At 37.9% G+C, this 72089-nt stretch overlaps 5 long non-coding RNA genes across 6 annotated transcripts; 3 read left to right on the top strand and 2 right to left on the bottom strand.

Moving 5' to 3' along the window:
- The first annotated feature begins 6951 nt into the window (after positions 1-6951).
- LOC135290682 (uncharacterized) lies at positions 6952-11849 on the top strand. 2 transcript variants are annotated; one of them, XR_010353453.1, is made up of 6 exons: positions 6952-7227; positions 7943-8024; positions 8169-8242; positions 8552-8657; positions 10688-10747; positions 11430-11849. It is a non-coding gene; the product is annotated as an uncharacterized LOC135290682 (long non-coding RNA). The 2 variants fall into 2 exon arrangements; XR_010353452.1 differs by lacking the exon at positions 8552-8657 and having other exon boundaries at positions 7032-7227.
- On the bottom strand, positions 11294-16322 carry LOC135290681 (uncharacterized). The gene is made up of 2 exons (XR_010353451.1): positions 15682-16322; positions 11294-11705 (listed from the first exon to the last, which is right to left on the bottom strand). It is a non-coding gene; the product is annotated as an uncharacterized LOC135290681 (long non-coding RNA).
- Positions 15729-20325, top strand: LOC135290683 (uncharacterized). Its single transcript, XR_010353454.1, has 3 exons — positions 15729-16017; positions 16625-16699; positions 19607-20325. It is a non-coding gene; the product is annotated as an uncharacterized LOC135290683 (long non-coding RNA).
- A 17829-nt stretch (positions 20326-38154) lies between these two features.
- Positions 38155-38701, top strand: LOC135289287 (uncharacterized). Its single transcript, XR_010352068.1, has 3 exons — positions 38155-38225; positions 38419-38479; positions 38662-38701. It is a non-coding gene; the product is annotated as an uncharacterized LOC135289287 (long non-coding RNA).
- Positions 38702-66226: 27525 nt separating this feature from the next.
- Positions 66227-69030, bottom strand: LOC135291126 (uncharacterized). The gene is made up of 3 exons (XR_010353992.1): positions 68894-69030; positions 68682-68726; positions 66227-66594 (listed from the first exon to the last, which is right to left on the bottom strand). It is a non-coding gene; the product is annotated as an uncharacterized LOC135291126 (long non-coding RNA).
- Between the last annotated feature and the right edge of the window lie 3059 nt (positions 69031-72089).

The following is a 72089-nucleotide window of genomic DNA, read 5'->3' on the forward strand; positions in this document are numbered from 1 at the left end:
AAACAAATGACTGAACAAATTTCAATATTGAAAACAATTTTTTTTCTAGAAGTTACAAAATAATTGGTGGAAAATTGATTTGTGGTATAAAATGGAAATGTTACATCTCTAATTTTCATTTGTCTGCACTATTTAATTTATCATCTTCTGATACTTTATAGGTACGCATAAATATCTGCATCTCACAAGCCTTTTTGAATACCTATTTGTGTTTTCTTTTCATTTTGGCTGAAGATTTGTACTCTGTTGTCATAAGCCATATAATGTCACCTACAGCTGAAGTATTAAAAAATTAGTTAAAGAGCAGGAGCCTAATATTTGAGTTTGATTTTTTGTTTCTAACCACAGGGCAGTCATTAGGGAAAACTACAAAGAAATGAAAAAATAAAGACAGATAGGACAGTAAGCGAAAGAGAAAATTTTTTGATTAAGAAAAATGCTGAATTCATGCCTGGTCTTTTTTATTCAATTAGAAGTCTTCCCATACGCAGTGTAGGTGGTAAAATGATCCTAACTTTCCCATTGTTTCTCTGTACAGTATTAACAGTCGTTTGTTGACTGGAGGTCACATGAAGGCATTCATTAGTTGAACTAAGTAATCACTTTTTTTTTTAGACTCCAAAAAGCCTAGAACAATTAATTTCTATTTAATGGTCATGCATAGTTCTTTTAGAGTTTGCTAATAACAAATACTTTTTCTCACTGAAGTGGCATTGATCACAAAGTTGCACTGTCGCTTAACTGATTCAACATGACAAATGTCACAGACCAGACTTTCAGAGCTGTTGCTTTTGCATACGTATAGCAAAATCAATTTAAAAGGCAATCCATACTACAAGTGTAGAGAAGTAGTTATTAACACAGTATTATAAAGAAGTCAATCCCTCCAAGAAGATTTACTTCTGTTGAGTAGAGGTATGCAATTTATTTCATTAACTTAAAAGAGGTGCACTGACTTCCTTCCCTTTTTACTCTCATATTACATCTTTCCTAATCCCGGTTCACAACCATTGCAGTGAATGCCACAAAAGCTAATCGATCCATTTCAGTTTAGGAAAAAATGCCCCCAATTGATGTTTCAGCTGTCTTTTTAACAATGTTAAATGGTTGGAAACTGTTGAGTGAAAGATTTTTACTGCTTGCTGCAAGTGAATAGTGTAAACAGTATTGATCTGCTATGAGGGCTTCACAGTAGAGAAACATTCAGTACATTATTTAAAGGATAAATATCTATTTGATTTATTCCTAGATTTTATCTGAACATTTATAAGGTAGCTTTTCATTCCTTTGCAAAGTTTTCTTTAAAAATAAAAATGACATTCAGGCCTCTGTTTCAGATGGACTTGCTCCTGTTATCACCGGTAAAAGCTGAAATCCTCTCAGGAAGAAAAGGAAATAAAGCAGTAGTGGGAGATTTGATGTTCCTGTAAGTGATGAAAGTGAGAACTGAGCATCAAGAAGAGGGAGTGAGAAATTATTCAGATCTTCCAAGCTGGAGCCAGATGCCAGAAGGCAAAGCTAGAGATACTAGAAGGCACAACCTGGAATCTTCAAATCTGCTACAGCTTTGGTTTTGATAATATTAATCAAAAATCTCTGAAAGTGACAGAGATCACAAGTGTGAAACAATGAGAGCTAAAGGAACCCCAGAGGCTGCAACTGTGACTTGGGAAAAAAAACCCAACATGCCTGATTTTGCACATGTGATATAAAGGACATTTTTTCATTACTTGTTCAATGCTTTCCAGAGAAAGAACGGGGTTTGTTGCTTTCAACACACTGCATTTAATTCCTTTGCTAAAAAATCTATACAAACAAAAAGGCAGAAAGTGCTGTTAGTGACTGTATGATTAGTTTATAGTATTTTATGCTTGCATTTGGGTTGCATGGCTACGTACTTTTTGACTGCCCTCATTCAAAGAAGTCAGTTCATCAGATACCCTTTTCTTAGTAGTTTGCATTTGTGGACTGCAGAGCAAAGTGCTTTGAACTCCTTTACGGAGATACACAGTGATCAGATCTAACCTTAGCTGGTGTGGCAGAAAAAAAGACAAAGGCTTTATTCCCTCTCAGAACAAGCCAAAGTGCGTCTTAACTCACCTACTGCAGAAGACCAGATCTGAACAAGATTTCAGTGTGAACTGACTGTAGAAGAGATAAATTAGCATAACTGACTGTTTCACTTGCAGAGATTAAATAGCCTTTTACTGCAGATGTTTACCAAGGAAAATGCTCCCTAGTGGAAGACTATAAACAGTTAAGATGGATTTGATGAGAATTTTAATTGCTGTTATGCAATTGGTTATGGAAAGGTTTTATTAAATGCCATGTGAAAACCAATCGAGGTTTTTGAGAAGAAAAGGTCTTGGTAACTCAGTGTTTTGACATATTAGTATTTCAGACAGGAAGGAGGTACCTTAATTTTTGTTCCCATTTCTTCTATCTGACTTTTAAGAGCAATATCCTTAAGATGGCTAAGTCATATTTCAACAAGATAAGAGAAACTGCCTTAAGGCAAAAACACCTGACACCCATCATCTTTTTTTTTCCTGAAAAACTGCTGTGTGGACCCTTGGCTTTCTCCCTCTTCAGAAGCAACTAAGTAGTTTGAGTACTCCTTTCAGGAAGAATTCAAACAGATTAATTTTTTTCATATGATTTGCTTTGCACAGGACCTAAGAGCAATACTGTAGGATGTTATAGAGTTTTGGGTTTTTTTTTTCAAATCTTGTGCTAGAAACTGTTCCATTTTGCATGAAACTATTAAATATTCACCACCTCTCTCAGCAGAATGATAGGGGGAGAGGACATAGCTGTATAACATAATGGTTAGCTCTCAGACCTGGCTTTCTTGCTTCAATGGATACTTCAATTCCCTGCTCCAGTTGGTTCATGAGCTGGGACCCATGTCTTCTTCTTCCCAAGTGAATGCAGTAACACGCTATCGCGTCATGCCTAGCTTCTCTTCTAGAATAATTATTTACTGGGCTTTGCAAGGTGCAATAATGTTTGTTCGTAGAGCACTCACAGCAGAAACTTATATTCAGCCCTTCATTCTTGCTTGCTTGTCTCTCTGAAGCCAGAAGAATCCTGCTGTCATACTTGCCCAAAGAGAAAAGCGCAGTGCCCCCTTCACTGCATCTCGAATGTCTTTGTCTGGACGCAGTGATGTATGCGCCACATATTTGTGTTAAGTAACATGTGTGAGGACATGGGTGTAATTTCTGTGTAAAACAGGACTGTAAATGCTCAGCACTGCCATTAGCTAATGTCCCACATTCACTGGGGAACCTACGGGGTGTAAAATTTATTGGGGAGCAGCTACATCTGGGCAGGGGTTTTAGCTGGAAGAAAAGAAGAAGAAATAGCACACATTAGATAAACTTCTTCAAGAAATTATGAGATAGACACTATGTTGAGATTACATCATGATTCCTTTTTCGAGGGAGAAAAAAAATCACAATTTTAGATATGAAAACATATTGAAACCAAATAATTCGGTGATGCTTCTAAGGTGGACACTTTCTTGGTAGGCAGCACTAATTGCTGCAATAGCTTTTAGGTGTTCTAATGCACTCAAGTGAATTATGCACCACACTGCTTCTGAATGACACAGCCATTTCTGACTCCATTAATATGGAAGATTTCAGCCAAATGCTTTTAAACGATAGCTTCTCTTTATTTGTAATTTCAGACTCTATTGATTTCCTTCTGTTCCCTTCATTATGATTTCAATTGATTACCTTGGCAACTGCAATAACAATGATTGCACTTGACACTGTCTGAGACTCTCGAGATGGTATTTGAATAGGAATGGTATAATTTGGGGGAAAATGGCTACAAGAACCTGCCATTAATGTTACACTTACACTTTACTTTTATTGACTTCACTCTCTTTCTAACAGGCCCTTGTCAGGGACTCTCTTGCAAATATTGGTTAGGATTTCAGTGACTCCTTGAAGTAAAAAATTCTTATTAACAAAGAGAACACTTTTTGTGTTAGGTGTTTTTTTCCAGCACTGTGACACTTCAGGGAAATGTCCCACCTTACATGAGCTTTTCGTTCCCTTGCCAGAAAAGCTACCAGTTTTTATAAAAAAATGTTCCTGGCCAAGGGCTTTCTTTTACTAACTGTATTATGTCCCTGCACACAGAAGAATTTCAAGTACAAAGGCATTACTTCAGATTAAAAGTTAATATGGATTTATTCAGTTTAATTGCATCTTATGCCATATAGATGAGAAATTCCACATACCTTTCTCAGGGGAAAATTGTCTGTTTATATTATGTAGCATTTCAGTTCTTCAGTTTGCACTTTAGCTTTATTCAAGAACTGTCTATAATGTAGTACCGGTATCCTACCTTTGGAAATAGTGCTATACTGGAGGTCTCTTTGTTTGTTCAAGATATGTCAGAATGTATTTATGTCAGTGGAAATATTACAGATGAGAGATTAAAGCAAAAGAGGCACATCTTTCTATGAATGTTACAAAAGGTAATTCACATTTATGAATACAATTTTAGAAAGAAACTACTTCAGTTTCCTGTTTGTCACTCTGTCCATGACCTTTCATTTTGATTTTATGCCACATAACCAGCAACATCTTCTGATTAAAGCTACCTTCTAAAAATGTCAGAAATTTGGTACTTTATATAATAATAATACTTCTGCTTCTAAACCTACCATTTTGATTTCAAAAAGAAAGAAAGGACATACCAAAAAAATGGATCTTTTTCCTTAAAACCTAGGGAATTGGAAGCGATATATAGCAATGGAGTAATTTTAGCAATCTCCCTTTCTTTTATCAGTTGTTCAGTTGCAATGAATGGCAGTGCTCTTCCTCCTCAGCCACTCCATTATAGGGAAGCTAAATAATTACAATTAGTGACTATTGATATTTGAAGTCATAGGTTAGGAAGGGAGCACTGAAAGTCAGGCATGATAATTTTCTTCAACATGATAGCACCCTTCTGCAATCTGACCAACAGACTCAAGTAGTATCAGTGTCAAGAAAAGGTAATTGTAGAGTAATGAATATTGCATGCTGTCACCATACCTTCTACTGAGAATATTTATCTGCAATTATCCATATCAAAAATGGAAGGGAACTTTTCCTTTTATCCCTTGCCCTGATATGCTTGGTGAGGTAAGAAAACTCTTGGGTAGCCCAATTCAGTCTTTGATCAGACTTTATAGACATGAAATTTAACTATGCAGAAATTTTTAAAAGTGATTCAGCCTGTTCCTTTGTCTCTGGTGTCATTCAGGGCAATGTAAATTTTACCCTAACTCACATGGAAAGAGCTTTAGGAAATATGCTTAAGGAGTTCCTGAAAAATTCTGATTCAATCTCAGGACAGTTTCAAGTAGAAAATGAGCAGTGTTCTTGTATTGGTTTATATAGTTGATTCACATGAATCATGAAGAAATATGAGAAGTTTAACTTCATAAAATGCCATCTTGTCTTCCAACTAACAGGTAGATGTTACCACCAAATCAGGAAAACCTGGTGACATCAGTAACTGGAAAGGCAAACTTCAAAATAAGGGCTTTTTTTTGAGGAAAATAAGAAAGTATAGTTCAATAGAATACTGTACAAAGTGATATGGTCACCCAATAGGGAAAACTAAATCATTGGAGAAATGGATACATTACCCAGAAGTCCTATTTCTGTAATTCATTCACTTAGGAATCCTGGAGAAATTCTCAGCCACACAGCCTGAGATTTGGTATAGGGTTGATCAGAAATTATTTTCTAAATAAAAGAGGGGGATATCTGTCTGTAAACCTGTAAGGTCCTTGGGAAGAGAAAGAGACATAGATTAAGAAGGAGAGAGAGTAAGAGAGAATTTTACGGTAACTCCTTGCATGTGTTGACATGTGTTGACATGTTATCTCATTGTTGTTGTCAAGTAAACAATGGAAAGGAATTCACTAAATTGAGGTGCTATAATGAAATGGTGTTAGTGTAGGACAAAAGTAATTAAACTGTAGTAATGACTACTGGGAGTAATTCAAGCTTAAATGATACAAAAATATTGAATATTAATTATTTGGCTGTATTCAAGTTTCTTTAGGTTCACCTAGTCATACTTGTTTTGAATGGTTCTCAGTCAGCTACCAGAGAGAAACCCTTAATTTTCACTTCATCATTGACCAAGAAGCACTGAAATAGCTGAACTTGAACCACCTCGTCAAATGTAGGCAATGCTGACTTAACAGTTTATCAGCAGCCATTGCAGCAATTTGTTTATGTTACATATTTTAGATATTGTTGTGATACAGGAGACTGTCTGCTCCTTTAAGGGCATCTGGTCAAGGGCCCTTTTCTATGGAAAAAGTGAATAATAAGGAGAGGGGAAAACTTTAAACAAAAAACTTCAGAGACACAAACCAGTTTAACATGGGAAACAGTGAGACACACAAAGTCTGCCCATTCACAGTTACTGCTGAGGACATGTAAGAGTACAAGAGTGTTTATTCCAGCACATAGGTGTAGTTTATTCTGATCATAGGTGTAGTTAGTTGGGAAATAGAGAAAGAAAAAGGGAGTCAGAAACAAAATATACAGGCCCTCATGTCTAACCAGAAATGGAGACAATAACAAGAGTCAGCGTCACCAATCACATCAGTTGATGGGCTAGCAGAAAACTGCAAATGTCCTTTGCAGGAACATCAAACTGCACCTGATATTATTATAAACCAGAGGAGATCCTGGAGCTTGGGCCAGGAGTAGTATACAAACCCGTGAAGGGATTTGCAAAGGAAGGAGAACCTCAAGAAGAAACAGTAGGAGACAGGCAGAAAATAATTATAAAAGAGGCTGGTCACTCTTTTAAAACAGGATAAGTCTGTACTAATTTCTGGCTGAGCCCTGTGCCTGATCACCACAGTCTGTTCTATCTTGTGTTTTTTGCACACGTGTGCTGCAAGGACTAGGTGCTAGCTAAAGGCAAGACCTCTGTGTGAGTAAAATTTAGAACCAACCACAGGAGTCAGGCTGAACTTGTAGGAACTCTGACCTGTGGAGCCAGCTACTGGAGTGGTGTCATAATACCAGGAACTAGAGTGAGTTGGAGCCTTTAACCTCCATTCACTGGAGCAGGAATGGTATGCACCCTAAAAACCACCTGTGGAGAAATCAACATGACAAGAGTTGACTGAGATGCTCAGTGCTGGCAGCTGAAGCAGACTGATAGTGACAGCTCAGGGGTCTTGTGCCAGCTGTGAGTGTCAAGTGGCAGTACCTTCCCTAAACCCAGTAAACACATGGGAGGGAGGGGTTCGTGCATGTATTCACTAGCAAACATCAGACTGCACTAGCTAGCCAGGGGGATTTGTGTGTGTGTGGGTGTCTGTGGAACAAAGATGTGAATGCCATGTATTCCCTACAGAGCACTGAGCTGAACCAGCCAGAGGGAAAGGGGCTTATAAAGTGAGTCCAGGATACAGGCAGAGTCAATGGAGAACAGAGGGAATGTGATGACACTTGAAGGACTTGGAAATGTGTATGTGGTTGTAAACTTGGAGAGTATCTTGTGTGCACTGCACTAGTAACATCTGTCTCTTCCAGTCCATAAAAAAGAGGGGACTCACCTTTGTGTTCTATGTGATTCCTTTCTTTGGGTGATGTTGAATGCATCGTCTTGGCTGTGGCAGCCTGCGTAACCTGCCATTTCAGTATTCTGTGTGTGCCTTCTCTGTGCATGTCCATGCTCACATCTGTGTGTGTCCCTGGGATATGTGCTCAGCTTCACCTCTGTCTGAACCAGTAAATGGGACAGCAGCAGATGAGTCCCTTGGGCTGGACAGAGGCCCCGTGCTCCTGGGCACACCTGTATGGGCTTCATCAGCCCAGCAGGAGGAAGCCCTTGGCAAGAGCAGTGGGATGAACCCTTAAAAGCTAGTACAAGACTTACAGACTCTTTTGAAATTCTCCAGATCTGTTCACTAGCCCACAAGAATCTTGGTGCCTGTCCAAGCATGCTGGGTTTGCCACGTGATTGCTAAACACTTTCAAAAGGTCTGTATAATTTTTCAAATGCTGTAACAGTTGCCTTTTTCAACTCTCCAAATGTTGTATGGGTCATAATTATGTCAATATTTGGCAGTGATCAATTTCCATTTTTGGCCAGCCAAGCAAGAACTAATTAATCTGTCTTCCCAGGTAGCATCTATACAATTTCCCAATATATCCATGGACAGAAGAAACCCAGAAACAGTGGAATCGCAGAGCACAGGGTAGGATTACAGAAGGCAGTGTAGTCCTATGGCTTCATAACAGTATCATGACTGACAGTAACAAACCACCAGATTTGTATGGAGTTTGCAATGGCTGAGTTTGCAGAGACTTGCTGTGCCCAAGCTTTTTCAACTGTCTGATGACAGGCTGGTGTAACTGAAAGCAGTATTTTCCAATGAGTTTTATACAGTTAATTCTAATGAGTAGTTGTTTAGTGTAAAATGAAAAGTAGAACTATAACACAATGATATAGAGCAGAGAAGCACTGGCATAAGTGGTCAATGTGCATGTCATATTCCTTTTGGCAGAGAACTCCAGATCCTGGTGACGCACCATAACACCTGCTCTGTCACCAGGCACGGGCTTTGGAAAAGGTGATCATAGCACCAAGAGAGCAGGAGCAAACTAAGAAGTGTGTGTAACAACTTTAACTGTTTTATTATTTCTTGTTCTCTTACAGTTAGATGTGTAATGATAAGGTTTTGATTTTCAGTTCTACTAATACTACTAGTTTCTTTGCTTGATTTATATGCAAGGTGATTGTCCTTTATACTGGTAAGCACAACATCAAGAAACTAAAGAGCTTTATTAAAGGAATTAAGTACATTTGGGACCTATTTACAGACAGCTGTGGGCTGAAGGTTTGTGCCATCAAAAGCTTCCATTTTCTTCCCTTCTGCCAAGTTATTTATTTCTCCAGTTGTCTCCACTCCTTTTCTCTTTCTTATCTCTGTTCTCCCATTTTTTCCTTCTCCTTTCCTCTTTTCCAGCTTCTTACTCTTGTGTCACTCTGCTTTTTGTAAAGTCCTCTCTCTTCTTCATTTCGGTCCCCTTAAGTGTTTGCCAGTGCTGCTGCATGACAACTCAGGGTAGAAGGAAGACAATGCCCTTTACAAGACTGCAGGACAATTGAGTCTGAGGTCTCTAATAAATGACTAGGAAGTAATTCCCTTCTTTGAGACTACAGCAACAGGACAGTGGAATTGCCTGCTTGGAAAAATCCTCCAGTCCTCAATGTTCCTTTTCTTGCTTTGGAAACTTTTGCTGCCTCTGCTGTTCATTTTCTGGGCTGGCCCTTAGTTCCCTTTTTCCAGAATTTTAGGGGGATTTCTGTGTTCATTGACTACCACTTAACATTGAAAAAGCCCCAGATTACCTCAAAAGCCTTGAGAAAGAACTGTGAAGGACTGTTTTAAAGGCTAAAATATTATTGTTTCAACTTCTAAGTTGTACACCTTTTTGGTACATCTAAGCAGAAAGCAACGTGAAATTCAGAATGAGAAATGTGCTTGCTGCAATAAAGTTTTGCCACAGTTGTTGACAACATCACTTTCCAGCCCACATTTCATCAAACTGTTCTTCTGTAATGATTCTCTTGTTTAAGGATCAAATTCCCTTGTCACTGTCTTGTGTGTTCATACCCCTTTAAAAATGTTAGTGCTTGTCTATACAGCCCTGCATAGACATGTGACATAGCACTGACATCATGATGAAAAAGTTTATCCACCACACACACACACACACACACACACACAGAGTTTTATCACAAATGGAAGCCCCTCTCCACTTCCTTTCTTCTAAGTTCTAGCCTGCATTGCATCACTGAAGAAGCAACATTCTGGCTTATATTTTGAGTGGTGCAAATATGAGATTTAAATCTGTATGTAAGTATATGCAATGCCTATAAAGGTCATGTAGAAACAGATGTAATTCTATGTAGCAATGCACCTTTTAACAAGTATTGACTTTTATGGGAATATTTGAAGGAAACATACCTTTCAATAATAGCGTACTGTATTGAATTAATGTATTGCCTCTTGAGATATTACATCAGAGCAGTAACCATTACTTTCCTAAATGCAATTTTTACCTGACAGTCTAGCCATAATGTATAATTTTTACACACACCTGTATGATCAAAAAGATACATAGAATACTATAGGTAATATAGGTTTGAGGATTTTTTTAGTAGAAAAGTTTCCAAACTCCAATAAGAAAATGAGCTAACTGAGATAAAATTTTTTTGATTCAGCCTCATTTCTACTTTATGGTTCCTATTTCTTATTCTCTTTCCAAAAAAGGAAAAATTATTGAATTTCATTCTGATTTGCCTAGTTGCTGACTATAGTGGAGAATATCACTTCTCTGAATAGTAGTCTATCATTTAAAAACAGCCTACAGGTGCACTTTGTCTACCATTTGGTGTGATCGATCAAGCACAATATCTTACTATGTCGACTTCTGTACCTTACCGAAAATTGAATAGCAAGTTATTTCTTTCCTTTTCTCCTAAGTTTTTTCACTTTTTTTTTTTTTTTCTGATGGCAGATTGCAAATATTGTTAAGTAAAAAAAAAGTGCTATTTGGTTTTGGTGTAAAATATTCCAATAACAGAAAAAACCTCCATGATGGCAAAAAATAATGAATAATTCTTTTCTTCATAGAATGAAAATGTTCTGCTGAAAGTGGCAACGCCATTAAAGGGCAATTCTTGCTCTTAGCTTGTAAGTACTGTAGCTTAAAATGTATTAAAGAAGCTAATGAAATTAGCTGACTATAATTAGGGCTGATAGAAATGGTAGATTGAAGTTGGCACAGTAAAGTATCTCAGTTGGACAGTTTTTTAATACCTCTTTCTGTGGTCAGAAGTTGTCTAATCAGGTATCTTCATGGGCTATGCTTCATATAATGGATGTCATGAACTTTCTTGTAGTGGTTCCCTTTATAAAATATTCAATTATGTGAAAAGCCAGGAATCAAAGAAATTAATCCTAAAATATCAATTTAAGGAGCTTTAAGTGCTGAAGAATTATACTTCCTTTTTGTTGCTTGGTTTGGAAAAGTGAAAGTGCTGAAAATCTGTAACTGTCACCAACTCCTCAGTTTCATCTTTTCAAAGACAACCTCAGCACTTCATAGCAATTATTCCTCAGATCCATCAGTTATTTCTTCCCCTTTCAATTCCTCATCCCCTGCAGGTAAAAAAGTGCAAAAATACCCTGCCCCCCAATACTTCCTTACCCCTAATGCAAACACAAGAATGGCAAATATGTTTATCATTCTGCTTTTCTTTAGTTTTGCTTTGACTTATATTGCATCATCTCTAATTCTAAGTTGAACCTTTTGGTACGCCTCATTCAGCCACTCTTGCCACTTTGGTTCCTCTTGTTTCCACTTCCCCTGCAGGAGTTTTGCTAGAGCTTCTGAACTGGTACAACATCCTGCCTTATCACATACTCTGAAGGAAATTAGTTGGAGAAGACCTCTATTTCCAGTTTTTCTGCAACTGGCCTCAATCCTGTGGCTGAAGCTGTTAGAGTGAAGATACCTGGCTTGCTACTTGTCCTTGATCACCAGCCACAGTTGCATTCCAGGAGAGGATACCACTGAGTAAAGCTTTTACTTCCATGTCTACTGTACTGCCTGAAGCAAGCCATTATATTCAATGTTCTGGGCTGCCAGCTGCAAGTCAGAAAGGAGATGCAGAGTATGTGAACGGACAAAATATGAGATAATGTACCAAAATTCATTTCAGAATCATGAGGGTATGATAATTTTTCCCACTCTCATTACAGGAATACAGGAATATTGGTTAAGGAGCAGAGTTGATACATACATATATATATATATATATAAAAAAATCATTTATGTAATAAGGGTACAATTGCATAAATATAAAATAGAATATAATCTATTTATAAGATATAATTGACTAATTGACTTTCTCTAAAGGAAATGGCAACCTAGACTTTTTAATTTATGTCAAGACAAGGTAGAAGCATATGAGACATCTTATGATACAGTCCCAGAATAATTATTAATAAATATGAAAATAGTTAGCAAATCCTACAAGAGCTCTTAGACAACTATATACACTAAGAACTATTAACAAGTAAAAAAAATCCCTTGCATTTCCTTCCCTTAGGACCACCTTCTTCCCATAGTGCCAAAAGTTCAGAACAGTTCCTGACATGCCAGGACATTTCTGGATATAAAAAAATTTAAAGCAGAATTAAGCCTTGACATTTGTATAAGTGTTTTTAGGAAAAAAAAATCTCTCTACAATATTGACTTCAGTAGACAGATCGAGACTATTTAAAGTTTTCTATTTGCAAGCTGAATTATTCAGTGTGAATAAAACTGCCTCAAATTTCTCTGCTTAAGCTCTTAGCAGAAGCACAGATTCATATAGAGAAAATAATCTGAAAATTCATTTCAGCTTTGCCAAATCTTCCTGAAAGTCCAAAATATCCAATTAAAACACAATCTCCTTAAAATATATTTTCTGCTCATCTTTCTGGTTACTGGATTCACTTTTATGAGCACTAACTGAATTGAAAAATGAACAAAAGAACCCTAGTAAATACTGTACAACTAACTAATTACAGCACAGCATAGTTTCTCAGTCTATACTCACGTGGATCTGTTCTTAGGTATGATCTGAAACAATATGTGTCTTAAAGGTTTTGTTTTCACAATCGAGAGCAGCTAAACAGTCTAAAAAAACTATTGGCACTGTTACAGGTCTTGACTTGGAGACTTAAAATACTCCTGTATAGGAACCTCTTTCTCACCAATCGCTTAACACACATACGAAAGTGCTCCATCAATGACTTTCACAGAAAAAGAACTTATTTATTATTAACCCAGTCTGGAACCATATCAGCAGTGAGCTCTGAGTTCTGAGGAGGCCACTTGATCCAGATGAGGAACTGGTCATCTGCACATCATTAAGGATAAACTGTTGCAAGGCCAAAAGCCAGGATACTCAAAAGGCAAATGTTTTCTGCTATCTGATTGGCATCTAGACACATTGAGTAAGAATTGAAATATTTTATGCAATGGAAAGAAACAACTTTTTGTATTAAAAAGCATTCTTTAACGTTTTCCTTGCAAGCCAAGTATATTTGGTATTTTCCATCTGCTTAAAGTGAGTCACTTAAGCCAAAAGTTGTCAAAGTAGGTTGTGAGTGAGGAAAAACAGATGCTAAATTCTTTTCAGAGTAATAAATGCATGTTTTCCTGGTAAGCTCCTATAAACTGTTAAAAAAAATAATTGTAAGTAATAAGACCTCTGGATTACTAAAAGCTTCTCCCACAAAAAACTGAGGTGTCTTCTAGCCACTGCTCTATCTGTCTGCTCCTCATTGAAGAGAGAGTTTGCAAGCCTTTACTGGGACAGCAGCAGCTGTTAGCAGGACTCAGGCATATGCCTGTCCTTCCCATCCTTGATAAACCTAAGAAAATTGGGGTTTAGGCAATTGTTAAGATTCAGACAAGAAATTGGCATGATCCTTTAACAAGGTCCCCAAGCTGAGAATGTCTTCCATGTCATGAGGTAAATCAAGGACATGGTGCAGGCCTTGAGAATCCTGATTGCGTCTATTGTGGAAGGGGGAGACATCTGACTAAATGTTCTCTGCTAAGTTACTGCTGTCATCAGTAACATGGTAGTCCAGGTGTCACACACCATGGTGTAAGCAAGTGGCATGAACATGCTTGAGAGCACAAAGCATCATCCAAAACCTCCTTCTGAGCATGCAGAGATATTGAAGAAAGATCAGAAAGTCAGCCCTGCACTTTCTAACACGGCAGGTATGGGAGGGTCTGTTGCCTTAGTCTGTTCTGCATCATTCTCATTACTCAAATCCGTTTAAAATCGCATATGGAATTCTTCCAGCTAAAATATTTTGAATGGACACTAAACGAAGTGGTTTTTCATCTTAGTTTCCAGGGTTGCTTAATATAGTTTTTCTTCAATGTACTTTAAAATTTAAATGTATAAAATTTTTATTCTTTCCTTCCCTTTTGCTCTTTCTCTTCCACTTCTTCTTTTCTTCATTATGTTACCTCCATTATTATTACCAGAAAGATAATGATTATAATAATAATTATCTTTCTGGCTATTATTGCATCATTTTCTGAGAAGTTAGTTAAATCTACAGTGAGCTGAAGTCCTTCTGATTGAATTCATGAACATTATGTTCGACAGGAAAACTGCCTGTCAAAACCCTGTATTTTTATTGTCACTGTAGTGCAGACCACATTGATGACATGTTTCAATCATATTCCCTATTAGCTATACACACACATTTCCTCCTGCTTCAGCTGTCAACAGGATTTTCAAGTGGAACACACTGCATACTTCGAATACTTACACCAGCTCTACACTTACAATTTTTCTGCAAGAGATTTGGAAAAAGGACTTGTTTGGGAAACCAAATCAATGATGCTTAGGAACAGTTGTACAAAATGTGTGTTACAAAATTTTGAGGCTTACTTTTCTGAGCTTAGACATAATTCCCATTGAATAAACTATAGTTCCATTGTTTAACTATAAGCTTACTTTTCTTTTCTTCTTTTTTTTTTTTTTTTTTTTGGTAAGGATTTATGCACTCTTTGGCAGAAGCAGCAAACAGTTTCGAGGTATTAGCCTGCCAAGGCAAATCATAAATTATGCTTAAAGGAAAACCCATTACTGAGCTTCAATCATTATTGCATAATGAATGTATATTTCAGATACAGTGAAACATTTATAAGGTTACTGAGAGTATAGCAATTAATAAAACATAGGTGAAGGCAAACAGCAGTGCATTTGGTATTTATGAATTTACTGGTGATATATTGTATAGGCTATTAAATATAGTTAAATATACTATCTTGTCCCACCCTCTCCCCACTCAAAACCCCAGACTCTTATTACATCATTACTGGAAGTAACTAAATACATTTATGATAAATAATTCACTAACAAAACACTTAATTTACTATTAAAAAAAAGAAAGCTTTTTTCTGATTAAGATAATAGCAAAAATTAATCTGGCACATCATAAAGGTCAGATTATACATCTCAAGTGGTCTTTTTTGGTTGCAGTTATGATCACATTCTTCCTTCAAGCTGAGAAATGTCTGTTCATATTTCATACACATTCACTGAATGGAAGTAGCCAAATCTGCCCTGTTATAATTTTCAAATTCTGAAATCAGGTAAGACTGGAAATGCTCCCATCCTCCATTTCTTTTTTTAGTAATTCACATGTTTTGGGCTCATGAATGTGGCTGGTGATTCTGTATGAGAATATTGGCATAAACAATAATCAAATTAATCAAAATAATTATTGTACTAAGTAAGAGCATACAAATCTGGTTTTGTCTGTATGGAAAAAAAGTATGCAATGAATCAAATACTTTTAATACAGATGATATATGAAACAGATTGAATATCCATGTATCTACTGAGAGTTTCTGCACATTTAAGAAATGATGATGATAGAAATTGAATGCAAGGATCATTTTATTTAAAATGCACAAATAAAATTTGACATCCAATTACAAAAGCAGAGTGCAATGATTGACAACTTGTCACCAAGAAAGTTAAGTTCAGAACAAGCTTTTACACAACATAAGAAAACATTGCAGCTGCTGGGGCAAAGCCTACCTGGAGGCTCATGCAGAGGAGACATTGACAAAATTTGCCCGTTTATAACTGATTAGATCATTGAAATATGAGCTGAAAAACAAAGAAGCAACAGAAAAAAGGTTGTCACATAACCAATGCAAGCTTCACAGTTGTGTAAGACATCTGGAACAGCGGAACAGCAGATGACAAAAACCCTGGTGACAGTTGCCAACTGGCCTCAGATGAGGAGTCATAGAGACTGACCCTGAGCCATGTCCTCAGTGCATGCTGGATACCTGACATGCAACAAAACAGCAAAACCAGCAGTTCCCCAGTCAGGGACCCATGCCAACAGGTGGCCAACACTGTGCTAAGGCAAAGTCTGCATTTTACCTGTAGTGTATGGAGGTCACTTGTCCAGTTGTTGGCTTGAGTGTCCTGTGCCTGTCATGCTGGACTGGGCTGTGCTGGTCTGTGGGGTAGTGGTGGGTTCATGTGAGTGTGAAGTGTGTGAGTGTGTCTTACAACAAAAATCTTAAGAGAGGAATTGCAATCCACTCACTGTACCCATTATGCTTAGGAAATTCATGTCTGATTGTTGCTTTTGTGCATAAGCAAAACAACTAAGCAATATTGTTTGCTTATGCATTATACCACGAACATGCTCTGTGACAGATTTAATAAAAGCATTATATGCATGTTCCAGAAGAAAATATGTGATGTTATTTCTCCATGTGGTAGAAGAAAATCTGTGTTTAAAAAGAAGCAGTTTTTTTTTAAGGAGCATTTTTCATTGATTGGAAGCAGATTTATTGCGGTACATAGGAAAAATGTCTGAGAGTACTATAGATAAAAAGCATGTGGTGGTTTCTCCTTTTTTACATAAAAGAAAATAAATATAGTACAATTACAGCTGCATATGAAGCCACCTGAAAGTATCTTCTAAGTTTAACTGTGATGTGAATCATTCTGTTGTGTGCAGGTCTTTAGGATAACCATTGCAAGACAAGTCATTGTGGTCAAACATTCCCTAAGTACAAGGAGAGAGCAGTAACCTGTAAGAAATTATTATTTTTATAAGAAGAAATTATGTGTAGAAGAAGAAGAAGTGTTACATGTTCTGTTACATATCAGAAGAAATGTTGCCTGTTCTGTAACATATGGGGAAAATCATGACAATCTTGTTTGTATACCTACCCTATGAAAAACAAGGACCACCTTCAGGCTTGCTGTAATGGCTAACTTTTAGTGCTCAAAGTAGTGCTTTACACTACTGCCCACCAAATGGTACGAGAGAGAAAAGATGATGAAGTCCAATTATGACTAAGAGCAGGAAGTTATACATAAAAGTTCACTAGAATTGCACAACTGACACATGAGACAGTATAGCAGATGGTGAACAAAAACCCTCTTCACACAGTATTTTGGGTTTGAACGTAATTGCTCGAAATCTAGCCAATACAACTGTTTATCAAAAATGTGCAGTGACTGTAAGAGAAGATAAGTGTGATAATTATGAATGTGCTTGTCTGTGATACTTCAAAGGAGGACCAGATCATTGAGACTTTGCCAAGAATCACTGCTGCACAACCCTACTCAGCATCAGGTCTCCTTCATATAAGGAAAGGCAAGCATCTGGGAAATTTAACTTGAACTGTACTTTCTATATGGAGAGAACAGAAGCAAACACTTATTTCACACTGTGGTGTTTGGCTTATAAGCAATTCTTGGTGTGCCAGTAGTAACAAGCATAAATGTAGAGTCAATATTGTAAAGCAGGAAGAAGTGAATGCTGACATGTTTACAGCATACCAGACTGTATTTGAAGGGTTTGGGTATGTTCCAGGAAAACAAACCATAAAAATGAACTCAAATGTTACACTAGTAGGAAAGAACTGGAGAAAGTAATGGTGACATTACAAAGAAAACTAGAAACACAGCTAAGCTCTGCTGGAGAGCTGCAAGTTAGAGAGTTGCAGAGACTGAAAGGCAATTCCTCATACATCTGAAAGGAAAATGTTTAGGTAGTTGTAAATCTAACTGTGCCTACAAGATAATAACAGTCTTTGCATATTACTGGAGACAAAAAATAGCAGTAGAGAATAGAAAATTATTTACACATTTATGCAGTTGTAATGGTTTAAATAATTCTATTGGCCAAAAAATCACAAGCAGAAGGGAATCTGCAACTGTACACTTTTGACATTTTTTTAAGGAAAATGTTGATCTTCTAATCAACAATTAGTGATTAGTGACATCATTCCAGTCTTTTACAGAGATGAATACAGAGACAAAAACAACCATTCATCAAAATGTCAATACATGAGAAAGTACAGGAGGTGCTAATACTTGCTTTTAAATAAATGAACACAAAGGGGATTTTGGCTTGTTTTCTCTAAGCGTGGATTCAAATTTCATATTGAACCAAACTTTCTAATAGCATAAACCATGTCTTCACTAGTATTTTACAAGTAGGCTGCTTATTTCTCAGTACTTGCAATACATATTGAACACAGGTAGCCCAAAACCACAGCCCTGTAAAAGAAAGGAAAATATAGGGTTGTGTCTGGCTCTGGTCAACTTCATCAGTATATCCATAAGAAAGAGATGAATGAACATGTGAATTAGATGTCAGTTGGAGTCACTTTTAGAAACACTTCGATAAGCAATGCTTTACCACCAATAGAGAGAAAGCAAGTTACCACTAAAGAAATGCCAAATGAAAGCTGGATACAAGCCATGAAACTGTTCAAAGACAGCAGATGTCTTTTTCAGAGCATATTTGGATTATGGAAAAGACTTGAGCATGGAAGTCAAATCATAGAGAATTTTGGCATGAACAGTTGGGACACATTGTGCTATATTTTGTGTCACCTTGACTGATCAGTGATCTTTGTTTCCCCTTGATGTGTACCACTATGACAGAGAGCAAATATTGACCAAGCGACTCTTCAACCACAACAAATATTAAAACACTACAGAGACACATCGCAATTTAAAATTAATATTGTCCCTTAACAATATTAAAAACCAGTTTTTTTTGTAGAGCTCTGTACAAGAAAGATGGAGCCACCTCAGTGGGTTATCTTCCAGTATACTTTCATAGAGACTGTCCAGTGAGGATATTCCTGTATTTTTCAAACGTGGCTTTTTACAGCGAATGAAAAGCATAGAGGCAGCAGGTCAGGAGCTGCTCAACAGAGAAATGAGTGTGCAGATGCACAACAATACTCTATTCACTGTTTTGTCCCCATGCTTCTTTCTCTATAACACTTAGAATGTCCTAGGCTACACGTTGAAGCTCTGTCATAACATCTTCCCTGTATTCTGTCATCGTGTCTGGCCCACATCAAACAATACTCATGGTTGGCCCATATTTAAGTTTGTAGCGTAAGTAGCCACTCTAGTTGCTTCATTCATTTGCTTAATAAGTCGATCAATAGTTTGCCATGTGATATTAAACAAAGCCATCACCAAACATCTACTCTCCATTTCAGAGGTGACCTCAGATGATGAGTTTGTCCCAGTGTACACAGAATTTTCAATAAGTCTTCATTACTTTCCTTTGCTGTCAACTTCACTCTACTGTCATGTCATGAAAATAATGTCTGCCTATCAGGTTCATGATATCACCTTCCAAGATTGTTCAGCTTTAGAACATCATTTCACACAGTGTCTCTCTGAGTTTAAATTACTATAAGGTAACAGTTTGGAAACATCTTTATGGACCTAATATGCAAGAATGCAGAAGTTCCAGCAAGGATGAAGGGTTGAAGTCCTACAACAATGGTTTTGATGATCTCACTAATGTATTTCTTAGCAAGTGTGTACAGCAAAAATTAAATTTTATTTACTTATCATTATAATTTCCTCCATCAGTGTGGTTCTATTGCAAAGAAAATGTCTGAATTCCTAAAGAAAGCTAGTTTTGTTCTTTCTCACTTTCTAATATATTGAATTCCAGATCAGGATTGTACTCGACAAGTACTTGACAATCCCAGGAGGAAAACTGCAGGATAGCGAGGGTAAAGTTTCAAAATTGTGTGTATGACATAGGAAGCTAATGTCCTCCTAAATAATACAGGTGCAATTAAAAAGCTTCACTGTATCCTATTATTTTTGTATGCCAAAGTAGCCAGTATTGCTTTATGCAAATTTGTTCTTGACCTCTTTTACTTTACTGTACATGGGAGTCAAATGCATTCACCAAAGTTTCTGGATGTATATGCATAACACTCTTTATCTGATTTCCGGTGTTTTTCCTCTGATTTTCATATGATAAATTAATTAAATTGCTGCTTACATTCTCTTACTAGAAATAAATCTAGTAAGAAATAAAACAGACTGTAAGAATTTATTCAAAAGTAGTTAAAAATGCCTGTTGTCTTTTTAAAAATATTTATTCATTTCAGAGGGTTAATGGTGTCATACTGAACAGAGACATAGAGTAATTGTGTCAATATTATCAAGGTCAAATGAAGTGCCACTGACTCCAACATGGTTTTGACACAATGCAACCTGACTATATAAAACAAAAAGCTAATTTTAAAAATCATTTACCTCCTGTAGACCTTAAAATGGATTTTACTAATGAAAACTAGAATGTATTTTTTTTCCTGATAGGTGAAGCAAATGAGACTGTGGAAGCAAGTATATGTTGACAAGGGCAAACTAAATGTCCAATGAGATGGTCTATCCAATTAGAAGTAATTTTGAACATTGACCCTCAGTGTTTAAACACAAGGGGTTTAGAATGCAGCCCAAACAAATAAACCCATGAATTGTTTGTTTAGCAAGATGTTAATTTACAAGTCTACTCACTAGAACTGTTCTCTAATGATCAAAAATGTTGCTTAACTCATGAGAGAAAAGTATTCTATATTATTTTCAACTGATTGTTAAGACAGACTAAGAATTCAGTGAACTCTGTAGAAGCATCCAGCACAGTTCCTCAACCTGACTCTGGCTGCACAGAAAAGTTAACAAGCCACAGGCAGAAACATCCACCTGCAGAGCCATGTTTTTACAATCACAGATTCATTTTTTTTTAATTCGTATTTTAGCTAGGTTTTATTTTACAAAAGGAATTTCAGGGAAGTGAACCAGAAAGTCTATCAGAAATCCTTCAGACGTCAAAAGGGCAAGATCTACAGACTCCTAAGTATTAGCAGCTTACAGAGGTGACATCTGCATAAGAAGGAAACAAAGCTGACACACATAAGAAAAAATACATGCTATATGCCATATATGACATATGCCCACAAGAGTATTTTGGTTTAAATAAAACTAAGTGGTATAAAAGTCCAAGTAGGAACCAAAATGTTGGGGTTTGATTCTTTGAATAGCCTTCATACCTGACAACAAACATTTAAATCCCCATTAAAAGATTAGTGTCAAAATAGTTTCCACTGAGGAGGGCAAAGATGTTTTGTAAGATGATTTTCACACTTGAGAATAAAGTAAAAGGAATCTTCCAGAGATTTAAAGTCCAATCTGTTAGTGTACAGACTGGATGGGAATCTGAAAAATGGGTAGGAAACTGCTAACAGGTTGCACTCAGTGGGTGGTGATCAGTGTTTTTTACTCAGGCTGGCAGTCTGTAACAACTGGCCAGAGATGGCCCCCATGCCACTCAGCTTTTGGCCTGGATTGGACTGGAAACACCCTTACCAGACTGTGTGGTGAAGGGGACACATCACTTGGGAGAGCCAATCCTGCAGAGAAAGCCGGACAGGATAGAAGAGTGAGCTATCAAGAACAGTCTGAAGTTTAACACAGACAAGTAAACAGCCTGTACCTGGGATGACATAACCAAAGAGCTCAGTATAAGCTAGGACTGTGAGTCTGGGGAACAGCCTTGCTGGGAAATCCTGGTAGACAATGTAAATAAACATAGATCAGCCACGTCCTACTGCACCAGCAAAACCAGAAATATTCCTGATCTGCATCCCTAGGGACATTATTAGCACAGGTAAAAATGGGATCATCCCAATCTTCAGTGCTTGTCAGAGCACACCTGGAATACAATTTCCAGTTCTGGTCCCCACAATTCAGGAAAATCACAGACAGAAGAAGAGTGCAAAGGAAGGCCATGAAAATTATCAAATATAAGAAAGACATTTTTTACAGGGAATACAACCCTTCATTTGAACAAGATCCCCAGGGGCATCTCAGTGTTCCTATCTCTTGAGATTTTCCAAATGCAATTGGGCATGTTGCTGGATAGAGAAAAAGAGAAAAGAGACATGGTTCTGTTGCTAGTGCAATCAATCTCTAAAAAATTTTGTCTGACTAAGTCTTTCAAAGATTTCTTCATCATACAGTTCTATAAATCATTTGAATTGGGATGAAGTCTTACATTATGAGATGTCTGTCTGAGCTGGGAAGTCATAACTTACTGCCAAAGTTGACAAAGAGCAGCTTTCTGAACACTCTCTTAGCTTTAACTTTTTAACAATTTTTTAAATGTGGCCACTTCTCAGTAGCTTCAAAATAAACTTGAACGGGCTGTTCTAAAGGAGGGCTTTGCATTGAAGTAGACTAGTCACACCATTACAAGGTCAACGGCAACATGTTTTTAATTTGCTCCCATTTCCCCATTACCTGACAATGCAGTAGCTTCTTATTGTCACATCCAAATTGAATTTATCCAAATTGAATTTCAGGTCCATCTCTGGATAGCCACACAGAGGCTAAGTAGTTACTTTTGGAGCTGAAAACATAGTCCACTCCTGTCTGCTAGAATGTCTAATTTTACATGTTAGCATGTTTTCAACCTAAGCTGAACTCTAGCTCTGACACCGCAGATTTAGACGCACAGAGGATGCTTGTGACCACAGAGTACCATTTCCAAGAGAATGAACAACTTCTAAAGGATTTAATCTGTTGCTTAGGAGAGTATCTCCTTACTGAAGTTAAGGAAGTTACTGAAGATGAGAATGACTTTATATAAATCACTGGCTAGATTTATCTCATATAGGAAAAGGCAATTATGGGATGTGTAATTGAAATTATAATTATATTAGATATGTAAATGCTGATCTCATTGCTAATATCAGCTTTTTCATTCCATGCATATGCTTTGCTTTTGTGGACATCCTTTCATATTAAATTGGAGAGATTGCCATAACTTCAATTTTGTTTATTATATTCCAGATTAGTTGAACAGAGTGCTGTATTTTGTTATTTGTCATCATAAATGCAGACTCAGAATTCTTGAGTCCATTCTCAGAAACAAAAAAAAGGGCTTTGAATTATTTCTAGATAGATTGGAAGGGGTGAATCCAAACATGAGTTCTGATCCCTGTAAAAGCATGTATCTAGTACACTGCACATCCATCCTGTGTCATAGTGTGGAAACAAAGCTGAGGCATTAGAACTCTTGAGAGATCTCTCAGTTCAGACAACTCTGAAAGTTCTGAGGTTGTGTCAAGTATATATTCTACCAAAATCAGGAGGATTCAGTTTGAATTTTTTATCTTGTCAGCAGCTCCTCTTAAAAATTTTTTTTTTGTGATTTAAAGTTCCTTCCTTCCTTCCTTCCTTCCTTCCTTCCTTCCTTCCTTCCTTCCTTCCTTCCTTCCTTCCTTCCTTCCTTCCTTCCTTCCTTCCTTCCTTCCTTCCTTCCTTCCTTCCTTCCTTCCTTCCTTCCTTCCTTCCTTCCTTCCTTCCTTCCTTCCTTCCTTCCGCCACTTCCTTCCGCCACTTCCTTCCGCCACTTCCTTCCTTCCTTCCGCCACTTCCTTCCGCCACTTCCTTCCGCCACTTCCTTCCTTCCGCCACTTCCTTCCTTCCGCCACTTCCTTCCTTCCGCCACTTCCTTCCTTCCTTCCTTCCGCCACTTCCTTCCTTCCGCCACTTCCTTCCTTCCGCCACTTCCTTCCTTCCTTCCTTCCGCCACTTCCTTCCGCCACTTCCTTCCTTCCGCCACTTCCTTCCTTCCTTCCTTCCGCCACTTCCGCCACTTCCGCCACTTCCTTCCGCCATTTCCTTCCTGCCTTCCTGCCTTCCTTCCTTCTGCCACTTCCTTCCTTCTGCCACTTCCTTCCTTCCTTCCTTCTGCCACTTCCTTCCACCACTTCCTTCCTTCCGCCACTTCCTTCCACCACTTCCGCCACTTCCTTCCGCCACTTCCTTCCGCCACTTCCTTCCTGCCTTCCTGCCTTCCTCTCATTTTACTTCTATTTCATATCTGTATTTTATTTAATTTCACTTTTTTTACTGTATTTTCACAGTTATGTAATAAGTTCCAGATATACCATAATTGAGACCCTATCAACCTTCACAATGAAAGCTTCAGTGAAAATAAATTTTAAGTGAAAAGAAATTTAATCAGTAACATGCTTTAGTTTGTAAGCACATCACAAGTATTTCTTTTCATAAAAAAAACCAGACACAGCTACCAATTTATAAATGTGAATGTACACATTCATAAACTTCATAAACTGTAAATGTAAACCAAAGCTATCTAGACTGGAAAAGCATGCTTGTGTCTCATCAGTTTTGTTAATGAAGAAATGCGGTGCAGATATACAAGAAGAGTAATTACCATGCTACAAATAGTACCTGTGAGGAACTGAAGTAATGGTCTAAAAATATTAAGCAAAAGAAATGAGAAGTATTTCCTATTTTATTGTTTCAACACATCACTGCTAATCGATCATATAGAAACAAACAATTTTAAAAAGTCTAATTAACTTAAACTGTACTCTAAATCAGAAAATGCATGTCTTAACAGAAAGCATGTACCATTTTCAGCAATGATGATTGAATATTTCACTAAATTTTTAAGGATAATGCTTGTGGGGGAAAAAAACCAGAAAATAGTTCAACAGTTTACATTACTTACTCATGACTGGACCTATTTCAATACATTTTCCATGAAAGACTTCCAATTGTTCCAAACATATGAGACTTAAAAAGTAGAATAGATCAGTCATCAAGAAATCACCATTAACCTGAACTGAAGGTCATCAACAGACAAATGCAGTCAGATGGCATCATACATGTCCAATATATCAATCATCATTGAACTAAACATAATACCACAGTAGGTGAAGATACTAGTAATGTACCTTATCATCAATCAATATATCTTCTACTTTGGTAAGAGACAGTGAATAAGAGATATTTCTGTTTATAGAGAATATTCAGGATGTGCTAGCATAAACATAGCTTTCATATTTCCTGACTATCCCCATGAAAATGTTTCTACATAGAGATAAGTCCTCATGGGAGACCTTACTCTTTAAAAGCCATGAGCCCCTTTCACAGTGCACACTACAGCTGTAATGGTTATATAAAGTCTTCTGAGCTAGCAGCAAGGCTTTCATTAGTTTTTTTAAGCAGTTTTGATATCTTTTTTCCCTGTTGCTACAAGTACTGATAATACATACCTATGAGACAAGTCATTCATATTACATGTCATATTTGTCCTGGATAACAGTGATGTAAAAAGGGAGAAAGCTTGTCAACATCATTCCATTTCCATTATGTTCATTCCATACTGTTTTATAATGTTTTTGATTTAAGATGTCACCTAAAAAAAATATTAGAGCAGTGCACAAATGTTGCTATATATTCTGAAAAATCCTTTTGCCAGGATTTTCTCCTGAGAAGCTGAGGAGCCTCAGGAAAGAAATGCAAACAATAACTATCTGCTGCTGTGGAATGAAACAGGTGCACCTTCGATTGGTCCATGTAGATTGTTTTCACTTGATGACCAATCACAGCCACCTGTGTTGAGGCTGTGACAAGTCACAAGACTTTGTTATTAATTTCCATTCCTTGCTATTCCTTTCCAACCGTCTGATGAATCCTTTCTCTCTTTTCTTTTTAGTATAGTTTTAGTATAGCATTTTAATATAATATATATTATAATATAATAAGTAAACCTTCTGAAACATGTAGTCAAGATTCTCATCTCTTCCCTCATCCTGAGACCCTCAAACACAGGCATATACAAATTTGGCACTGCATCCTCCCCTTTCTAAAACCTGTTCAAGCAAAAGTTCTGCATACATGCACTTTAATTTTGATGCTACACAAACAAAATGAAAATTGTCATTCCTGCTTGTTGTTTGCAGTGTGGATTTGGAAAGATTAGGATATTCAAAACCAGACTAATCTTCTTATGCTTATATTTAGTGATGCGTTAATGGCTGTTCATGATCATTTTGGGAGAACTCTGCAGGGCTGCTTTCTAGATTTACAGATTACACTGAATTTAACAGAGTGCTTGGTGGCAACTCCATTTGACTTTAACTGTCTTATTCTCAGTGTGTCACTGACATTAACTTGTTTGTCTTAAATGACCTTTAACACTTTGAGGAAAACAACATCCATGGTCTCCTTGCCCACATTTTTTCTAGTAACAGTCAGTTCTGGAGTCAAGACAACTCTTTTTTCAGTTGGGTTCCAACCAAATGTGCCAAGTAGATTTCTGTCTCATTCCATGGCTTCCAGGTGAGAGGAACAAGAAGTATACATTCTCCAATGTAATTAAAGTCTAACACCTCCTGAAATCAAATAAGGGATCAAAATATTTAAAGATAAAAGCACAAATCACATTTTCCTAGTTTCCCTTCAAAATCCAAAGCTGAATATGATCTGTGGGCAAGTACTTGTCGGCAACTATGAAACTATTATTTATTTATCTGTCTCATGCTTTAGCTCTAGCAGTCATAGTGGGTATCTTAGCTGCTTGTAAGGTAAAGGCTAAGAGGATGATAAAGAAGATTTAAAACAAAATTTTTGTTAGACCTATAGGAACTTTGTTTCTGTTTGGCAGGAAAACCAGGCATGGTAGTAGACTTACAAATTTTTTTTGTTTGTTTTTGTTTTTGTTACAGTCTGCTTGATATCATCATTAAAAACAAAATAAAAATCTATATTTAAAATCAACTGTTCCAAACATCCATAGTACCTGTCCTTAACTCATATAACTCTTATATACTATTGCTGACAACTTATGGTGCCATTTTCCTAAAAAAAACCTCAAACATTATATCTATGATGACTGTAGAATTAAAGCTCACATTGTCTCATGAATACATGAAGTTAGTTGAAAGCCCACTGGTTCTTCTGTGACTGAATTGTCATCCTCCCATAATTTTGAGTTCAAGGATGTCACAGCTTCTTTTGAAGCAGCATAATACTGTCAGAGACTGACAAATTATCATGCAGGCCACAATTCTGCTTAGGAAAGTGCTCAGCTTCTCCCTCATTAACATTCCAGATAAGGAAACACCTTTGCTTCTGATTTGCTTAAACCGCACCAGCAGGCAGCGCACTAAACTCTTCAAAGGCAGCTGCCCTTAACCTTTTATGTTTCAGCCCTTTATAATTCCTTTAAACTAAACTTAAAAGTTCCTTCTTACTTCATTGCCAGTCCCAGGGCAGGTTTGATATATAGCACTTCAGCCAGAATCTGTTTTGCCCTTCACAACTATCGACTTTTCCTATAAGGTTGCAATTCTTCTGAGAATATGTGTACACACAGAAACACACATGAAGACACACACATGTGTTGCAGATTTACAACACCACAGTGCTGTATCTTACCTCAGGAGACAGCCCACTCCTGTTCCTTTTCAGAGCAGGATCAGCTACAGCAGGTGGCCTGGGGAGAGACATGTCCAGGCAAGTTTGAATATATCCAAGGATGGGGGTTCCTCAGCTCTGGGAAACCTTTGCCTGAGTTTGACTCTGCCATCACAAAAAAAATGGGAGTTTTAATGTTTAACTGGAATTCTGAATTATTTTTTTTTCAGTTTGTGCTCTCCTCATATCAGTGGACACCACTGAAAAGAGTTTGGTTTGCCCAATATAATATTTATATATTTTATGATCTCTCTGAGCCCATTCTTCTTTAGATTAACTCTCCCAGTGCTCTTAGCCTCCCACCTCCTACCTCCCCGCCCCTTCCCCCCCACCTTCCCACATGAAAAACGCTCCAGTTCCTTCAACATCTTTGTGATCCTCTGCTGGTCATACTTCAGTATATTCGTCTGTCTCTGGGAAGCACAGATCATAATACAACCAATGGATGTGGCAGAGAACAAGAATCGAGTTCCTTGATCTGCAGACTGTGGTCTTCCTAATGAAGCCCACAGGACTGCTGGCCTTTTTTTGGGGAGGGCACAATGTTTGACCATGGTCAGTGTGGTCCCCACTGGCATTATTTGCCACATCACCTTCCTAGTTACTGAGGTTTGCCGTACCGACCTGTAGTTCCATGGATGCTTCTTTATACTATTCTTGGAAACAGGAATGATACTTTAATTCTTCAAGTTGCAGGATGATGTATAAACTGAGGAATAAAGATAAAATTCCTAGATGTGGAAATTCCATGGTGGTACAAGTAAACAATAACAGTGTTTTGTGGACATAGCTTAGGCTGTTAAGGATGTTCTGGTTGGTGAGGAAGTGGAGTCCTTCACTCCTCTCCCCAGAAAACTCAAGATAGCAGCTCTGAAGAATTAATCATTTTTCCTAAATGCGTATACATATGTAGACTTGAAAGAACCATCTCCTCTCTCTTCTTTATGATATTACATACACTCCTAAAAGTACATGTAATGTAGCATTGATTATGCAGGTTTCTTCATTTCTCAGCCAAGAAAAGATGCTCTCCAAACTGTAATTGACATTACAGTGTTTTACAGCTGACTACAGATTTTTCAGTTCCAATATACTGCTGTCAGCACAATTTCTTCTCCTTTCACACTTTCATGAAACCTAAGTCCTGCTGCTTCATTTACTTCTGTGCCTGTGGAAATAAAGGTGGCAGGTCTGGGTGCTTTTTGATCACAATTATGACCTAAGGGAGCTGAAAGGAACAGAGGAGTGTTTTTTTGCATTTTGGTTTTTTTTTTGGGAGACAGTATTTCTGAACATAACAGTTGGTATCAAGGTTGAAAGGGCTCAGATTTTATGTTATTGAAACTAGTAGTTCTAAACTTGTAGGAATGAATGAAACCTCACTTCCTAGACTGTGGCCACATTCTGATTTCTGATAGTGTGTCACAGCTGATAGACTTATTTTCTTTAAGTTAGATTATTAGTAGCTTCTCTGCATTATGAGGCTATTATCTTTCTTAATAATGCTTCAGTGTATTATTCTTCTTTAACCAAGGCAATATTTCTTATTCTCTTGTTTTCATTAACTCTACTTAGATTGAATTCTGCAATCTTTTGTCAATTTTCAATAGAAATGGATTTGGGAAACGATTCAAAAAAAGGAAAAAAAGAAATAGGCTACATTCATAATATGAAGGGAAAAAACAGTTTCTAATGTGAACTACAGATTTTGCCTAAGGAAACACAGCTGGAAAATTGTACACCTCTGCCTAGTGCCTCAGTTCAGGGGGTAAATAGAAGCACACACTGTGATGCTATGCATGAACAGAGAGCATTTTTGGAGTGTGAAGGGGCAGGACTTTCTTCTCTTCCACATATTCCTACTTTGTCACTTATATCAGCTTCTGAAGGATATAAAGAAATAAGTAGTAGGCTTTAGGCCATGCCTTACTCCTATTTAATTGAAAAGTTTAAAATCCATGCTTATAGATTACAAATAGATAACGCACAGACTCAGCTCTTCCATCTTCCCTCACACAAACACAACCAGAGGATATTAGAAGTGGAGAGCTTTTGTGGCAGGTCTGATTTTTGGGTATACATTAAAACAAATTTGGGTATACATGGGTATACAAGTATATGTTCAGTTGTGTTCTGAACACAATTATTTCATGATTATCCTCAGAGAAACATTAGCTGAACTCACAATAAACACTTGCAGCCAGTACCTTCAAACTTCCAACACTGCTTCTCAGTGTTTGTTTTTCCTAGAAAGAGACAATTCCACCCTGCAGGTGGGTCGTAGTCATGACAAGTAATCTATCTCTTTTCCAGTAATGTCTTTCAGCTGCCTATATTCAGTTTATTATATCATCTAGGTATGCTAAAGTCTATAAATATTGCCTGTAAGCTGGGAACAATGCTATTTTCTCTGAAAAACATGAATCTTATATTTCTCCACTGAATATCCCATACTGATATGTATCTCATCTTTGCTCCTTCTGGTGCTAAAATTCCTACTTTAGTAAAAGAAATACCTATTTGAAATTTTTCTCTTTTCTTCAGTATTTTTTATTGCTGACACTAACTTGAGAAAAACAAATAAACTCTTCTACAGTGAAGAACAAGACAAAAAGACCGCCACAAAATAGCAGAGGAACCAGATAGTTCTAGCTGATGTCTAGTGAGACTTTAAATAGATGTAGATTCCAACCCACCCAGGCAAGAAATGACAATCCAAGCCAGAGTAAATTGCTTTCCAATATATGTTATTAATAAGGAGTCTGATGAAACTCCAGACTTTTCCTGGTGGCTTCCGTGCCACCATGCCTTCCAACCTCAAGTCATAGTCTAAACCTGCAAGACACATTAATCTTTCAAAAATTAAACCAGGAAAATACATTAAAACATTTTTTATGTTCAAGGCATCAGAGTAAAACCTTGTGTTTGCTGTTCAAATGACCAAAAATAAGTTCAGTATCAGATCCGATCCACTGAAAATCTTAGATTTAGCTCTTTGGAAGACAATTTACTAAGGCAAAGAAACATACAGATTTTTCTTAGTCATACAGTACCAACTGATTTTATCTCGTATATATAAAGAAATAAATAAGGAAAAATGTCCCTCATGTCCTCTATAACCTTTTTTCCCCTGATGATGTTGTTCATAATCACCACTGTATGAACTTATGGATGACACCTGTCTAACTTTTTACATTAAGAGATAAAGCTTCAATTATTATGCTGAATTGACAAGAGAGGTTGATTTACCAGTGTTAAAGTTGTTGTGACTCTGTGACCCAGAAATAAGCATGATTACAAAAATGTAGTCCTCTGAAAACTTAAGGATAAATAAAGGCAACATTTGATTGTCAAAACATGCTTCAAAGCCTTTGAACTAAACACCACGCCGTATTAGAAAATACAGTATTTGAAGGACCAATGGAAGTGCATGGGCCATGGACCTGAACTAATGCCAGTTTAAGTCAATAAAATTGTTTCCATTCTCATCAAAAGAATTACTATCGGCCTTAAAACATCAAGTTCCATGTCATAGATTTGTTAATAATTGAAAAGTTTTGGTTCCTTGCTAATACTTGGAAAACTGCAGTTTTGCCTGCCAGGAAATATAGGACTTTGTTACACAAACCATTACAAGGACTGGAGCAAATGATAGTGAGGAGTTTTCTATGGAAACATACAAACTGCAGAGTTGTTAAAAAGTTTGCAGAAAGACATTTGCTTCTGTCACCTCAAAGAGAATTATAAGTGCACGGAAATAACATATATTTAAATAGTTTAAATTAAAAAGAATATAGAAAAGGGACTCCAGTAGACCAAGAAATCTTTCAGACCTGTGATATAAGCAGAAGGATTGGCAAATATAATTAAAAGGTTGCATGTGCAATCTTTTCATTGAAAAGTTTTCTTATAGTAGGGGGAGATGACAGACATCAAGACCTGAAATGGTAGAGCAAATTGAACTACTGTGTAGCAATGCAGTAGCTGCCAAATTTAAACTACTGATCTGCAGCCTACTTCTTGAACGAAAGAATGACATTTGATTTCTTCAATTTCTCAGAAACCTTTCCTGATCTCCACAGTCTCTCAAAGATGATTTGAGTGTGATTTTTACATGGTCCAGCTCCCCCAGTCAGAGTGTGTACACACCATTAGAACATGTGGGCTTGTGTGAAATCAGCTTGTTTAAATGTTCGTTGGTGTGACCTTTCTCCAAATGAGGAAAAGTTTCAAGTATGCCAAGTTTTCCCCCTGGTCTCAGGAGTCTGGAAATTGTTGGAGGCTTGTTTTACCAATGAAAACTGAGCTGAAGAAGGCACTGAGTATCATGGTTTTTTATATGTCCTTTATGTCCAGATCTCTTCCATGTTCATAGTTGGATGTTCCTGTAAAGACAGCTAGCAGCTGTGATAACCTGTAGAAATCTTTCTTGTGTTTATTCATGCCCCTCACCAGGTTTTATTATTCCAGGCAGGTTTCATCTTTTCTAATCCCACACACTTCTGCACTCAAATAGTATTTCTTTCTTTTCCTCCCAGGTCACCTCCCTTTCTTTATATGTTTTCTTGGAAGCAACATGTCCATCCATGCATCCTTCTGTAATCTTTGCTTTATTTCCCCAAAAACAGGGGTTAGCCATTTCTGAACCCAAAGTAAGTGATACTTGAAAAATCAATGAGCTCGCCTGGACACTTCTCCATAACCACTTTTCACAGGATTCTTCCAAGCCAGTCCTTGAAGATGTCGAAAGCTACTCTCATAAAGTCCAGAGTTGTGGTCTTTTTTCTGCCTTGCTCCCTCCTCTCAGGATCTTGAATTTCACTATTTTGTAGTCATTGCAGTTAAGGCTGCCTTTGACTTTCACACCCTCAATGAGTCACTCCTTGTCTGTGAATGCAAGATCCAACACAGCTTCTCATTAGCTCCTTTACCTTTTAGGTAACTGCCATTGATGCTCTTCAGAGATGTTATGCAGTGGTTTTTGGTTTGTTTTTTTTTTTTTCTGCTGTGGTGCTTCCCCAGATGATATCAGGGTAGTTGAATTTACTCATGGGAAACATAGCCTATGAATTTGAAGTCTCTTCTAGACTCATCTACGTGTTCTTCCTCATCAAGTGACCAACACCCATTATGTCACCCTTATTAATCTGCTCTTTAAGCCTTACTCATAAATTCTCATTTAGCTTATTGTCTCTCTCCCCAGGCAGAATCACAGAATAGATTGGATTGGAAAGGACCTTAAAGAGATCTAATTCCAGCCCTCTTTCCATGGACACGGATGCATTTCACTAGACTGGTCTGTTCACTGCTCCAGCCAATCTGTCTTTAAACACTTTCAGGGATGTGGCATCCAGAACTTCTTCAGGAAACCTGATCCAGATACTCACCATCCTCACAGTAAAGAGTTTTTTCCCTACTATCTAATGTAACCCACCCTCTTTCAGCTTTCCCCCTGTCCTTTTACTAGGTTTTCACTAAGACTTTGTAAAAAGTCTCCCTCTCTTCTTTCTTGTAGATTTCCTTCAGGTACTGGCAGGATGCAATTAGGCCACCCCAAAGCCTTCTCTTCTCTGTGCTGAACAATCCCAATTCTCTCAGCATTTCCACACAGGAATACCTTTGTCTTGCTTAGTGAGGTATACCCCATCTCTTCAAAGTGGATGCTGACCCTTGAAGAGATACCCATGGTCATAGAAACCAAAGTCTTGTTGCTGACACCAGCTCTACAAACAATTATTGATACACAGTCTCTCTCCTTAGACTCTTTCCCATCATCAGAAGGACTGAAGAAGATGTTGCTTGGGCCCTCATTTACCTAAATGCCACCATCAGAGCTCTCCAGTTATTTTTTATATGCTATGGGTTGCCATTGGTGTGCATATGGAAGAAAAACTTGTTAAAATCTCCAGTGCTTCTCACCTCTTTTGGAAGAAGCATCTGCTTTGAAGTTACTCAAATGATTCCTGGGAATGCCTCAAGAATCTTCAATGACTTTCCCAGTTTATTTGGAATATCTTTTAGCAGGATCAATGAAGTCTTTCACAAACTTCTGTGTTTATTGACTGCCTCTGTTACCAATATTGGGAGGGAAGAAATAAAATAAAACCAGTCTTTGATCAAAAAATTGTTGATGCTTCTATCTAACATCACTTGTAGCCTACTCTGACTTTCCCATGCCTTCCCCTTTCCCCTGACCTCAAAACTCTCTGCTCATTTACTCCAAGGGTGAGTGGGTATCCAAAGGGTGCTCCTGAAGTATTCTTTGTAGAGCCCCAACATACACAGACACTCACTCTTCTCCCTTTGCAGGTCAAGAGGAAATACTTCTATAAGATCTAACTGCAGTGCTTGTGCAGCACCACAAGCAAGCCAGGAACTCTTACTACCAGCTTGAAAGAGAGCCTTTTCTACACAGAAGGCCTTGCAGTTTCATTTTTAGTACATGGATTTTTGTATATCACAAACTCCCTCAGATTTCAGAGGACTGGGATCACTTTTCCTATTTATCAAAAGGCTGCAAGAAGGCTGAGTTTGCTGGGTCTCACTGCTAACCATATCTGTCACTTCTGACTGATTATATTAGCTCTTAAAGGAGCTCTTGCAGTTGATTCCAGGTAAAATGCACCCTTAACAGCAAATTAATGAAAATTAAATTTGAAAACGAATAAAAAAAAAACAACCTTCCAACTCCCACCCCAAAACAAACCAAACCAAATCGAACCAAACCACACAAACTGAGGAAGATAAAGTGTAAACATGAAAAAGAAAGAAACATGCATTATTGACTTTCACCACAATCATAGTTGCATGATCTCTCTTCTTACTGGCATGGCTACTTTCCTTGATCCAGAAATACATGGTTCTCATGCTGTATTTCCCCAAGAGGGCCCATTCTGCTGATATGCCTTTTCTCTTTCTGCTGTGACACTGCTCAGAAACTGCAGTCATGCTTTGTCATTTTGGTTTCCCCTTTTTTTCCCCCTATTATGAGACTATTTACCTCTACCTAATTGAAAAAGTCAGATTATAAAACTGGCAAAATGAAGGACTAGTTATCCTGTATGGTGGGGCAAATATTTTTGTGGTTAAACTGATGGCATGGCCATGCTTCTCAGGCTCCCTAACTACTTTATTCAGTAAGGAATTAAACAACTATATTATCTTCCACAAACACTCACCAAAAGATTAGTGGCAGTAAGTATACTTATTGATCTTGCTTACAAGCATACTTGTCTCTTTCTTACTTAATTGTTTATGCTTATATCAACCCAAATGTTAATTAAAGCACATACCGAATTTCTGCAGCTGGAATAGATGGATGGTCTGTGTGTTGGCTCTGATTGGGATGAGGTTCTTTGAGATAAGGATGGCCAATGAGTATCAAACTCCTTATATCCAAATTCTTGCTTATTATTACCTTTCAAGGCTATTTTTAAGGACACAGTAATATGTCCTAAATAAAATCCTTTGTTTTATAAATGATAGCTTCCTTTGTTATACTGGAAAATTGGTCTTATAGTAGTTGTTCATGCTATTCCCCTAAATCCCATTAATTTAATTATAGTTGCCAGCATTCATTCTTTTTATTCTCAACGACATTCAACCTGTTGATGCTGTTGGCTTATTTTGTGCTACACACTGCCACACAACATTTGCTCTAACACCATCTTTTGTAATCAGGTCAAGTAACTGTAAAATATTTCCTTTATTGACTGATTCTATGGACCCATCATGGCCTCTCAGTGCTAATTCTTTCTCTCCAGGCACAAAAGATAATTGCTTCTATTACTGTCTAAAATAACATATTTAATTGACAGTCATTTTCTGAAGATGCCCATTAGTTCAATGGCACCTCAGCTTCCATGTGACAGCGAGTAAGTATATAATTTATTTATCCTTGAAACCCCAGTACAACACTAAAACCTGATGAACAGTAAAGCAAAATTTTCTACTCTGCTTTTCAGCACGCTTTAAGAGAGACTAAAGAATGGTAAATAATCTTGACACTGTAGAGGAGCTAGGAGGGCAAAGGTATTCAGAAAGTTGTGAATGTCCTACAAGATATTGATGGCCTTTGTCGGTGGTTTCACAAGGACAAGGAAAAATGAAATTCTGCATAGCATCATATGTGAAGAGTTGAGAGAGATAATTCTCCTAGCAGATGCCCTAATTTATCTGTGCACGCACAGATAGTGCTGGTTTCATAAAAGGTCAGACTTCTTGCAACATAGCAATCACTATAAGGTAGCTATTTAGATTTAGTTGAAGATTTTGCATTGTGCTGCCTCCCAGATTATGCCTTCAAGTAAATGAAAAAAAAACTAAACAAAACAACAACAACAACAACAACAACAACAAAAAAACCCAAAAAAACCCAGAAAAGCCCATACCAAAACCAAAAGCAAAATAGCATCCTCCTGTACAAGTTATAGACTCCGTATAATTTAATTCATTCTTCCGTTGCAGCCTGAATTGCTGTGTTATATTATACAAAACTAATTCCTCCCCTCCATGCCCCTTCCCTCAAATTAGTACATAGCCTAGAAGGACACCTGGTTACTCTTGTTTTTTTAACTCTGAAGGTTACTCCAGATTTGTTTATAAATGAAGACTTTATTTTGGGGGTTTTGAATTGTTGTGTGTTTGGTTTTTTTGGTTACATGTCTTTGGAGGTAGGTACGTAGGTACGTAGGTAGGTAGGTTGTTTTTTTTCAGTAAAACAGATCTATTCCCACTCTCTGTGATAAATTTAGTGTACCCAAAGCCTAATTTCTTTTTGTTTGAGTTTGACCAGTTTTGATAATCCTTTAGTAAGGCTTACCTTCTTACTGCCTAAAGATATTTTTCAAGTCTCATCTCCTCTGCTGGCACACACAATAATATAAAATTCATTAGGTACATAAACATTCTAGTATATGGAAAATTTGATCATTGCAAAGGTATGCTGATTATTTTAAAATGCAAATTAGTCAACAATCGTGCAGTTTCATATTCATCTATTTCCTCTCTTCATTGAACTCTGGTGATATAGGATAACAATATATTTTCAGTCTAAAATTAAATTAAACAAAGATTAAATTAAAATAGAATCACTAATGAGTGTGTGCATGTTTTTAGGTGGGATCTTTTATCATTTTAGGTAGGATCCATGTATACAGCACATCCTCTAATCAGAAATGTTGTAAACCAAGACTAAACAGCACAAGTAGAAATACATGATGCCAAAATGTTTAACATAAAAGGCGTACCTTCTGCTTTCATTTCTCAAATTACAAATAAATATATTTATTTATTATAAGCAATTATAATTCTTTCTGTGTTTTACGATGTTTTACCTCTCTCCCATCTACATTTTTGTGAATAGTTAGAATAAACTGGACATTATTTTTCCTACATTCCCTCCAAATTTAAATCCAAAATTTAAATAAAATTATCAAGATAATATTTCTACTGCATGTCTGCACAGACATTAAGAGCAAACAGCCTATTTGACTCAAAGAATGCAAAACAAGTGCACTTTACCCCTAAACCCTGACAGTTTCTCACATGATACCTGCCCTTGCTTATCCACTTTGAATAGAGAAGTTGTTATAAGCATCCAAAAGTATTAGAGATCAGAATGTTGGATTTAAAAATGGCTATCATTAAAGACTATGTCAAAAAAAACCACGAACATTTCTAAAATCATATAAAAGAGTGTACTTCACAGAAAAGAAAAGCTGTCACTGGCTAATGTAATTACTACTATAATTAATAAATTCACTATTTTATGATGAGGGACATCTTTCTATACTGTCCTTCCTTCATTTTGCATCGAAGCACTGTACCAGATACAGTAATTGTGGAGTGGATATTTCAAGTCTAATGTAGTATGAACAAAGCCATAACTAACAAGTTACTGGGTAAGATGTTTTGATAGATTAGACTTCCCTTGACACAGTTATATTTTTATGGGCTTGATAGAGGAAATTAATGCCTCCAAGGGAAAAAAATCACTGGTGTGATCTAGTTTATTCTTAACCTGCTTTTGGGAGACAAAATTAATTAGAATTTATTCCAGATTCTGAAACTGGAAAGCACTTCATACTGACAAGTTACATTATAAAAATTATGCTGTTGCTTAGAAACAGTAATGATCTTCTTTTCTTTTTACTACTGGAACTGCAGTAAGCTGGTAAGCTAACAACCACTTGTGAAGTTTGGCCATCTCTTCAAATTTCAGCCAGTGACCCAGAGGTCATACAAAAGCTATAAGCTGTATTCCAAACTCTGTGAGACCTCTGCCTTTCTTGTTAGGTGAAAGCCCACGGGGAATGTGCAGAAGCTCATATTATAAAGGATTGCTAGTACAGCTTTGCAGGGTCAGCTGAAAATAAATTTGTAGCAGTGTGTTAAAGTCTTATTAACAAGGATTCTTGTGGACAAAAAAAAAAAAAAAAAAAAAAAAAAAAAAAAAAAAAAAAGCAGCCAAATTAACGTTCCTTAATAAAATTCTGGCAGGTCAGCCTTCTTATTTGACATCCTTTCTGTCCTTGGATGCCAGAAATACTGCCAGTACAGCAGCTGGTTATCCTCCAGCAGTAATAATTACTAGGTATGGAGGAGAAATGTTATTCCTGCCTGTGGAGCAGGTCATTGATACTTCCTATCACAACTGTGTGTCATGACTGAATAGTAAAGTGAAGGTAGTAATAAAAAGCAACTCTTTTGTGAACCATTTCAGAAGCCATTTCCTACAGTCATTTGGAGATGTAGTGTCTGGGAGGACTGAGGCTTGTTAGTCCCCTAGATGTTTTTGTGAAAGAAGAAGTCACACAATGCAGGACAGAATGTTGGTGCCTCAAATGACATCCTAAGTGTTCCTTTCCACTGCTGCAGGCAGACACAGGGCTCCATGATGTGGCAACTATCTATTCAGTTGCCACAGCTGATACGTGGGTGGGAGACAGTAGGATGTGCTCCAGCGAGTCAAGAAAAAGCAGGTAAATGCTAAAGAGAGGAGTGAGTCAAAAATCTCAGACAACATTGAATTGATGAACAGGCTTCACAAATATTCCGTTTGCTTTCTAAACTCTATCATATTTGAATGGTCTTGGAATACAATGTCACCTCTGATGTTTTTTCACCATTTTACCTTCTCTGTGCAAAGATATTGTGTTCATTATCTTCTGACAGGGACATTGTCTTGAACACAAGTGTCACAGTAATATGTGTCAGTCTTGCCCTCCCTGCCTCGGTAAGTTCTGCCTGAAACTTTTAAGTTGGTGAAAATGCTACTGTTCATCTGATGAAAGGAATATATCTACAGACTGCCATCACAAAACCTATTTCATTCTTGCCTGGTTTTCCTTTAATTACAAAACTTGTATGTATGATAACCTAATATGAATAGACTCAATGGGACTCTTGAAATTCTAGGACAAGCTGGAGAGAAGCAGTGAATCTGCAGCCCAAAAAATGCTGTACAGCTGACCCACTCAAGTTTTCAGGGAGCATACACATGTAAGGAAATAAATACATCAACTGAACTCTATCATAGAAGTCTGCCTAATTCTTGACTGAATATGAATGTTCATCTAACACATGCCAGCCTTGACTTGCGTTAAGAGAGCACAGCAGGTTAAAAACTTCACTTGTCCCTGATGTCAAAGTACTAGCAGGTGAGGATGACTACTGACAGCACTAGGCACTCTTGATGGCTGTTGAAGTGTGTAGTGCCTGTGTTAATCTACACAATTTCTGATGACACTGATTAGAGCTGATTTCCTAAAGAAAAGCCATTTCCCATCAATAGCACAGTAATGAATCATGTCTAATGCTGATCTCTGTTTCTCTGACAGAGAAACTTTGAAACTCATGAGTAACCCAAAATGTTACTGTATTCCATATCTACTTGTGTCCCAAATGGTTAGAGTCCTTTCAAAGCCCTGCAGTTGGGAAGTTGGAGTGGGGTAGCACCGCAGGTGCTTTTAAAGTCTCCTCAGGTGCTTTTAAAGTCTCCGCCAGCAGGCAGCTCCTGCCCTTTTGCTTCATGGTTTTTGTCTTGCTGTTTTCTTGGTATTTTTCCTTAGACAGAGGCTTTTTCCTTTTTAGGTCCTCTTCTGGTTTTTTGTTTTGTTTTGTTTTTTCCCTTTGTCTTGCGATTGCACTCAGTGGTTTTGAACTGCCAAGGGGCGAATTCCACAGGTTCCTGCCTGTCTCCTGGGCAGAGAGCAAGTGACCCCACTCCATCAAGCCAGTCCAGCTTGCCATGGCACCCAGCTGAGGAGACCACAAGTCACTCAGTGCAGCATCCTTGCCCTTGCCTTGACTGCTCCTGCTGTTTCCTGCCAGGAGAAAGTCCCTCTATGAACTCTAACCCCTGGATCTGGAGAATGCCAGCCAGTGCTGGGGAGATGAGCTGAGTGGGCCAGGGGAAGAGAGACACCATCTTTCCTCCATCCTTCAAACCAAATTCTTGGCTGCAAAACACCGTGTTGGTAGGTCACCCCTGGTGTTTTGGATCTCCCTTTGTTCTAGGGACTCTGTGAAAATTAGCAGTTTTGTATCTGGTGATTATTTGCTGACTCTTTACTGTTGTTCCACTTGTTAGTAAACTGTTATTTTTTCACTTCAATTTACTTGTATGCATTCCTTATTAGTGGAAAGGAATTGGTTGCACCTAGAGAGGGAGGCAATGCATTCCAAAGTGTTCTCCTTCCAATTGTTTTAAAGCAAGATACACTTCTACTGTGGTACTTCAAATACTCCAAAAAAGTTTCTCAATAAAAGTGAATACAAGTCAGTGTATGAAAACCTGTATGCAGCTGGCTTTTGCAGAGGACACAGGTTCCTTACGCACCCTCATGTTTCTTTGCAGTCCAAAACACATACAGTGAAGGATGAATGACATAATGATCAGCATGATAGCAGCTTTGGAAGAAACACACACTATTAAAGACAATTAAAACTATGAATAGTATTCATCCTGTCACCTAATTTAATCTAAACTCTTAGCCCACTGGAGAGGTGATTTCTCTGACAATATACAGTATTAAAGGTAAAGAATATCTGGGTAACTAATAAGATTGATAAGACTGGGTAACATTCTGCTTATTTTTTAACAATCTACCAGCAGCTTTCTTTTGAGCATAAAGTTGTATAAAAGAGAGTCTCTAAGTTATCATTTATTAAAAGCAGTATTTTATCTGAAAACCTGCACTTGTTCTGACAAAGTGTTGCAAAGACGGAATGTTAAACACTCCCACAAGGAGGGCAGCTTCTGTCTTTCCCTATTCTTAGGTAATTGGTCACTGTATGAAAATATTTTGTAATTTCTGAAGCTTAACAGAGACTTGGAGATCAGTATATTGGGGCATATTAACCCACTCTTCACCCAGCACCACCCATTCCTGTACATCAACCACTGATGACAGGCATGAAGAGGATTAACACTTAGAATACTTGTCACCACCTTGCTTTCTATTGGGTTTTTTCCCCATTATCTGAAGGGTTTAGCAAAGTAAGTCCTATACATTAGAGAAGTTTTGCTTATTGTTCCCTTTTAGGATCACAGAATCTAGAATCAAAGAATTTCCAGAATAATGAAAAAGGGGGGAGGATTTCCAGACTGACTAGAAATGAGTCAGTAAATCATTCATACATTAATAAAACATCTATAAACAGCTTTTATTTTAAATATCCTTAATCTAAATTATAGTCCAAAATGATTGACTTGGATGATCACTGATTAGTGATTAGGGACAGAGATGTCCATAATTCAAAATGGGTGACAGGGATGCAGAGATGGTCCTTTCATCCTAACCTCAGAAAAAACTCTGAACATATAATTTTCTTTTATGAATATTCTGAGAGGAAGAGCAATCGGCAAGTTGCAGAAACTGCTTTTTCTTCCTCAGTGACACCTCAAGTAAGATTCATGGGGATGTATTTTTCCCTCCTTCTAGAAACAAATGAAGCATGAAACCTCCCAGGACCCAAATCTGAAAGGTAAAATATACTCAGTCATATCCAAGCATCAAGACTTATGGAAGGAAAATTAATCATCTCTTATGTGTATTCATGATACATGGGTCTTTCAAAATATGCAGGTTTAATTTTGGAAACAGAGGCGAAAATTCATTCCTAGTTAACTAATGCTTAGGCAAATATCTGATCAGTTAACACTGCAAAACACAGCACTTCCAACTACTTGGTAGGAAAACTTGTACAAATAGCATAATCCTTCATGGTGGACATCAGGTTATTTACCCTGTTAAAGAATAATGTCAGCTAGGATGCTTTCTAGTTAATTAGTAGCTGGAGTAGCAATACCACTGCAAACATAGTGATTCTTTTCAAAGAAGTAGACTTACTGTGCAGGTAAATAGCCAACTTAATCCTTAAATTGTAACATTAGCATATTTGATCCCACAGTAGCTGATACATAGCCTTTCCTTTCTAATTAATTCTCAGCATAGATATTACACTAGAATTAAGGGGAACAGAGATAATATAGGTAATATTAGTAATCATCCATATTGCATAGCTTTACTTATGCAAGTCTGCATTCTGTCATAAAGTCTTTTGTGAAGTGAGATGGGACCTTGCCAGAGTCATTATTCCTATTTATTGAGTAGCAGACTAGTTATAAGAACAAAATATCAATATGAATACCTGGAACACAAGTTCAGCCTGACCCTGAACTGGACTTATTAAAGCAATGCCATTTTTCCTTTTTTGTTTGTTTCTTTTTTTGTTTGTTTATTTTTAAACAAGACAAATTTCTTGCTGTGGCAACATTCTCCTATTTAATAATATCTGCAGAGCACATACCTATCTTAGAAAAAGTATATGTGGACTGTCAATTCAACAAATTCAAATGAGAAGAACCAAGTCCAGTGTATCTGCTTTTCCTTTGTGATTTCATCTAGCTATCACATACTTTTACTACTGCCCTAGACTTTGTGCTAATTAGGATCATACATGTAATTGAGTTTGACTTTTTCTGCCAATTTGAGAAAGAAAATAAAATTAAAATTTATTGGATTTTTCTTGTTTGCCACAGAACAAAGAAAGAAAATCTCTCAGAATATACTGCTGTTATAAAAGAAAAGCATTAACAATCTGCTCATGCATTCTGCTGAAAGCTGAGCCATTCTTTTACAAGAAGAATCAAGGAAGTAAGAAGTTTAAATGGGCATATATGCACTAATTTTCACACAAATAAAAATGTTCTTCAAAAAAAAAAAGCAGTGAAGCCAGGAACCTAGCATGTAAAAGATCTACTTTTTTGTTTGCTCATTTGTTTGTTTTGTTTATTTCTTGTAGGCAAAGAGGAAGGAATTTTAACAGAACATATAATCAATTGTATTGTTGGATTATTAGGATGTTTTTACTGGTACACAACATTGAATTTATAATCCTATAATTATAGAATGTCTTAAGTTGGAATGGACTCAGAAGAATTTAGAAGTGCTTTATTTTTTTCATTAAAAAATAATAATAAAAAAAATCACAGCTATTCATGTTGTTCCTCATGCATGCTTTTATTGTTGGATTTTGTTTTGTGTTTTTTGTTCGTTTGTTTGGGTTTGTTTTTTTTTGGGGGGGGGAGAAGCATTCCTTTTCAAATCAACAAACAATTTATTAAAAAAAAGTATGTCATATAAGAATATTATTACTGTTTGCAAAAATTACTGGAAAATGCTACCTCTAGAATAAAGCTGGAAGATGTATTTGGCTAAAAATCATCTGTTACTCCTAATGACTTTTTCTGAAGAGTTTCTTATTGTAATTCTTCAGAGGAATTTCTATGTGTCTAGTTCTGTTTATATTTTGGTTAAAGCTCTATTGTGTTTCTTCTATTAATCTTTCAAGAGTCAAATTATTTCATTCTGAGTTTGGCCCATCAGATTCCAGCTCATGAAACAGATTAATTTTAACTGAATTAAGACACATTCTCCTGAGAAATGAAGATGTTATCAAATTTCATAAACTAGACTCTAGCCATACTTGAAGAAAATCTTTTAATAGCAAGGAAGAAAAAAATTCTCAGCTCATAAAAGATTATGTTACAATTCTTGCTTATCACTTGACTGTTGAGAACAGAATGGATGTTCATGGTATTTACGTAAATCAGACAAATCAGCAGGTTTGCAATTCCAAGCAATGGTTTCCAATTGAAATAAATGCACAGAAACACAAGCTGTCACTGCAATGTATTTGCTTTACAGATTAGCAAACAGATACGTATACCTTCCCTTAATAGCCAAGTATATCAATACCTTGTGAGAGGAACTTTAACATTTAAAGTTTAAGAAACTTAAATTTGAATGAAACTTCCTTGGTTTATGATGTTGATCAAGACTTGTAAGTACACAGGCAGAACTGCAAATAACTTTAATTACCTTATTCAAAAATAGCAAAAAAATCTCCTTAGTCTTGAGGGCAACACTACTTTCAATTTGCAGTGGATTATTTATAGCTCTTGGTGATGGAATCTCTTCCCAGACCAGGCTGAAGGGCTGAATCCATCAGTCTATAATAAAATTTACATCTTTCTAAACCCTGCAGAGAAACATTAACTGACTGAGACCAGCATTACTGCAGTATTTTTCCTAATCAATTAGGCAAATCAAAAAGATATCCACTGAGATGATCCTGTGGAAGAAAAGCGATTCACAAACTTAAGTCCCACCATGTATCTTTTTTAATAAAAGGCTGAAAGGAGAGGCAGAAGGAAGATAATCTGTGTACGGGAACAGTCTATTTCTAAGTTACATCTCTGTCTCTTCCAACAAAGTATTTCTCTCTCACATACTCTTCCCCATAGAATTACTGAATGATGTGCTTAAGAAGCAAAATGGAATAAAGTACATAATGCATTATGAAACTGAGCACATATGGAAACCTGTTCTGAGATTTCATGGCTCAGTCATATGTAGAAAATAGGAGCTGAGAACTCAGGGAACATCCTAATGTTATTTTCATCTTGACAGAAGAGTAATGCAAGCTATTTCAAATTTTTGATAAAACAAGACTTTTCACCTAAAATAACACCTGAGCTAACATTTTTGCCATTGATATTTCTCTCTTTAATTTCATCTCTAAATTCTGTATGTAATTAGAAGCATCATATAAATCACAAATCAAAGACATGAAGGTTACTAAGCAAAAATTGCTAAAGCATGTTTCATCACTTCCTATTTACCAGACTTCACTAGTAAATCGAATAACATTAATTACCTTCAGACCTTTTATGTGCTTTGTATGATGTATTACATTTTTCTCTAAGTTTTTTCTACAGATGTCAAAGAATTAGCTCAATTAACTCAGTTTCAGAACTCAGCTCGAAACTATTACAGAATATTTTTTGAAAAAAAAAAATAGAGTTTTAGTTCCATAAATAAATTTATATAATTAAGTCTAATTTTTTGAGGATGGAATTGAACTTTTTAGCAGTACATAAATTCATTAAGAAGAGAAAAGAATTAAAAAAGAGTTGCCACTTCCCTCACATCTGAGTAAGAAAACTCACAAGCTATGTGTTCACATAAATTTGATTTATTTTTCTTCCTTAATGTGCTATAGACAGTTTTTAACACCAAGAAATAATCCAGCACTTTTTACAAATAAACACCAACTTGTTTGGAGCAGCACTGTCTAACTGAAACAGTACAAGTTTGATTTCCAGAAAGTGGCTTGAGGGCAGGAGCACCTACAAAAGAAAGGTGATAGACTATAAAGAAGAGATCCTTTCTTTGAATGTCTGCTTTGCCTTTGGAGAGGGAGATTATCAGATATATTATGACTGATATATATATTATCAAAACTAACTTAAACAGTTTTATGACTGGAAGATCAGAACAGATCTTTGTAAGTCTAGGCTAACAAGTACACTTACAATAAACAATAAGAAAAAATACTCTATCTGATCACATGACTCAGAATTTCCGATGAAAACCAATGAATTACAGTTGAATTTTTACTTGTGAGGGTTATGAAAGCAAAAGTTTTCACTTTTGCAGGGATGACATAGTCTGTGTTCAGAAGGTGGCAGGTATATTTCCAGAACAAGCTAAAATGAAATGTTGGCCCAAGACTCAGCTGCATCAAGAAAGAAGGAAACATAAACTTCACACAAATTTACTCAGTGGTGTGCATTTGCTGATCTACATTTCAGCTAACTGTTAAAATTCTGATAAGGGCATATAAAATCAATTTCCTCAGGTGGAAGTTGTGCTTTGATGGAACACTTAATCCTCCTCTGGGAAAAATAGTTTTCATTATTTGGAGCTTGCCTTTCATAATACAACAGCTTTCATCTGTTTGTGAAGCAACTGCAGTGGGAAGATGAAGAAAGAAAAAACTGTGCCCATCTCTGTGAATGAATTGTCTTTGGCAGGATACTATTGCCCAAGTTCTGCCTTTCCTGAAACATCAGTCTTCATACATCTGTCGCTGGTTCCATTGATCTAAGCATATGGGAGATTGCATTATGCCTGAGGACTGAATAGGCTTATCCGAATAATAATAACAATTTTGAAAGACTTAAGAAATTCTCACTTTGTACTGAATGACATGATTTCTTGTATTTTTATCTTAAGAAAATGATAGCTTTCTTAATCTTTTAAATAATAAGACATTTATGTCGTGTTCTTACAACTTATTTCATTTTAATGTATGTGACAAAAAGAGGAATAGGAAAATGTCACACCTATCTGAGCTGATCCTTTTATTTTTATTGACACCAATAATTATATTCTCTCTATTTTTTTTCTTTTTCTAACCTAACCCAGAGGAATCCATTAGTATCATGAATAGAAAAGTATTTTCTTCCAATCCTCAGTTGGTCCTTTTCTGAACCTGTTACAGTTTGAATTTATGAAAAATTTAATACATATCTTTAGTCTGGTGCAAGCTCTTCTCTTCCCTGGAAATCTCTGATGTAAATATGCACCCAGTATTTCTTCTTTACACTGGCATCATCATGGAGACATAGTTACTCTATTAAGTACAAGGGGCTTTTTCTCCTCTTCTGCAACTGCTTGCCAGTAATTCTGAACTTAAAGTAATATCACTAACCCCTAAATTTGTGAGCTTGCTTTTATGACACTGAGATTTCTCCCTTTTTTTTTTTTCCCTCTTATGCTTGAGGGGAATTTATTCTTTATATATGACATCTAATTGTACTCTGGAGTTTTAAGGCCTACAGCTTTTTTCCATCAGAAATTTTCATAAATATTTGCTTTCTTTTCTTTTCTTTTTTCTTTGAAATGCATTAAAATATTGACTAAATTTAGTCCATCCATCACTGAGGAATTTTGCTGGTAGACTTCTATACAGCTGATATTTCCTCTAAGAACATAACATATAAATATCTAGTAATATCAAGTTTTTAATCCACTCACTATTTTACGTGGCATTGCAGCATATGATTTCTTGAGGAAAAATATGTCATATCCATAGTACATTTTGAGTGACTATTTATTATTTAATTGGGGATCAAAGCAGAGACCATTAGGATTCTTTTTTTTTCCTTAATAAAATTTAATTGCACCTTACTCAGATATCTGTTTCCCATCATATTTCAGTAATTCTTTCCTTCAACACACGAGCTTCAAATGCCTTAAAAGTGGTTCTTCAAAAATAAATGTGTATAATCAAAGAATATTCTCACAGGAATATGAAGGATGTTAGAAATATGTAACCTTGGATTTAATTTTTTTTCTTTTGAATGAAAAACTTATGACCATGAAAATCTAATCTAGTTAATGATAATGTTTTCCAAAGCTGTAAATAAATATTTATTTAGTTAATAATTTGTCTTGTACATCAATTCAGATATGATTAGTAAGAATGTCAAAACATATGATGATCACTGCTGTGGACTGGGATCTGCTACAGATCTTGAATTATTTTAGGTATATTAATTCAGTATGTGTAGGTGAGTTGCTTAGTTGTCAATATCTATTTCATGTTAGCAGTAAAGACTGCTGACATACCTCAGTAAACTGGATATTATCATGAGTGAACAGGATACACTTTTTTTTTTCCTTTCTTCATATTTACCATATTCACCACACTATTCTGAATTCATTTACATTAATAATGGTCATTATAGAAAACAATTTGAACTGTTGTTATGTTTTTGATCAGCAGCAGAGTATTTACAATAGCAGTGCTATAGCTACATAAGCCTTAAACAATATTATACACAAGTCAGTTTTTCATATGGGCTTTTATCAGTACCAGCTAGTAAGAATTATAACTTTGGGAAAATATAAATATTGAAAAACTCACTATCTGTGTGAGTCTACTTACATGCTATGAGTTTACATTTCTAAGACTCTAATAACACAGATTTATTTGGTAAAAGAAAGGGACCACATTGAAAATACTTATTTTCCATTCACTTGCTTATACAATATTTTAGCCAATATATTAGTAATAAACCAGTTTAAATAAAAAATAGATTTTAGTTATATTATAGTTTTCTAAGCCATTAAATCTAAAACTGAGATGGTGTGAAAAGCTCAACTGTAAAGAATATTACAGAGAAAGATGTGTATTATTTGATTTCATATTTGAAGCTTGATGTAGATTAAGTCATTAGGTTGTAAATTTAACTACTAAATAACAGCAGAAGTTAGCTCTGGCCATCATGTAAAAGAAAAAGCAAATTGTGTTGAATTTCTGCAGTCCTTATATAATAACACCGTACAATTATATTGATATTCTTAAACATGCCCTCATGTCTCAGAACCATCTAAAAGAGGAATGCATCCTAGTGATCCTCCACTAAAAAAAAAATAAAAAAATCAATCAGCCAATCAATCAATCAATTAATCAATCATTCACATTACTGAAGAATGAAGAAAAGGAGACAGTGCACCACTGTCAGCCAACAGCATTAGATCTATTTGTCAGTGGTATCCAACAGTTAATATTATTTTGCACAGAAGCAAAAATGACGCGCCTAAAATGACTCACCATCTAACAGGAGCTCTCAACAGCAAAACATTCTGTCTACCACAACTTCTCCACTGTCCTTTTGCCAAGATGCTAGCTGCTTTCTTAGGACAAATCTGATAGGTAGTTACAAAGAGGAGTATGGGTGAGGGGAACCAGGACCAAGCTCAAGAAAATGTCTAAACAGATCCTAACTGTGAAGTTTGCAATAATAACATAATAATGTGCATCCTACAAGTGTCTTACATGTTAGGTAGAAGTTAATGCTGTTTTCCTAAATGGCAAACTCTGCTCCAAAAAGGCTCACTGACCAGATGAATTGTGATAACAGACTATCTGAAGCTTATCCACAGATAGTTTTCCCTCCCTCCCTCCCTCCCTCCCTCCCTCCCTCCCTCCCTCCCTCCCTCCCTCCCTCCCTCCCTCCCTCCCTCCCTCCCTCCCTCCCTCCCTCCCTCCCTTCCTTCCTGCCTTCCTTACTGCTTTCCTGCCTTCCTGCCTGCCTGCCTTCCGCAATTTCCGCCACTTCCTTCTGCCACTTCCTTCCTTCCTTCTTTACAAGTTTTGAAGTTTTCAGTAATCTCTTAACCAGAATTATAGCACATAATTACTATTATCTCAAAATACATTTTTAAAAACAAATATAGTTCTGTTTCAGACATCAGGAATTGCAGCCTGCTCTACCCTTCTAAGTACACTAAATGGTACTTAGTATCTGCAAGAGCTTTCCAGAGACATCAGCTGCAGAATAACATCCCCAATATTTTGCCTACTCTCAACTCATTAAATACACCTGAGCTCTGCAATGTAGTGCCTACAGCTTCCAACCTCAGGGATAAAGTAATTACTGCAGACAGGATGAGAAGGTGTCTCAAAACAAAACAATTCAATTTAATTAGCTAGTCTATCAGATGTAGTGGGTTAAAATGGATGTCATGAAAGCAGACTCTCACTGAGGTCCTGAAGAGTTCCCAACTGAGTAAGAAAGGACAATGCAGAGTGGGTCATTAGCATTAACACTGTTACAAGTGAGACAGTAAAAAAAGTCTCAGACCATCAAGGCTATTATCCTTCTTTGCCTCATATATCTACCCAGCTTTGCATGCATATATCTACTCAATGTGGACTGTAACAGCCTTCCCTTCAGCTCATCAGATGATTTTGTACCATTGTAAAATGCTATACCTTTAAGCAAAGACACATGAATTGGTTAATTTCATAAGTGCAAAGTGTATTTTATACAATAAAAAAATTCAATATTAACAGCTAGGAAAGGACACATCAGTGTCATCTTCTTTTAAAATCTTTCTTAGATTTTACTTCTCCTGCTACATCCTATAGAGACATTACAAACTTCAGTTTAAGCATGGAAATTGATAGTCTTTACTTGTGTCTCTGCACATGCAGGGTTTGTCCTCGGTCATTGTGTACAAATTAGTCCGTGATTTCATTGAAAATATTTCTGTATTCTCTTTTAGAGATTAAAGATCTGTCTGAATAGAGCCACATATACTCCACCTCTAACAGAATAGCAATATAAGTGGTTGTCACTCTTAAAGCAGTTCCAGGGAATTTTCAGAAATACAGCTTCTTCCCTGCTCACCAAACATCAATTAATGCAAAACCAGCAGAAGGTGATAAAGCAACTTTTACTGTTCAAGTAAAGGATGGTATCTTGGACAGTCACATGAACCTCCTAAATTTCTCTTGTGAGCTGGTATTTCAACACATTAATTGAAAATTCATTTCTGCTAAAAAAGTTTGGAATAACCAGAAAACCAAAGAATTGCCTTTCTTCAAATGTTATGCCTCTCCACTGATAGGATGAGAGTCTGACTTTACCAACATATAGTAGATAGTCATATGAGTTACTTTCTTGTATGTTTATTTGAAATTTGGAGATATATAAAATTATGCATAGTTCTAACACCTAGCAGAAACGTAAATCTGTAAGGTACAACAGTAAATAATAAATCTTAGGCAAGTCCTTGAAGCAGCAACAGTGAGAGAACAACACACAATTTTTTTTTATACCTGGGGACAATGTCCTGCCCTCAAGATGTCCTGGACCAAACTCGTATTGCTGTAACTGCTGTACTGGCTACTTCTGTATATATTCCATGACTTTAAGTATTAGAGAATCAGAGTGGCTAATGTTGAAAAGGATCTATGCAGGTCCTCTGGTTCAACCCCATGGTTGGTCTTATGATGAATAAGTGGATTTTGCCACTGGTCCTGTCCCAGGGCACCACTGAGAAGAACCTGACTCCATTACCTTTGCCGCCCTCCCATCAGGTATGTATATACGGTAGTCAGATCCCCTGAGCACTCCCAGCTCTCTCAGCTTTTCCTCATAGGAGAGATGCTCCTGTGCTCCCATGCATCATCATCTGTGTGGCCCCTTGCTGGGCTCTCAGTGTGTCCATGTGTCACGTGTACAGGGGAGCCCAGAAGGGGACTCCAGAGTACTCCAGAGGGTAAGGGTTCCCTCCCTTGACTTGACGGCAAGCCTTTGCCTAATGCTTCTCAGGATACTATTAGCATTTCTTGTGACCATCTCAAGGGCCCATTTCTGGCTCTTGTTCCAGTTGGTATCCACCAGGAATGCCAAGGCCTTCCCAGCAAAGCTCTATTCCAGCCCACCAGCCCCCAGTCCATAACCCAGATGTCTGGGGTTTTCCTCCCTAAGTATAGACCTTTATCCACATAGCTTTTATTTTCCTCATCATATTTTAGGTATTTGTGATTCATTTGATTATAAGCACAAAACCAGGATGAGAGATAAATTGCAGTAGAAATATATGTGTTTAAGTTTCTTTCTCCGAGAAACCAGTACCCATTTATAACAAACTGAAAGCTTCTTGTTGTACAGTAAAAGAAGCTACTTGGCTACAGGGGTCAGCTGAATTTGCAATTAAGTCCTTAACAGATACCGGTATCCTTAATTGTCCATTTTCCTGATCAAGCAGCAGATATTTGACTTGGCACAACCTCTAACCAGATGAGGTGGAAATCAACTGTTGACATGACCTAATTTATGAGAGCTTCGATAACTAGACATAAAACAGTATTTTAAAATAGCATTAACAGCTTATTAAAGTATTTGACTTCCCTGAATACAACTGAGATATCATTACAGTCCAAAAGCTTGTTGGTAGAGGCAACACCATGGAGTTGGAACAGTCACCATATCAACATTCCTAAAAAATAATTTTTGCATCATTTTAATTTTTCTGCTCTCTTTCTCATGCAATAGTCTGGAGAAGTACTCGACACCAAAATTGTCAGTAACTGTGAAAATTCACAAAATGTAGCAACTGCTATAGGTTTTACAAGTAGAAAAGAAATTTAAAACTCACCAATTCTGGCCAGGTACCACTCAGACATTTCTGAGACTGAAGTACTTGATTCACTACATTTACTGGGCATTCCCAATCATTAGTCTCGATTCAGTCTCCCTAGACTCACTCTCTAAAACACAAGATTTTTGCATAATAGCCCTTACACTAAATTATGCTCACTTAACTGTGCAATCAGCTCCATCAGGATCAGAGACTTTTGCTGTTCCTAAAACACAGCAGTAGAGAAGGAACTTCTGATCCCCAAAACTTCTGCTTCTCAGAAGGAAAAGCTGTGGGAATGAAGGCTTCTGCAATCTCAATTTTCCACTTTTTATTAAAGTCTACTGTCCTCTCTTCCCTTACTTAGATGGCTGGTTTAAATACAACCTTACACGTACTTTGGGAGTCTTTAACCTTATTCTGCCTCATTGCAGTTATTCTCTCATAACATATATTCTCTCATAACTTCCACAAATTAAGAAAAGACAACATGTTACAGCAGGGTCATACAAATACAGGAAAAAAATCCCTCTTTTTCCATGTCATCACTGCTACTACACTGCATGAAGTATAAAAATCTAGATGAAGAGGGAGAAAATTCTTAATTTATGGTGCATTTACGTTCCCTTTCAACACTCTTTTTCCTTTGCCTACCATTTTTTTATCATCTATTTAGAATATAATGACAGAAGACAGGGGAAAATCCAGCTTCCTGCATTCTCACTCCCATCTCACCTACATACAGCTACATATTCTCAAGTCTCCTCTTCATTCCAAGCTGCATTTTTGCTCTTTAAATATATTTTTATTCCACTCTTTCTCAAGACACCTTTGATTCTTGCTTTACCACTACTAAGCTTCAGTACCTGTGCAATGGGAGCTCATGCCCTGCTTGATATATTCAGAGAACAGGAGCCTTCTCCTCAGGACACAGGTCGCAGAAAGGCTTAAGCATGCATTCATACAGAAGGTTGTCATCTGCCACGCAAAAGCAAGGTGGCAGTGAAAGGAGAGTGACTACACAGCAGCGTATCTGCCTGTTTTATCTCAGCAAACCTGCTGGCAGATCAGGTGTTGTTTGTGTAAGTATCACTTTCTCCTGCTGAGGTATTAGGTGCTCAGAGGGCCTTAGACACACTTCTTTCTCTAAGAGTTAGTGCTGAAGCCTATACATCCCCTTTATCTTCTCAGATACCCTGTCACCATTCCTCCTGACAGAGGTCAACTTAGTTCTGCTAAACGGTTTTTACGAGCCTGTCAGAAAGGCAAGTAGATTGTGTCCTCAATCCATTTTGCACTCTGCCAATCCATCTTCCAGAACTTTATTTCTTTACTTTTACCTAAAATATAACAATAAAAAGTTAGCTTTTATTTTTTCCCTTCAGTGTGCAGACTTTCTCTTCTTGTTCTGTAAAACCATCTGTGACCTCTAAGCCAAACTGTATTTCTGGCTGTAAAAGTAAAGAGAGTATATTCCCTACAAACAACTTACTTGTGTCTTTCCTATAGCAGGTCTCCTGTACTGATAACCTATTCCAGTTTTTCCCATCAGGTTAAGTATTTCTCAGAGGCACGGAGAACTCCAAGATTAAAAGCATGTCCTCTTGGCTTTCTGACCTCTGGTTAGTGGTGACATTCCTCCCCTCCATAGTAACAGGAAGAAAAAAATAGAAAAGTAAGGGATGGGAACTAAAAAGCTGCCAGAAAGGGAAATGGGATCTTACAATATCTCTTCAGTATGAAATTATCTCCTTCACTGGTAGTGTTAGGTCATGGAAAACCCTTTTCTATAAACTGACTTCATTTTTACTCAGTTCCTTTTTTACACAATCATCCTAAAAAGCACTTTTTCAGTTGCCACTGCTTGATGTACCTTCTTTTTATGTAGGTCCACTGTATTTTAGTTTACCTAGGTTAAAATTTCTGATGTGGAGGATACACTTAGCATTGTTTAGATCTGCATGTTTATTTGCTTTGTTTTCTAAAGGGATTGGGACAAAAGTAGCAGATTGTTTAACAGGACCCTTTGAGATATAGTTACATTCTTGAACAGAAAAAATGCAAGTACATTTAGGAAATACACATACAAAAATATAGAAATCTTCAGAAACCACGGAGGCAAGGACAAGGGCAAAGAGAAGGGCAAGGGCACAAACTGCCATAGTTCTAACTCAGTAAGCGAGGTGTCCAGGAGATGAGGACATATATTCCCTCTCCTGGTGCTCAAGAAATTTGTGATGTTTGTCTGCATAGATCTCCTCAAAAAAGGCTTATTGTTAATAATTCTTGAAGCAGAGTCAATGTGCCATCTACCTCCTTGGCAACATTTAGTCCCATTGAAATTTCTAACTCTGTTTCATTTTTAGAATGTTTTTTTTTTTCTACTTACAAACTAGGGTGTGATTGCCTTTTCAGATACTTCTATGAGCTTTCAGTTATGGCAAGGAAAAAAATTGAAACAGGAAACTTTGACTTTCTCCAAATACTAAGGTAAATTGAGATGGAAACCATTGCTGAAGAATTACTGTCAAAAGTGTAAAGTCATGATTGTGAGAGGTTCATTTTTTTGTAACTGTGCTCATGCTGAGATTACCATCTGAGGAACACCTTCTGGAGCCAGCAGCTGATTTGTTTTAACATTTAGGACCAGTTCTTTTATGATGCTCTTTTGCTTAACAAAGAACATCATTTGCATTTGTGAACCTCATTCACTGGTCTTCCAGTAAATAGTATGAAAAAGTTGGTTTAGGTTCCTTTTGTGTATTTATTATTTTATTTATTTGCTTTTTTTGGGTTTTATTGGTCAGTTTTAACTTTGCAAACATGTAGGTCATGACAGACTTTTAGAATTACAAACTAAGGCTCTTTTCCTTGGGGCCTGAGGGAAATTATATATTTTCTGCATGGGTTTTAAGTGTTTTTCCCCATTGGAAGGGTTGTTTCATTATTTGTTTAGCATCAGGAAAATTATTGGGGACCCAGTACACATTTCTTTGATAGTCTGTGTTAAAGTAGCTCTTTTCCTCATAAACATCTTGACTGTCAACTTGGGAAGTCACTGTTTAAATTCCACTTGAATGGAATATGCTGTTATGCAAGTGCTAGAAGAGGAAAGAAATTAAGCACAAAAAGTTCATCTCACATGACCGTCTTTGTTATTTTTGACAGGAAGCCAAGTGAGAAGCCAGGAAAGAGGAGCTGACATCTGGATTCCATTGGTGGGGAAGTTCAGTACACAGATAATGATGCCTTAGACACTGCATCTGCAATAAAGACCAGTGCTGAAGGGTAGTTGCACATGTGAAATGTTGCCAGTGTTCTGCACTCCCTGCAACAAATGAATGGTCAGAAGAGTAGAAAGTATTACAAATAATGTGGTAATGAGGTAATGTGTTTTTGAAGTGTAATGCTATTTTAAAAGTAAATACTGACCTCATAGTCTTGGAAATGCTGGAGATGGATTAGTTATGAAAAAAAGGTCTTTCACCTTTGTCCCTCTAGTAAGAATCCAGTATGAACAGAGACTGAAGGCTTATTAATTTTTGAACTATTTCATAAGACTTATGTGAAGTGAAGCAATGGACTCAGAATCTAATTTGGATTGAAAGGGATCTCTGAAAGTCATCTGGTACAAATCCCACTCAAGACAGAGACAACTTCAAAGCTCCATTAGACCGCTCATAACCTTGACTGATATCTCTAGCAGTGGACATTCCACAGTTTCTTTGGAATATCTACTTTTGTGCGTAATGAACCGCATCATAAAAATGTGCTCAGCTTCTACCTAACATGCAGTTCTTCTGGGAGAGTCACATGCTAATTCTCATCAGGAAGGTCAATATTTAACATGCAAAGAGGCTGACTTCTCTTGCTTTCATATCAGATTAATGATAATGCCAGTGGACCACACGCTGGCTTTTCTCATGTAATTAAGTTCTGTTGAGTTTTTCAAAAGCTGCTCTTCTTTCTTTGAATATTTGGTTATCCTGGGGGAGGGATGGGGCAAAGGGGAATGAGAACAGGGAGTGAGAAGACCTTTTTTGCTTTTCTTCCCTTGAAGATTAGCTAATAAAGAAAAAACAACTTTCTAGGAAAAGAAAGTTCTAACATATGAACAAATTATCTCTTATTTCTAGAAGAGAATCTATCTCACCAAATATATTCATCTCTGTTTTGAAACCTTTAATGAGAAGTATCCTCAGGGAAAAGTTTTCTTTCATTTCATTTAAGAATCACACATTTTATCATTTGAATATCCGTCGGTCATATTAAAATTCAGACAAATATCTGCATATTTTAAATGTCTGCCTGAATACTGAGATCATTTGTCAATGTCCTTACTGAATTGTTAGTCAGACTGTTGTGCACATTATTTGAGGCAGCAAATGAACTGTTTGGGTTGCTATGGTTACAGCTATGGAGAAGATAAATTTCTGCAGCTACTATCTTTCTTGAGGGGCTGGGGTAGAGAAAGATAATTGAAAAACTAAAAGTTAATCCGACACATTAGGGTAGGGTCAGAACTGCAACAAAGCTTTCAGCACTTCATTATATATGTGGAAGGAACAACATATCTATAAAAGTAAATAAATATTGATGAATGCTTCCATTACATTCCCTTTCTCTAAATTTATGCTGCAATTTGTACCAGTCAGGTAGCAGTGATTGGGATTGTTCAACCAGCAGGAATTGTTAATTTGGACAGTTATCTGATTTAAAACAGCATGATGAGGTGATAATTTCCTCCAAAATTACCACTAATATTTTGGGTTCATGGAAAAGCTGAATCACAGAATCATTTAGGTTGGAAGGGATCTTAAGATCATCTATTCTCTCCTCCCTACACAAGCAAGGTCACCTACAGTATTTTATCCAGCACTGTGTCCAGTCAGATTTTCTGTGTTACCAAAAATGGAGACAACATCTCAGAAGAAAAGGCTTCCTTGTGTTTACACTGAATTTACCATTTTTTAATTTGTGCTCATTGCTTTTTGTTTTCTGGGCACCATTGAAAAGAAGTTTAGCTCTCTTTTCTTCATTCTCTCCTGCCAGATAGTAATAATAAGATGCTCCTTGAGACTTTTCCACAGGCTAAACACTTGAAGCAGTCTTCAGATATGACAAATGCTCCAGTCATTTAATCATTTTGTGACCCTGAGGTGGATATGCTCTGTGAAGTCTGTGTCTTGAAGTTCAGAGCAAACACAAGACACAGTATTCCAGACATTGTCTCATCAGTACTGATCAGGGAGGAGGGATCACCTCTGTTTAAAGGGCTGGCAATACCCTTTCTAACACACCTTAGGACACTATTCTCCTTTTTTGCTGTAAGGGTGCACCATTGGTTCATGGTTAACAAGGTGTCTTGCAGGACCCAGGATCTTGCTCTGCAAAATTCCTTTTCAGCCAGGTGGTCTCTCAGTTGAAGGAGGGACTGGGGTTATTTATATGCAAGGCAGGATTTTGCTCTTCCATTTGTTAAACACAACATCCTTCTATGTCAAAGTCTCCAGCCTGTCATGAATGCTTTGAATGGCAGCATGTATGAGCATGTATGAGCAGCTTTTCCCAGTTCTACACCATTTTAAAACTCCCTGAAGGGTACACTCTCTTCCTCATACCGGTTACCAATAAAGATGTTAAACAATAATGAAAAGTGTTGCCTGACTAACATGATCTCTTTTTACAACCAGGTGACCCTCTTACCAGATGAGGAGGAAGCTGAGGGGAATGTTTCTACCTGGACTTCAGTAAAGCCTTTGGTACTCTCTCCCACAGCACTCCGGGGGAAGCTGGAGCTGCTGAAGCAACTTCACCTCATCAGAGTAAGCTATCAGGTTCTACAAGCATTATTTTACTTTTGTGAATCCATGCTGGTTAATTCCAATCTCCTGCTTTTCTTTCATGGGTTTGGAAATATTTTTCAGATGCAATTGAAATAAAAGACATTGAGCTGTATTTTCTAGATACTCCCTTAGCCTTCTCAAATACAGGAATGTTCTTTCCTCTCTTCCAATCTTTTGCAACCTCTCCCAGTTGCTATGACTGCTCAAAGATAATCCACAGTGGTATCACAATGATGTCAGCCAGCTTCCTCAGCAGTTGTGATGCCAAGTGTCAGAAACCATGTGTGGGAGTTCAGCTGGCTGGGATGGGTGGTGAGCTAACCTTTGTTAAGAACAAAGGCATCAACTTAAGGTCTTGGGAAGCAGGATATAAGGAAAGGAAACATCAAGTTGGGTTATGGTGAGGAGAACAGGATTGTGAGTATAGTTATGTTAATACAGTTGCGCCATATTAGGTTATATTCTGAGTTCTTTTTATGATTGGTTAACAGTGTTTTACGTATAAGGCAGTGTTCTTAGCTCTTGTTGATGATTGCTTCCCTGCCCTCAGATCAGCCTGTGTATAATATTGTGTTTGCCACATTTTGGGGTCCCTGGACTGTGCACAGGTTCTTTTCTTTGTTGTTTTGCTTGTTATTAAAGTTCTTTACTTTTCTGGGCTACACTGTCGTACCTGTCCCTATTTATTTTTTCTCTGCAACCCCCAGCTGGTCTGGTCCTGAAGTTGCAATGCTGACATGACAGCCATGGACTTCTGTATGTCATTTAAGTGTGCCCTAAGCTGGTGCTACTGCACTGAGAGTAAGTCTTCCTTGTTCCACACTTTCCTTCTGCTGTCTGAGTTGTGCATTTCCTGACAGCCAATTTTAGTGGTAAAGGCTCAGACAAAAAGGCACTAAACCCATTTCCACCTCCCCCCCACCCCTCACACATGGTAGGCTGAGAGCAGGCTCCTTCTTTTCATTATTTTTTCCCATCTTTCTTAAAAGCTTCACATTATGCTCTTTCTTAGGTCCTAGTAGCCTTTCCTTAAGTGATAAAAACATAAAAAAGCCCAGTATACTAAAGTTCTTTGAAAAACCAGTTTTGACATATTTGATATTAATACCTCATCTAAACTGCCAAATTCAGGCCATGTCTCGTTGTTGTCTAATTTATAAGTTGGTCACATTAGTTCTGAGAGTCTGATCAATTTGGGTTTTGAAAGCAATGAATTTTTGCCTGTTAATCTTTGCCAATTTTTCAATATTAAGCCTAAAGGGGAATCTCAAGGTATTTGAGTTGTATCTTCACTTGGAAGTAACAAATCCATGGTCCACTAACGAGGGAAAACCACATAAAATTAAAATGAAGACAAAAATAAATTAAAATAAAGAAAAATAGTAATAAGCAGGAGAAGAGAGAGAACAAGGACTGTCAAGTTATGAGTGGGTCTTGGGTCTTCAAAGGGACAGGAGCAGTTGTTAGTTGCTGCGAAGTTGTTTATTGAATTAATACATCAGCCTTGAAGGCGAAGAGTGGAGAGTATTAAAGTCTGTGCTAAAAGTTTTCTGGCATAGAGTCCCAATGTTCCAAGCAGAAGTAGCAGAAGCAGCAGAAGCAGTAGCCACTAGCAGAAGCTAGTACGACCCCCCTTGCACCCCAATACAGGGGATTTTATTAATAAATAATCCAATCAGCTAAAAACACTATTCTAAAACATTCTTCCCACAACTATCCAAGCTTACTTCTAATGTGTGAAAGTAGCATCAGTTCTTACACAAAATCTATGCATACCGTTTAATCTGTTCATGCAAATAGTTCTATCTGGTCTAACTAGAAATGCAAGCAATGTTCTGTTTTTGTTATGTCTGGAGCTAAGTTAATTTTGTAAAAGATAACACTACTGAACTTTAAACTAGGCTATAGGGCTTTTTACTAGCTAGCACAGTCTCTTAAGGCACTTGAGATATATTTCTACTTACTTAAAACTAACTTACACTCCTACTTCATGTCTGTGTGGCATAATATATTTCAGGTTCTCCAAAGGTTCCAGTTCAATCCCTTCATTCCTTTCTCTCTCTGACGGACCCAGAGAGGCTTCAATTTCATGCATTCCAACAATGGACCACAGGACTCAAACTCACAACCTCTTGGCCAGCAGGGTGGGACCTAAGTTACTGTGCCACCACTGGCCCCAGACTGAAACTTGCCACTACAGTGCTAAAACTCCACTCTTTCAGGGGGTGTTTCCCCACTACTTTATGAGCAAATGGAGGTAATGACAAACAAACAAGAAAACCTCCACCTTGGAGCCTCTGAGATCCTTCCAAACACCAAACAACATGAAGAGATCTCTTAACACTAAACCTAGGTGCTAACAACAAAACACTGCTTTTAACTTGCTTACTCATGTGCCTTTGTTTTAGATTCTTGTGCTCTGACAATGCCTGGACTGTGGCCACTTCCCCTCAAAGTACTGGCAGAGGCGGGGAAGGAGCAACTGTGTCTTTCTCAGTCCAGAGGATTTTCCAGAAGTCTCCCTGTCCCATCTGGGTCACCAGAAACTGATACCTGTTTTGGACTTACCTAAAAACAGAGGCCAGACAAAATTAAAGGAATAAAAAATGGTTGTATTTATTGAAGAGCATTCAGGTGCACATTGGGCAGACAGAGGCTCCTAGGGACTATACCCAAAATGGACAATGGGTCATGAGTTTTCACACTTTTATAGGTCTGGTCCATTTGGATATTGGGGATTAATACTCCAGTTACAGCTTCAGGGAATGAAGTAATTTTACTCCAAATTGTTCCCCCCCTCAATTCACTTTTGTTTACACTTCTGAGACAGTAAGGTGTCCTTGATTCCCAGGTCTACAGAAGAATTGTTTTCTCTGACCAAAATGGGAAGACAGTAGCTAGCACTGAATATGGAATTTAGAGTTATACACTAAAAAATTACAGGATTACAAACATATGAAAAATATAAAAGCTAATATCCTAAGGCATCAAGTAACTTGATCTCTTTTTTGTTTTTCATCAATTCTCTTGCTGTTTTCAGCAGCAGTCCAACATTTTTCTGTCTTCCTTTTGCTGTTCAGAGACATGAAGAAGAAGTCTTTCTTGTTGTCCTTCATGTCCCTTGCCAGATTCAATGCCAGCTGGCTACAAAGGTCAAGGCAGCCTTTCTAACTCAATTGCTGCAATATCAGATAGCAACTCTTCTTGGGTCATGTATCTTTGATTTCATACCTTGTAAAGTTCTTTTTTATGTTTGAGTTCAGTTAGGAGCTTTTTGCTCATGTAGACATGCTTGTTCACAGAATCACAGAATCATCAAGGTTGGAAAAGGCCATGGAGATCATCAAGTCTAACCTATGACTGAACACCACCTTATCAACTAAACCATGGCACTAAGTGCCACATCCAGTCTCCTTTTTAATATCTCCAGGGATGGTGACTCCACCACCTCCTTGTGCAGACCATTCTAGTGCGCAACTACTCTTTCTGTAAAGAATTTTTTTCTAATGTTTAGTCTAAGCTTGTCCTGGCACAGGGCTTAAGGCTGTGTCCTCTAGTCCTGCTGTTGGTTGCCTGGGAGAAGAGACCATCCCCCACTTGGCTACAGCATCCTTTCAGGGAGAGAGTGATGAAGTCTTCTCTAACCCTCATTTCTAGGCTAAACTATCCTAGCTCCCTCAGCCACTCTTAATAGGGCTTAGGTTCTAGACCCCTCAACAGCCTTGTTGCCCTCCTCTGGACATGTCTGAGCATGTCAACATCCTTTCTAAATTGAGGGACCCAGACCTGGACAGAGCACTCAAGTGTGATCTCACCAGTGCTAAATACAGGGGGACAATCACTGCCCTGCTCCTGCTGGCCACACTATTGCTGGTACAGGCCAGAACGCCTTTGGCCTTCTTGCTGGCCCATGTTCAGCTGCTGTCAGTCACTTCTCCCAGGTCCTCTTCTGCCTGGTTGCTGTGCAGGCATTCCGTTCAGCCATTCTGTTCAGCCTGGAACACTGCCTGGGGTTGTGGTGGGCAAAGTGCAGGACCTGGCACTTGGACTTATTAAACTTCGTGTTGTTGGAGTTGGCCCATAAATCCAGCCTGTCCAGGTCCTTCTGCAGAGCCCTCCTACCTTCCAACAGATCAACACCAGGTCCCACCTTGGTGTCATTTGCAAATTTGCTGCTGGTGAACTTAATCCCCTCATCCAGGTCATCAGTGAAGGCATCAAACAGGACTTCACATCCAACACAAATCCCTGGGGGACACCACTGGTGACCAGCCACCTACTGGATGCAGCACTGCTCACCAGCACTCTCTGGGCCCGGCCATCCAGCCAGTTCCTAACCCAGCACAGAGTGCTCCTGTCCAAGCCGTGGGCTGCCAGCTTATCCAGGAGAGTGATGTGGGAGACAGTGCCAAAGGCCTTGCTGAAGTCCAGGTACACAACATCCACAGCCTTTCCTGCATCCACCAGGCGGTCACTTGGTCATAAAAGGAGATCAGGTTGGCCAGGCAGGACCTGCCCCTCCTAATTCCATGCTGGCTGGGTCTGAGCCCTTGGCCATCCTGTAGGTTCTGTGTGATGGCACTCAAGATGATCTGTTCCATAACCTCGCCAAGCACCGAGCTGAGGCTGACTGCCCTGTAGTTTCCCAGATCCTTCTTCTGGCCCTATTTGTGGATGGGTGTCACACTGGACAGCTTTCAGTTGTCTGGGAAATCTCCAGTGAGCCAGGACTGATGACAGATGATGGAGAGTGGCTTTGAGAGTGGCTTGGTGAGCTCTTTGGCCAGCTTCCTCATCACCCTAGGATGCATTCCATAGACCAGTGAGATCTAAGTGGCTCAACAGGTCTCTAACTACTTCCTCCTGGATTCCAGCAGGTTTATTCTGCTCCCTGACCCCATATACCAGCTCAGGAGGCCCATTGTCCTAAGGGCAATCTGTCTTACTGTTGAAAACTGAGGCAAAGATGTCAAGAACCTATACATTTTTCCTTATCTTTAGTCACTAAATTCCCTCCTGCATTCAACAAAGAACAGAGGTTGTCCTTGCCCTATTTTTGCCATTAATGTGTTAATAAAACCATTTTTATTACCCTTCAGAGAAGTGGCTAGATTAAGGTCTAATTGGGCTTTTGCCTCTCTAACTTTTTTCCTTAAACATTTCTAAATATTTCCTGACTTAACTGCCCCTCTTTTCAAAGGTGATAAGGTCTCTTTATTTCCTTTAGTTCCTTCAAAACCTCCTTGCTCATCCATGCTCATCATCCTTCCCATTTGCTCATCTTTTGGCACACAGACTCTCTGCTCCTGCACTTTCAACATTTTTTCCTGACACAGCTTTTTTTTCTTGACGTAGCTTTTTTTTCCTTGACGTTCTTTTTTCCCAAGGTACTCTCCAAATCAGTCTCTCTAATAGGCTGAAGTCCACCCTCTGGAAGTCCAGAGTGGAAGTTTTGTTGATGCCCCTTCTTGTTTCACTGAATATTGGGAATGTTATTATTTCATGGTCACTGTACTCCCGACAGCCTCCGAACATTACATGTCCACCAGACCTTTTCTGTTTGTAAACAGCAAGTCTATCAGAACCCTAGCCCTGGTAGGCTCTCTCACCAACTATGTCATGAAGCTGTCCTCCATACAGTCTAAAAACTTCCTTGATTACCTCTTCTCTGCTGTGTTGAGTTCCCAGCTGATAACTGGCAGGTTAAAGTCTCCCACAACAACAAGGGCTGGTGATTTTGAAATATCCTCCAGCTGTTCATAGAATAATTCATCCACTTCTTCATCCTGGTTGGGTGATCTATAACAGACTTCCACCAGGATGGCCTTGCTGGCCTTCCTACCAATTCTCACCCATACGCACTTGACCTTATCATCATTAATCTTAAGTTCCATGTTGTTGAGAACCTCTGTAATATACATAGCCACACCCCTACTTTTCCTATGTCACCTGTCCCTTCTGAAGATGTAGTCACCCATTTCAGGACTCCAGTCATGTGAGCCATCCTATCATGTTTCTGTGATGGTGACTATGTCATAGCTTTCCTGCTGTACCTTGGCTTCCAGCTTTTTATCCTTGCTGTGTGCATTAGTGTACATGCACTTTAGCTGGGCTGCTGATTTCACCCCTGACTCTGGCTCTCAATCACCCCTGCCTGCTCCTTTTGTCCTTGTTAGATAGATGGACCTTACCTGACTCTGGCAGGCCAGGTGCCATAAAAGTTGCCCCATGATCAAAGAACCCAAAATTCCACTGATAGCACCAGCCCTTAAGCCATTTATTAATCATGTAGGTTCTCCTATTCCTTTCATCATTCATCCCTGCTACTGAAGGGACAGAGCAGAGCACCACCTGTGCTCCTGCCCCATCAACCTATTGACACAGAGCCTTGAAATCCTTTTTAATTGCCATGGTGCCCTTCTTCTCAACCTTATCATAGTCAGCCTGAACAATCAGCAGTTGAAGCAATAATCAGAGGGCTAGATATGCTCAGGGAGTCTACTGGTGATTCCCTGTACTTGGGCCCCAGGCAGGCAGCAGACTTCCCTGTGGGATGGGGCCAGTTGATATACAGGGCCCTCTGTTCCCCTCAGAAAGGAGTCACCTACTATGACTACCCTTTTCTTTTTAATACAAAAGGTTTTGTGGTCCATCTGACAGATGAAGTATAACGGGGAGACTTGCCAGGTGGATTATTTTCTTTGGAATCTTTTGCCTGAACCTCTGGATCCAGGGCCTTGTACCTATCCTGAAGTAGCACCTGAGAAAGTGATGGGGGTCAGGGCATAATTTTATTATCTCCCTGGGCAGGGACCTGTGTCCATTCCCCCACATATACTAGGTCTTTCTACCACATGATGATTAGAGGCATGAGGCTTATTTGAATCCTGGTGGGCTTTTCTCAGGGGTGTAACTGCACCAGACTATTTCCCTTTTACTTTCCCTAATACTCCCTTATCTTTCTACTTCTTCCTTAAGCTCTGCCACCAGTCAGAGCAGATTGTTCACCTGCTTGCACCGTGTCGTGTGTGTCTTTTCCTCTGGTACTACCACCAAGCTCAGAAACCATTTAGAATGAAGAAGGTCTTGAAAACACTTGTGCTGCTTTCTAAATCTTTTCTGATGCTATAAACTATGTGCTGGCTATAGCCAAAATGCTCATATTAAACTGCATTTAGCCTAAATGGAGCTTCTTCCATGAAATATCTCATACTCCTGCTGCCAGGGCCTCAGGTTTTCCAGAACCACAGCAGTGGGAAGAAGCAAGTTAATAGGATCTTCCAAATCCTACTGCGTGTTTTGTTTTCATTCAGTCCAGAAGGAAGTCACGCTTACCTCCTTAGCCATCCAGCACACTATTTTTAGGGACAGTCTTCAGCAAATCTTCAATATATAATTCGTCTATGGAGTTTGACAGTCTGGTATTATTATTAGTCTAGCATGGAACCAGGAGCACCCTGACTACTTTTCCTGAATTACATATATGAATAAAAGTGTCTTGCTTGTCTGCTTGCTTAACTTAATTTTTTGAGCATATCCTGAGCACACCTCTCTGGACCCTTAATATCATAGCACAGGTGAGGAAAAAGATTTCTGTTCACCAAGTCAGTCAAGAACAGACTGAAGGAATGCAGATATCTGAATTTAGGTTCTTGCTCCTCCAAGAATCCCATATGGCAATCTAAACACCTGCAGGAATAAACAGTTAGGAAGGGAAGAGTTTAGAAATCACTGTCTCAAAATTCAGATAGTATTGTTTTTTCTCTTATTTGTTATATTTCGATTTAGTACCTAGAAATACAAACTTACCAAAGACACAACTGAAGTTTGGGTTAAGTTTTCTGCTGGGAGGTCTTTTCTGCTGTCATCAGAGATGCTACTTAGGTCAGAGAAATAAGATCACTATATATAACAACACAGAAACCACTATGAATATATTATTTGACACATTTATTCCTATTGTGAATTATTTAAGCAGCAGTCCAGAAATCTTACAATGCCAATGCTATTTGAAGCCATCCATTTGTAGATTACTATATACTAATTTTATGAGTATATTTGCATGCTATTCACCACTGGTGATCTTGGTGATTGCTAAGATGCTGTATCTGCCAGCTCATGATTACCTTTCTGAGAAAAACACCCCAAACATTTCCCAAAAAAAAAAAAAAAAAAAAATAAAAAAAATAAAAAAAAAATAAAAAAAATTTTAAAAAAAATATTAAGAGTTTCCAAAGTTACTCTGATCTACTGAGCATTGTAAGAGGTTTTGACACTCTGAGAGAAATTTTTGGAGTTGAGTAGTAACTGCAATTGCTAACGTTCATTAAATATGTTGAATGAATAAGAAAAGATATTGCTGAAAGGTTTACAGTTGTCAAAACATTCCTAAATTCTGATAATCACAGGAATAAATGTGTCTTTACATCATCACTATTTTCCCCATATTAATTTGCTTTAGGAATTGTATCAGTGGTGAACTGTACTGATGCAGTGCTTAATACTAGTTTTTGACTGAATCAGGTTTAGTAAGAGATTTAATGAGCAAGATGGTTTTAAGAAAAAAAATCTCTTAAGAACTAAATTCATATTAACAAAAACTTCTTATAGCAGCCAGGATTATGATTACCAAATCTAAATTAAAACTTGGAGTCCCTTTTCATACCAGTACCAATGTTTTTAATTTATTTCTTATGAAGGATTATCTCAGATATCAAATAAAATCACATTTTTCCTGCACATAGGTATAAGATGATAATAACTTTGGTAAAAATCATCTTCAACACAAAAATCCTCTGGGATATATGAGACCTCAAGAGTGATGGGGGCTCACCAGGGCAGGGATTGGCAGCTGGATTTATCCCACTGCCCCAACAAGGAGCAGGGCAGGCAGGAGCACTGGGGCTTGCAATTATGTTGCAGAGTTATTTAAAGGCTGTATGTTTTCAGGGGCTATTTCGGGGGATGTAGATCTGGAGCAAACAAAGGCAACTGGGTGCACGGCACGAGAGACTTGAGACTGGCAGAGTAGATTCAGGTTTGCTGTGAGGAGCCCTGGAGGCCAGGTGGGCTGAGGAAATGATGGTCATCGTGTACAAGAAAATACTCTGCTGAACAGTCTGCATGCTTTCTCTTCAGAGACTTCTCTTAAAAGCTATTTTAATCAGTCATAAAGCAGTTCCTCTCCAGATACTAAATACAAAGTGCCAGAGCTGGGAAAAAAAAAAAAAAAGTCAAACAATGTCCTTCTAATCTACTTCAGCAGATTTTTCTTGTTTTGGTTTTACTTTCAGGTGTGAAAATAAAGCCCATATGCTGACATTTTTATGACACTGCTTTCCTATAATAAGTAAAAAGTCACATTAATACAATAATTTCATTTTCCAGTTCACTGGCCCGTAAAGTGGCTTATTGCAATTGGGTATTTAATACAAATACAGAAAAGTATTTACTTTGATATATTTTAATTCTATAAAGAGTTGTGGTGACACTTTAACAATAAGATGTAGCAAATTGGTTGTTTAGACCATTCATTTCAGATCAGCATTAAAATCCACCTGAGGGGAAAACACATAATATTTAAAACAGTTTTTGTCCAGGATCTGAAGTAAAATAATGTAGAGAAATTTGGAATACCCTTGCTCCTTAGGAAGCCTATCCATTGTTTCTGGATATGGATGCTAAGTGGCCACACAGGGCTGGCAGGGGCCCTTCTGCAGCTCAGCTTTGGGAGCTGCTCTGCTCTGCCCACACTGAGCTACGCCTGCCCTGGGACCAGCGGAACAGTGATGTGGCCTTAGCACTCCTCCTGCTGCCCCAGATATTCCAGCCCCTCCTGACCTGTCCCCCTCCGTCCCCCTAGCTATCCTTTTAGCAAAATACGAGCAATTACAATAGTCAGGAGAGAATACAGTTTTTATAAAAGGAGGGGGTCAGAAATCCTGGACTCTCACATATTGAGTGATACATAGAAACTCTCTGCACATGTGGTCCATCCATTCTCCCATATTCTCCAGGTGTTTAGCTCTCTTTGAACCCAAATGTTTCTTTTAAACTTTGTGAAAGTAACACTTTTCACAGCTAAGTGTGAAGTGCAAGTGTTTCCAAACCCACTGCCATGTCAGTTTGAAACGGTAAAGCCCTAAGACAAGTAAGACAAGTAATTTAGTAATTTTTGCTTTTCCGTTTCTCAGAGGTTCATACAATTTTCTGGCTATGAGCAGCCATTGCACAGAGAGAATGACAAAGGACAGCCTTTGGAAGCTGGTCCTGGTTTTTAAATCTGAGGGAAGAGAAGCTTGAATTTGGTGAGACGCTATGGGTTTGAGCCATGTAAGGACCTAAGGAAGTAGAACCACTCTTCTGTAATGCTGATCAACCACCCTAACACAAAGTGGAGAGTGTTTTATGAAAGGGATCATTCTGCTGTTTGTGAGGGGCTCATGCTGCTGGGGAAGGGCACAGTACATAGTAAGCATCTAGCAATATGGTTTCCTTTGGGGAAAATTAGGCTGAAGAATGTCTTGATCCCTCCTTAGGATGTGAGAGATGGGACTAAACCTCTGCACACCAATAATACTATTTGTGCTCAGATACATAAATCTCAAGTTATGAGTTAACTTCAAAAGATAGATGTTCTTGAGAGATGTACTCTGTGCAAAAGCTAGGATGAAACAAAGATCTAGAACTTCTATGCCATATCTGAGGGGGCTCCTATTTTGACTCTGAAGAAAGAATTTTTTATTATCTCATTTTAATGATTTTTTTCTAAAGAGCTTCTGCTTCTGATGTTATGAAACAATACATCTGGCTTTACAGAAATTAGCCTATTCTGTTTCATATAATTTATTCAATATTTGTCATGTAAGCCAAGCCAAAGGAATGGTACATTTTTACCTTATATTTTAAGAATTTATTTAACCTGCTAGTAGTTTAGATTAATTTGTTTACTTTGGATTCATGTTTGTTTTGCAATAGGTAAGTTGTCAGTCCAAAAAGGAATTGGATCACATGACTGAAGCATGAATGATCATTTTTTCTGGGGTAATAGACTTCTCTTGGTGAAAGAAATTGTGGATTATTATTAGTTCATATGGCAGAAAATTTCAAATGAGAGAAAATGAAAATACCTTCAAGAAGACTGTAACTATACTTGGTTCTGCAGTGCAAAAATCGGAAATCTGACTTGTCAAAAGATGTTCCAGCACAATAAGTAATGTGGATATTTTTCAACCAGGTAAAGCTAAAGTTACTTTTTTTCCAAGGATAGAAAACTTTTAAACATGGCTCCAATACTCACCCCGCCAGGCAGTACTGCAGTAACATATAAATCTTCTATGGCATTCTGTAGGAAGGAAGAAAAGAAAGACACATGGAAGATTTTCACAAAATCATGTAAAATTGCTTCTTTATTTGCCTATTTGCTTTTTTATCTTTCTTATCTTTCAAAACGGTGTCAGGTATGACCCACAGAGAAAGAAACTCACCACACACATAGTGCCTTAGTCATACCTTTTCAGTCAGGAGATGTCCTTGCTTTTTCTTTCTAGTATCACACCTGGTCCTTTGTTTTGCACAGTCAACCCTCATTACTCCTGTTGGCATTGGGATCCTTTGATAAGGAGGATGCCCTGCCCCTACCAAACAGAAATTAAATGGACTTTAAAAATTGTCTCCAGAAACATTCAGGTTGTAAAATGATGATCCTTTTCTTAAATCAGACATATTTATTTCTTTTCCCTGAATATCCCCACAACCGTAAGTAAGCAGAAAGCTGTGATGTTTCATTTTGGACACAAAAACAAGCAAACAAGCAATCAAGGAAAAGAAGTTACTTTCCTGTGCCTTGTCAAGTTGGTTCTCAATTGTTCTGTTTACTTTTTTTTTGTGGGTAAGTTTTTATTTTAGATTTCTATCTTTTTCATCTGATAGTGACACAATTAGGTGGTTCCTCATTTGAAAAGACTAGGGTTTTCAATGTTTTCTTATTTGAATCTGATTTTAATTAGCAAATTTACCCATTTTATACCACCTTTCATCTCTCTAAATCGATCTAAGCCATGAAAGAATTGAATTTAATCCTCCAAATAAAGTATACAATGATTCTTCTGGAAAAAAACCCCAACCAATGAACTAAAAGTAGAGGAAAAAAAAGGGGGGGGAGGATGGGGCAGGAAATGTAGTGCAAAAATCTGCAAGCACATTAAAAATATTTAGAGCGCTCTTTGTTTTTGTTAGCGCTTATTAATGCATTTATTGGATGGGTTGCCTTTATTCCTTTATTTTCAGCCCTGGCATCAATTCTATTCTCATTAAGCATGTAACTTTCTATCACCTCCAGTGAATTAAAAAGTAAAAGCACCCTTGCCTATCATTTCTCGCAGAAAGAGATACACTCGACCTGCTTCCACCTGTATCCCCTGTCAGCCACAGTATTTACAACACAACTTGCTTTTCATTTTGGTGAAATATTCTAGTCATGCCACACACAAAAAACTACTGATATTTGCATTGGTCATCAGGTGGAGTTTGTCCCATGATGTTGGTCTCCCAGCTAGACCATATTTTCCAGAAGTATGAAAAAACCCAAACCAAACAAATGATGCAGTCCTATCCCTCCTGTTTCTGTGGAATATCTCTCCTCTTTAGTTGTTGCTGAATGTTGCACTGGAAAGACATGAGTTTCACCTAATACAATGAGACATCTAGACACGTAGCCATCCCTTGTTCAAGCGTGTAGCCATGTTCTTGGTTCTTCATATTTATCCAAAACTTCACGTACTTTTTCAGGCAATGTAGTGTAGCTGACATTGTACTAGTAATTATGTGAACCTCCAGGTTAAGCTAAGAACCTAGGTTAAGAAGCCTAGAAGGATCCGCTTTTGAAAAGGTTGGTGCCTTCAAAAGTTCTGAAATGAATGTTTGAAGTTAACTATTAAAAAATGCACGAGAAAAAACTCTGAAAATCTGAAAAATATAGGTCTGTGTTTACAGACCATATTCCAGAATTTCGAAAGGGAAAAGGAAGATTAGGTGTTCTAGGAACTACTCTTCCATGTTTCAATGCTGCGTTTTCATTATCTTGAAGTACAGACATGCAAGACAAGCATGTCTGGCCTTATGCGGTTTTGGAAGAGTGAAAAGTCCCAGTGGAGCAACAGTTCAGTGCAGATACTGTTGCTTGCTTCTCAAATTCCTGGATTATGCTACTTCTAGTTGTTACACATATGTGGATCAGAGATCAGAGCTTAACCATTGTGAAAAGCTATTTTACATCCATATAAAAGACCTTATTTCACAAATGAACAAGCCAAAGGTTTAGCTTATTTGAATATCTGAATGAGATCCAAAACAGATTTAATTGAATATTCATTTCACGCAGCTTTAGCCAACTAAGTTGCTTAAATGAGTTGATCCCATGAATAACACTCTATGTATATGGATACTTAATGACTGCACTGACAGAAGCCTTCACCAGTGTCCTGCTTAAAGTGGCAACAGAATGATGAAAGACTAATTTGTACCCTAACATGCAACAGTTTTACTATTGTAAATGAGGGTTGTAGAAGCAATACATGAAACTTAGGAGGGTTGTGGAAGCAATACATGAAACTTGTCTTTTAGAAGCTGTCAACTGCGGGCTGCCCCGAGCCGGTTCTGACGGGGTGTCTGCGAATCCAAACAGGCTTCCCCGGACGCCGTGGCCAATTCCCTGAGCCAGCCTTCTGCCCGTGCCCAGATGGAGTAATATTGTGTTGTCATCAATGAGAGACGGGACTGCTCTCTGGATGACAGTTCACCAGTTTATTGTAGGAGAATCCGAGGGTACAGGCATTATGGAGAGCAGGAAGGATCAGGTGATGGAAGGAGGAGGTGGGAAAGAAGCAGGGTAAAAACTGCTGGTGAGGGAGTCAGGGGCAGTGAATCAGGAGCTGATCACAAGGCAGCTGACACACAAGCCTGAGAGCTTCGGCCCCAAGTAGGAGTGGATACAACATGTATAAACTGGGGAGGGATGGGAGGCGTCAGGGTACAGTCCAGCCAGTGGGGAGGTAGGACAGGGGAGGAGTTGGAATGGTGTAATGTAGAGCAGACCAATGAAGAGCAGGGAGGGAGTGATAAGGTCTGGGGAAACTAATAACAAAACTAAGGGTACAGAACTTTCCAGAAAGTGGGGGTGACTGACTCATGGTCATTTGCTTGTGGGAATGAGGGATCATGTGGAAGAGAACCACTCTCTCACCCTGAGTTACAGATAGGAATCTTCCCATGGCATCGCAGGAGTGCTGTTCCAATATTGACTACCGCAGTCAATCTCTTTTCTGTGTCTACCGAGGCACCAAGCTGCTGCCGTGCCCATATTGCATGCCATATAGATTCACGTCTTTTCTCAGGTGCACTCTAAGTTTCTCAGTGGGATTTAAGAATGGTTTCTCATTCCCTTACTGTCAGCATACTTCTGAGCTCCCTTCATCCACATATTTGCAGTCCCCACCATGGAGCAGTGCAGCATTGTCCCAGCCGAAGAGGTGTTTGCAAGAGACTGCATGAAAATACATGACTTTTGGGCATATTTTTCTGTTTCTTTCTGTTAATTACTTTTCTCAGATGACTGAGATGAGATGAGGTTAAATGAAGACCTTAATCATCCTTGGACTTCAGAGAGCAAAGGAAGGAGATGTACTTCATAGTAGTGTGGTTCTCCATA

Source organism: Passer domesticus, chromosome Z (assembly GCF_036417665.1).
Source record: "Passer domesticus isolate bPasDom1 chromosome Z, bPasDom1.hap1, whole genome shotgun sequence".
NCBI lineage: Eukaryota > Metazoa > Chordata > Aves > Passeriformes > Passeridae > Passer > Passer domesticus.